Source organism: Sceloporus occidentalis, unplaced genomic scaffold (genome assembly GCF_023333645.1).
Source record: "Sceloporus occidentalis isolate IW3139 unplaced genomic scaffold, rSceOcc1.0.p SCAF_6, whole genome shotgun sequence".
NCBI classification, from domain to species: Eukaryota; Metazoa; Chordata; class Lepidosauria; order Squamata; family Phrynosomatidae; genus Sceloporus; species Sceloporus occidentalis.
In genome coordinates, this window is record NW_028316986.1 from 9151915 (window position 1) to 9213727 (window position 61813).

A 61813-nucleotide genomic window follows, 5' to 3' on the forward strand; every position below is an offset into this window, starting at 1 on the left:
GTCTATGATCCATACTGATGCAAATGGTGGGAACAAGTAGAGGCCTGCTTGGTGGCTGCTGCCAGACTCTGGAACTCCCTTCCAAAAAGGTTAGACTACACCCTCCTTGCTCGCTTTCTGCAGCAGCTGAAGTCTTTTTTTCTTTCAACATGAAAGGGAAATGAACTTTGCATAATGTTCTGTTTTGTTTATTTATTGTTTGCTTTCCAGTAGTTATTTTTTAAACTAGTTTTAATTTCACTGACAGTTTGATTACATTTTTAATTTTTCTGTGATGCAATTTTTTAGCAATGTTTTAACATTGTTTTAATGCTTGTAAACCATTATGAGGCTCCCGTTGGGAAAAAGGGGTGAGGGAGCATTTACCTTAGTTCAAGTCAATCAATTAGGGATGTAATTCTTTAGTAAGTTTCTTCTTGAAAGAAGCAACTAGAAATTTTAACATTTTTTTCCTGTTGCAAGAAATTCTTCCATCACCATAGTTTTGAAGCAGTCTCTTTGCGATTTGGAATTTATTCTGTGCAAAATTTGTATGTGGTTATTAGCACACAGAAAGCAGCATTTTCTGTGAAGGAAACAGAATTTTATATGCAGAAATATTATTTTCTGCTCAAGAAACTGGCTTCCTGACCAGAAAAATTCTTTTCTATCCAAATCCACTATGTGCAAATTTTGTACAGAATATATTCTGAACTGAGAAGATTATTGACACCACAGTATTTTAATCATCAGATTTCTAAACACTCAAAGAACATGTTTTTGACTATTTCTCAAATATTTTCTTTCTACTCTATAATCAATCCATTTTTTTAAAAAAAAATGATACACATGCCTATGGACTCTTCAGTCTTCATGACAGTTTTTACATGTCCAGTTTCCAAATGTTAAAGCTATGCTGGACTCAGTCAGGTAGACAAGAAAAACACAAGAATACACATTGGACTTTATCGCACTGGTCTTCAGGGCCGTTCTGAACAGTTCTCAAAAATTTCCCCCTCTGGAACGGATTGAGAACGGAAGAGAGGGGGAACGGAACGAATGAGGGACTAGTGTGTGCGGTAAAATCCGTCCCCCACTCGTTCCGTACTCGTTCCTGCTCCTTCCGTTCCGTCCTCAGAACAGACCCAGAAGGAACAGTGCGATAAACTTCATTGGCTAGAATCCTTTCAGTGTCATGGACTCATAAGATCTTTTTACACATGCAATTGTGTTTTTTATTGCCTGTTGACAATTGGACATATTCAGTTCATGGTTGTATAAGTAGAGTTCCAAATATATAACCATTTTCCATCAATGTAAGGCTGCATCTGCACTGCAGAATTAATGCAGTTTGATACCACATTAACTGCCATGGCAGTCCTTCAGACAACCCAGCCCTAAGCTTCTTGCTTAGCCTGCTGTGCCATCTGTCTTGACTACTGTTTTTTTTTATGCAGATTTTAGAGAACAATGAATTACAGCTTCTACATCTAACCATAATGGATGACACCAACAATACAATGCTTCATCTTCAGATCCAGTGAGACCTCCAGTCACTGAAGATGGCAAGAGAAAAAAAATAAAATGAAACTGATGAGAAAAAATACTTGGTTTTGTATGATGTTATTGACCAAAATACAATCATCTTTGCAAATATCAGACCTACTGTATTATTTGAGGCCTGCTATATTAAGCTTATGCACTAGGCCTAAGTCTTATTATTGGGCACAATAAGGTAGCTCCCCAGGCAGGGAATTCAGAGCCATAAGGAAAGGGAGAAAATTCTAAATTATGTTACTGTTTATCACAGAAAGAGGAAAAGTTATTGGCCAGATTTTATCCCTCAGGTGTCAAAATAAATTAGCAACATCACCAGCCCAAGCCATACACTCCAACTGTCTTGATTTAGCAGGGACAGTCCCAAATAATCCTCTATTATCCCACTTTTTCAGCTGCTTTTAAAATGCCTCAGTTTCTCTTTCCTCCCTCATCCTCAACTTATTTCAATACAGTAGAGTCTCGATTATCTGACATAAACGGGCGGGCTGATAGTTGGATAGCTGAAAATGTTGGATAATCCAGAGGGTCCAAGAAAAGCCTTGAAATCACTATGAATTGCAAACATATTGAAGTTTTATTGCAGTAACAGTAAAAGTAACGTTGCAGTAACATTATAGGAATAACATTGTAATGTATAAACAGTCCTCTGAAAATGTAAAGAAATCACTGATCAACATTGTGATGTACAATATGTACTGTATAAACAGTTCAGTCCTCTGAAAATGTAAAGAAATCACTGAGCAGCGACGTTGGATAATCCGGAATGTTGGATAATTGAAGGTTGGATAATCGAGACTCTACTGTAACTGCAAATACAGTACACATTTGAAAACTCATTTACTCTCAGTTAACTCATCAGGAAGGAGATTATTATTATTATTATTAATTTTATTTATACCCCGCCTTTCCATGGAGTATGATCAAGGCGGCTTACAGCAATGAAATAATTAAATACAACAATGACATAACATTACATATCTCAAACACAGCATAAAAGCAATAACAATACATTTCAATACAAGACAGCAATACTGTTTTCAATACAAGATAAAAATCAATACATGTCTCAAAACAGCCAATATTACATAACAGCAATAATGTATCCAAACAGTATTAGCCCAGCATTAATAACAAACCCCAAGGCAAAGGGGGACGGAAGAAAGCGTCATTCCCTAATGATCAAATTACAAAAACCCCTGCACTACCCAACAAAAATTAACAGAGACTAATAATTCCCGCTCCTCCCCCCAAAAAAACTTCCCACCCGCACAGTCGGGCGGTACTGGCGCTGATGGAGATTGCGCCTCAAGTCCTCCAGGGCATCCTCCGTTGCGCGGCGGTGTCTGGGAGTCGGCGGGCCGGCTTTTGAGGACACCGCTCCCACCGGTGCCTCCCCCTTTCCCCGCCCATGCAACTGGGCGCAGCTGTTGCCTTCTGCCGGCCAGGTGGAAGTTGCGGCAAAAGTCCTCCGGGGCGTCCTCCGTTGCGCGGCGGCGTCTGGGAGCCGGCGGGCCGGCTTTTGAGGACACCGCTCCCACCAGTGCCTCCCCCTTTCCCCGCCCATGCAACCGGGCGCAGCTGTTGTCTTCTGCTGGCCAGGTGGAAGTTGCAGCAAAAGTCCTCCGGGGCGTCCTCCGTTGTGCGGCGGCATCTGGGAGCCGGCGGGCCGGCTTTTGAGGATACCGCTCCCACCGGTGCCTCCCCCTTTCCCCGCCCATGCAACCGGGCGCAGCTGTTGCCTTCTGCCGGCCAGGTGGAAGTTGCGGCAAAAGTCCTCCAGGGCATCCTCCGTTGCGCGGCGGCGTCTGGGAGCCGGCGGGCCGGCTTTTGAGGACACCGCTCCCACCGGTGCCTCCCCCTTTCCCCGCCCATGCAACCAGGCGCAGCTGTTGCCTTCTGCCGGCCAGGTGGAAGTTGCGGCAAAAGTCCTCCGGGGCGTCCTCCATTGCGCGGAGGGATAGGAATCTGCAGCCTAAGATGCAGGCTTAGCTAGACCTCTCCAAACCAGAGACTGGACCAAACCTGCCTACTATGAAGAGGGCCAAGAGCAGCTTTCTTCCTCGCAGTGTGCCTGAATAGATCAGCCGCTGAGGAAGGCAAGTGGGAGATGCTGCTGGGCTCACGTCTGGACTCTGGGCTTCCAGTGGCCTCTGATGCAGTGGGCTGCTATGCCTGAAAGCATTGCTGGAGCTGATCCTTTTCAGTGCAGCACTGAAACTGAGGGGTTGTTCCCACTTAAGATTTGAAACGATTTAAAATACAACGTTTTTAATAAAATCGATTCAAAATAACACTGTTCTTATCCCGCTATCCGAATCGCTTTGTTCATCGTTCCCATCTGGTTATTTAAATCGAAGTTTTTACCTGCAAGCGTTCTTACTTGGCATGAAATCGGTGTTTAAATAAAGCGATTCTTCTCCTCCATACCTTATTTGGAGCTGTCAATCAATAGTACGTCAGAATGACGTAACGTTAATCCGGAATATTTGGAAGCGATTTATCTTTTGGCATCGTTTCCATTTCATTGACTGTTGTGAATTTAGCGAATTTAGGAAAGCGAATTTAGGAAACCCAAGCTCTTTCCAGAGGAACTATGAGATAAGTTTTCCATGACAGCATCCCCTCTTCATGTCTCCCAAGACAGCCAGGGAGAATCCCTTCAGAGAGCACAGAGATCAATGGGGGAGGCTTCTGGCAAAGCGAATTTAAGAAACCCAAGCTCTTTCCAGAGGAACTATGGGATAGGTTTTGGAGGGCAGCATCCTGTCTCCCAAGACAGCCAGGGAGAATCCCTTCAGAGAGCCCAGAGATCAATGAAGGAGGCTGCTGGAAAAGCAGGGAGGGAGCACTCTTCCCAAAGATTCTCTTTCCAGGGTTGGAGGAGAAGGCAGATTTCATTTGAGAAATGGAGGGAGAAAGGCTCTATCCCCCCCCCCCATTGATCAGAGCCCTTCCTTGCCTGGGCGATATCAGATGCCTCCTCGCGAGGAGCCTTCCCTTCCCTGCCTGGGCGAGATCAGTGCCCAAGCGGGCAGGGAATGCCTCTTTGAGAGGAGCCTTCCCTTCCTGCCTCTCCTCCGTTAGAAATGGGCTCTCCCACACAGAGGGGAGGTTGCAATCCACCGGGGGAAGCCTTGTACTCCTTTGGCAGATGCAGGCGCTTGAGCAGCCGGGACTTCAGGCGCTTAAAGCGCTGAAGAGATTAAGCGCCTGTAAACCATTAAAATAAAAAATAAAAATAATCCTTATCTCTTATTGAAAGACCACAGCGGACAAAGGGGTGAGGGAAGCAAAAATGGCGACAGCCAGACGGATGGGGACAGAAAGGGACACTCCCCCAAGGACAGCCCCATCGCACTCCGCTCCTCCCATTCATCTAACGCAATTTCAAAGGCTGTCGTTCCTATTTAAATGCTCCGGTTCCTAAATCGAATCAATGGAAAAACGTAGGTCAGACCCTAGTGTTTTTTTAACACGCGTTAAATGAGGAAAACTCGAATCAAAATTTTATTCCGCTCTACAATTCGATTTGTAGTGGAGACGATTGCGGGTTGCTCTAGAACCATTCTAGGTTTAAATCGGATCCTAATAGGAACGTCACTCCTTGGATTCGATTCAGAACGCGGGGTTTCACCTAGTGAGAACAACCCCCATGATGTGCAGAAGGATGCAGTCAGACTCATTGAGTGAAGACTTTCTTCTTGGCCAGACAGCCTTCTCCTCTGAGCTCTTCTGGCAGGAAGTCTTTTGAGGTTTCTCAGCCCACAGTCGAGTAGAGAAGGAGGGCTGAACATTGGCACCCCAGTTCGGACCCTCGGGCTCAGCTCCCGCCGAAGGAGAGAGCGGCACACAGACGATGAAAGATACAGTGTTGCCTTTAATGATGATGATGATGATGATGATGATGATGATGATGATTTATTTATAACCTGCCCAATCATGAGGAATCCAGGCAGGTTACAACAGTAAAGATACATTAAAATACAACAAAGTTCAAAATTAATGCCTTCCCAATCCCCCACCCCAATTATAAAACTACAATATAGGATAATCACAATTTAAAAACACTAAAATACAATAGGATAAAAATTGGGGAAAATTGGGCGGATAGAGAGACATTGATCACGATCGAGCTAACAGGTGCTCCTGACTGTCGTATCCACCTGAGCAGTCAGCTGAAGCAACGAGTCGAGGAGCACCCTCAAGCTGCGGACAGAGTCTTTCAGGGGAAGTGTGACCACATTCAGAACTGGCTGACATAACTCCAATCTTGGGTTCGAGTTTCCTATAGCAAGTACCTCCGTGTTACCTGGATTCAATTTGAGTCGGTTTTCCCTCATCCAGCCCATTACCGACCCAAGACAGGCATTCAGAGGAGAGATGCCATCCTTAGTCACTGCATCAGTTTGAGACATAGAGAAATATATTTGGGTGTCATCAGTGTATTGATAACACCACCCCATGACTCTGGATGACCTCGCCCAGCAGCTTCATGTAAATGTTAAACAGCATGTTAGATAGGATGGCACCCTGGGGGATGCCAAATTTTAGCTCTCTTTTAGAAGAGCAACTGTCTCCCAGCACCACCATCTGGAATCTGCCCAAGAGATAGGAACGAAACCACTGTCAAACAATGCCTCCAATTCCCAACTCTCTGAGACGTTCCAGAAGGATACCATGGTCTATGGTATCTAAGACCACTGAGAGGTCCAAGAGCACCAGCAGGCTCACACTTCCCCTGTCGATGCCCACATGAAGATCATTGGCTATGGCGACCATGGCAGTCTCTACTCCGTATCCCGTCCTGAATCTGGTTTGAAATGGATCCAGAAAATCAGTTTCCTCCAAGATTGCTTGCAGTTGATTGGTGACTGCTCTCTCGATCGCCTTGCTTTCCCAGTAAGCTCAGGCAAAAGCAAGCTGCTGCAGTCTCTCCTAGCTTTTGTGTTCTTCCTCATTAATAACTATTGGCACCTTGACCACTTTCTGATGTTATGTCGCCACATATGTCCTGGTTTTTGTCTGTGAAAAGTTTGGGGGGAATGCTATGGAACAATAGATTACATGTTATCAGTAGCCCCAGCTACAGTATATTTAAAGGATTGCCAGATTGGATATCAGATGGAGCTCCAGTAACTTTAATCCTGAAGAGATTGTTGACCAGGATAAGGTACCACAAAATTTGTTAAAGCCAGACTAAGGTAGCTGTCCTTCCTCAGCTTTCAAACTCAAAATTTCAGCTGCAGCCAGGTACTTTTGTTCCAGGATTTGAAAACTAAAGAGGACAGGTATTTTTGTTCCACTCGGGGCCTATACAGTCCTCAGGCTGGATGCCCTAACTCTGCCCCCAGGGCACGATTTTGGCACACAGCAGTCCACACGGTGCATGCCATCATGGCACGACTCCGGCGCTGCATCCACATGATGCTGCCATGGCTATGACACCCCTTGGAGGTCGCCAAAAGGAGCCACTTTTTACGGCTCCTTTTTGTGCCCTCCAGAGGCCAGATCGGGGCTGTGGTTTAAGGCTGACGCAGCCCCGGTCCGGCCAGTAAAGGGACGGCTGCAGACTGCCCCTTTGGGGTGGTCTGTATAGCCCCTCAATGACAATTTAAGGTACCTCATCCTGCTTCATACCCTTTTAAGGATTAAAGTTACAGGAACCCTGTTCTGTATCCATCTTGGCAACTCTAGTACATTAATCACTTGGAGTCTTAGAAGTATTTAGAATCTATTGCCCGAAACCCACAAGCCTAAAGAAGCAGCTTCTGGCCATGTTGGAGGTCTGCCATTTATATGATGTACATCCCCAACACACCCGGAAGCCACATCCAGGCTGTACTCTGGTCCTTAAACCAAAGCAAAAAGAAGCTGGGATAATCCAGCTCATGGCATTATGGCTTGGGTCCATCAGCAGAATTAATGCAGTTGGACACCACTTGAACTGTCATGCAATCCTGAGATTTGTAGTTTCTTGTGGCACCAGAGCTCTCTGACAGAGAAGGCTAAAGATCTCTTGTTGTTGTTGTTGTTTTTGTTGTTGTTGTGTGCCTGCAAGTCATTTCTGATTTATGGCGACCCTAAGTCAACCCTCTCATGGAGTTTTCTTGGCAGGTTTCTTCTGAGGCTGAAACAGTGTAACTTGCCCAAGGTTGCCCAGTGAGCTTACATGGCCAAACTGGGATTCAACCCTGGTCTTCAGAGTCATAGTTCAACACTCAAACCACTACACCATGATGGCATCTCACAAACTAAAAATCCCAGAATTCCACATCATTGAGCCATGGCAAATAAAGTGGTGTCAAACTGCACAATTTCTGCAGTGCAAATGTAGCCCTAGTTCTTCTTTTTGAGGCATCAGAGAACAAATCAGCACCCTCCTTTTTGTAGCAACCATTTAAATACTTAATGAGTGCAGATATGTCACCCCTCAGTCATCTCATCTTTGCACACCTCTTCTGGATAGTTCCTTCAATCAAAGAAAAAAACCTGACACTCTGGAAGAAAAGGTCCCTTTTTTAATGATTTGAATGTAGGAGAGGAAACATTGGAGGGTCATGCTTGTCAATCATTACAAAGGAGGTTTATATTCATTTTTTAATGAATAGGAATCCATTTCCCAATGGTTATGGGAAGTGAGGGTAGAGCCTGCTGGGAAGTCCAGACATGGCTAACTGGAAGCAAGATGGATGGCTCTGCAGAAAACCAAGGGAAAGGGAGATTTCTGGGTGAGAAATGCAGAATGCTTCTCATCTCTCCTGGGTAAATAAGGGAGTTAAAAGGGGGTTTCTGCTTCTATATACAGGGAGAACACTTGTAAATGCTCTCTTATATACAGAGGACCTTTAAGAGAACACATGTATACAGAAAAGGGAGAACACTTGGTCAGGCCTCACCCGGAATACTGTGTCCAGTTCTGGGAACCACAGTTCAAAACAGATGTTGACAAGCTGGAGGGCAACCAAAATGGTGAAGGGTCTGGAAACCATGCCTTATGAGGAGAGATATAGGGAGCTGGGTATGTTTAGCCTGGAGAAGAGAAGGTTAAGGGGTGATATGGAATGGATGGCCCTTATGGTCTCTTCCAACTCTACTATCCTATGATTCTATGGCACAGTATCTACAGCACGCCCGCGTCATACACAGGCGCGCTTTACGCAGACTTGAGCTTACGCGCTCAAGCTGCAGGGCACAAGTGGGGTGGAAGGGGCAGCGCATCCCATTCAATTGAATGGGTGCGTGTGCCCGTTGCGCCCCGTGCGCCACCGCACTGCCGCGCTGCCGTGTTTATCTATTTATTTTTAAAATGTTTTAATTGTACTTTTTGTTTGTTTGTTTGTTTTTTAATTGCTGTGAAGTCGCTCTGAGTCCCAGTCCTGGGAAAAGAGCGGGATATAAATAAATAAATAAATAAATAAACAAACAAACAAACAAACAAACAGTACAGACCACGGAAAGGGGTGGTCCACAGCCGCCCCTTTTCTTGCTGGTTTGGAGGCAGGGCAGCCTCACCAGCAGCGGCTCCAACCCTGCGGCTCCAACCCGGCGCTTTTCCAGGCCACGGAGAAGCGGTAAAACACCGCTTCCCCGTGGCCTGGAAAAGAGGTGTCCTTGGGGCTTCATGCCCCAGGACACCCTGACAGCCACAGCCAGAGGCTTCCTGGTGCCGTTCCCGCAGCCATTTGGTTGCCGCACAGTCCCATAACCCTAGCATGGCGCCAGCAAGCCGCATCGGGCCCATCTGTACCAGGCCATAGATAGCCCTGTTTAAATATTTGAAGGAATGACATATTGCGGATGAAGCAAATTTGTTTTCTGCTGCTCCAGAGAATAGGACCCAGATCAATTAATTCCAACTACAAGAAAAGAGATTCCAACTCAACATTAGGAAGAACTTCCTGATGGTAAGAGCTGTTCAGTTTAGGTAAGGAACGGAAAGCACATCGCCAAGCAGCAAAGAGGAGACAAGCTCCATATACTAAAAGATTGTCAACTGTTTATTAGTGTTAAAAAAAAGCCCATTTCGGCAACATAAGCTTTCATAGACTAAAGTCTACTTCCTCAGATGCATAATATGTGTCAACATTGTGAATAAGAGACCTCCAAGAGCTCCAGCCATCAATAACCCTGCTCTCAAGTCTTATAAACTCAGGGTTGTGGCTTCCTTCCTTGAGTCAATCAGTGTGGTCTTCTTCCTTCTCCAGTGCTTTCAACTTGACCAAGGAATTTATCACAAGGGGAAAATCCTGTGCAAAAACAAGATTTAAAAGCTGGGGGAAAAACCTTGCAAAACCTTGCAAAACCGGGTTGATTTTCACACACGTTGCTTTTAAACTGGTGTTAACCTGAATGGAAAGTAGAAAAAAGCCACTCCTTTACTTCCAGGATTTTCCAAAAGTAAAAAGGAGCAACTTTTATCTACTTTCCTTTTGGGTTAACACCACTTTAACAATGATGTTGTGTGTTTTTTCCAATTTAAACCCCCATTTCTGCATGGATTTCCCCTGTGTGATAAACTCACAAGCATTATCACCTTTTCCACTTTGTCATGTCATCTTATGAAATGGTCAAAGAATGACAGCCTCAAGCTGCTGCCACATTACAGCATTAATGCAGTTTGACACCAAATAATAATAATAATAATAATAATAATAATATTTATTTATATCCCGCCTCTCTGTGCAACACAACTGGGGTGGTTTACACATTAAAACAATACAATCTCAACCCAAAATCCCACCCATCATCCTAAAATACAATTAAACAGTACATAGTTTAAAACAATAAAAAATATTAACTGCTGTGGCTCAGTCCTATGGAAACCTGGGACTTATAGTTTTGTGGAACAGATAGCCTCCTCTGTCAAAGAGTGCAGGTGCCACAACAAACTACAAATGCCAGGAATCCACAAGATGGAGCCACAACAGTTAAAGCCATGTTAAACTCCATTAATTCTAAGTATGGCAGCAGTCTCGTTGGAGTCAATTTCGCTTCCAGTGCTTCAGGCTTGAGTTGTTCTCTGACACATTCATCTGTCTTTTTTGGCAGATTGTGGTAACAGAACAACAATCTTGCAGTACTATATTTCTTTCCTATCAGCTTGCTTCACTGTCCAGTTTTCTTATCCAGACACAGAAATCAGAAATACTCTAGCCTAGAAGATGCTGACTTTGGTATTCACTGAAGAGATGTGAGGGCTTGTTGGTCTTGATGTTGCCAATGGGCAAGCCACATTCCTCTGAAGAACAAGCTGCTCTTCTCCCACAAGATTTCTCCTCCTCCTCCTCCTCTGAATTTTTGCTGTTCCTCCATCTTCTAGCCCCAGAGAGAGTGCAGATGCTCTGATTTTCAGCCATGAAGATCTCATTCTGTTCATTTCCTGCTCTCTTCCTTATGTTGCTAGGTAAGATACTTAGTGGGGGAGACCTCTTCTGAAACCTACAGGTAGGAAGCCATCGAATACATTTAACAAGGCTGTGTAATTCCCTGGGAAGGTAAAATTGCCCCCTCTGTTTTCTTTCTGCTATCAGACAAAGACCTTTATATTCAGGCAGGCCTTTAGCTTATAATTCATGTGACAGGTCAGGCTTTTAATGGGGTTCTGCTGCCTTTAAATTGTGCTTTATATTGTTTTACCTTTGAGGTTTTGACTAAACTGTTGTTTGACAGCTTTGCCAGTTCCTTCGTCTGAAATATAGCTTGCAGCATCTGGTATTTGTTGGCAGTCTTCCATCCAAGTACTAACCAGGATGGACCCTGCTTAGCTTCCAGGATCAGACAGGATTTGGGCCTGTTGAGTATTTAGGATGCAACAGGATTAAGTATGATGTATCTGAATGCAATGCCAACTTTGATGAATCTGAATGCAATGTACAAAAAAATTTCAAAAACAACTAAAGCATGAGGAAAACAATGCATGAAAGATGAGCATATTTCAGGCACTGTGACAGCATTGTGCCATTTAAAACATGTCTATCCCTCATCCCCTGCCTCTCTTTCTCTTCTCATATCACAGTGACTCTAAAGGACAAACAATTTGATCCTTGAAAGGACCAAGCTTGAAATACCACTAGAAACCAAGATGATCAAATTGAAGCTGTCATACTTTGGCCTCATCATGAGAAGGCATCAGTCAGTGGAAAAGACAATAATGCTGGGGAAAGGCAGTAGAAAGAGAGGAAGACCACATGCTAGATGGATAGACCTTATTAGGGAAGTTTGCTGGTCTGACTTTTCAGGACCAAGGCAGAGCAGTGGAGGACGGGGGGGGGGGGGGGAGGGGTCTTAGGGATGTTTCATCCTTGAGGTTGCCATTTGTCAGGGCCAACTCAAGGGCATATAACAATAAATTGTTTTATAGCCTTGTATATTTTGATTATACATTTGGCATAATGCTTTGAGTGATGGACTATGATCTTGGAGACCAGACTTTGATGCCCTGCTCATCCATGAAATCCACTCAGTGACTTTGGGCAAGTCACACACTCTCGGCATCAGGGGAAGGCAATGAAGAGCCATCGCTTAAAAATTTTACCAAGAAAACCCCATGTTAGGTCCCTCTTAGTGTTGTCATATGTTTGAAATGACTTGAAGGCATGCAACAAATACACACACATTTGTCAGTTTGCTTTATGTTGTATTGCAATTTTTAGTTTTTTATCCATAAAATGTCAGAATCTGAGAGATCCCACCATAAAATGCTTGCTGTTTTGCTTCTTTGCTGTTTAATTTCTTTTGAGTAGTGCTATTGTTTGTGCTTTATAGAATTGTTAGAACTAAAAATAAGCATGATGTCAGTAAAATTAATTTGTTATGGACATGTGGGAGGGGTTTCGTGGTAATGTTAATGGTGGAGAAACTATTTGTTTGCCAAATTATCTGGCTGCTTGAGAACTTTGGCTGAACATGCACAGACTGGTGAACTCATACAGAACTCTAAGCGTTCTCCTGGCGGCTTCTGGGCCCATAACCCTTTTTAGCACTGAGTCCTTATGCAGAAGACTGCCAGCTAGGAAGACAAACACCACTGCCAACTCTGGAAGTAGTTCACAACTACTGAGCTTCTTCCAAATAGGCTTTTAATCTTAGTTGCAGCAAATATTTACAATCACAATACAACAATATTTATACAAACCAGCATATTGCTCTGACATCAATCGACATCCACACCACCATATTGTGTACTGGAGCATTCAACCTTATATACACAAATACAGCTAGGATTCTGATCCAAACACCTGCTAGTGTTTCATTGTGTAGTCACAGTGACAGTGCGGTTTGGAACTGCTGTCTCCATGTTCATGCCGCATCAGCTCTAAGTCATTATTTCCTCTTTAACCTATTGCATGCACCTGAGACATTTTACACAGCCTGGGGCAAAAATATACTGACAGGTAAAGCCGATGGGATTTGTAGTGTCTGCACAAAGAAAGATGCTTAGCTGGTTCAGTAATGAACAGATCTGTGGCAGAGGCTGGTGGTACTGATATTCCTCAAGGCCATTTCTATAGGAAGCTTGAAAGGGCATGAAAGAGATGTGTGGGAAAAAGCCAGGAGGAGAATAACACTGGCTGTAAAAATGTTTTAGCTTGTGAACAAATAAGAGAAAAATCCACATACTTAAAGGCAGGTACATTATTTACTCTTGTGTTTGAAACTGGGGATTATGGCGCGGTACAGAGCGCCAAAAAGAGGCACCGGGGAGGCGCCTCTCCTTACTCCGCAGCAGTGTCGCAGCAACCAAATTATGCAGTGCTGCTGTGCAGCAAGAAAGGAGCATACAGAAGCTTGCATCATGCCAAAGCACCAGCGATGGCACGATGATGTGCCAGTGGTGCAGTGCCATTTGGACGCTGCACTACTGGCATGTCATCGTTGCTTGTACCATCTGGATGGTGCCATGCAGCTGCAGTGTACCCATGATGTGCTAGGGTTGCGGGTGTGTGCAAGCCACCCTAGCACATCATGGGCACGCCGCAAAGGGTGCGTTTGTACCAAGCCAATGTTAGTTCTGTCCACTCTAGTTCTGTCCACAGTTAGTGAAACAAAAGGTTGCTGTTAAAATACATAAGCCTGGTTTACTGAACTGAAAGGAGTGGGCAATTCTTGACGTGCAATTTGTTTTACAATTGTACAGTCAGCCCTCTGTATCCATGGATTCTTTATCCATGAGTTCCACCATCCACAGCTTAAAAATATGTTGTTGTTTTTTAATTCCAAAAGGCCATCCTTGATTTTTTCATTTTATATAAGGGATCCCCCATTTTATTATCTCATTGTATTTAATGGGACTTGAGCATCCGTAGATTTTGGTATCCAGGGGAGTACCTGAAAGCAAACCCCAGAAGATACCAAGGCCCTACTCTACTGCATAGTTTTATATTTTTGTTATTCCTTCCTTCATTCTCTCCCTCTAGCTCTCTCTTTGTGTACTGTTGTTGTTGCATGCCACCAAGTCATTTCCAACTTAGGGCAATCCTAAGGCAAACCTACCATGGGATTTTCTTGGCAAAGCTTTTCAGAGGGGATTTGCCTTTGCCTCCCTCTGAGGCTGAGAGAGTATGACTTGCCCAAGGTCACCCAGTGGGTTTTATGGCTGAGCTGGAAATCAACCCATATATTTTAGATTGTACACTTTTGGCAGGACCCATTATTATTATTATTATTATTATTATTATTATTATTTATATAACACTGTAGATTTGCACAGCACTGTACATAAAAACAATAAATATAAAAGAGTAAACCTGCCTATGGCGTACAATCTTAGAAATAATAGGATAATACATATAAAATACATAGCAATACAGGAAATGGTTCAATAAAACAGGCAACAAAAGAACATCAAATAGCAAGTGACAATCATGCAATGCCTGGGAATGCTTCTCTGAACAGGATGGTCTTCAACTCCATTTTGAAGCTGGTTAAGGAAGTGATGGCCCTTGCTCGCGGGGGAAGAAGGTTGCAGGAGTGAGGGGCAGCAAGTGAAAAGGGGCGAATCCTAGATGGGGTAGAGGAATTCCTGGGCTGGGACAGCTGACCCTGAGTACCAGAGCAGAGGGCCCGAGTGGGAAGGTGAGGAAAAATAAGGTCTGACAAGTAAGGAGAGGCCAGTCCATGGAGGGCTTTAAACGTCGACAGCAGGAGCTTATACTGAATACGGAAAGGGAGGGGGAGCCAGTGAAGGGATGCCAACAAAGGAGAGATATGGTCAGAGCGGTGGGCGGATGTGATAATGCGTGCAGCTGAATGCTGGACAGAAATTAAAGGACGGAGGTGAGAAAGAGGAAGCCCAGCTAGGAGGATGTTACAGTAATCAAGCCGTGAGATCACTAGGGCATGGACCAGAATCTTGGCAGTAGAGGCAGAGAGATATGGTCGGATTTTGGCAATATTGTATTGTTTTGTTTTACTTGCAAAGCACCATGTATATCGTTTGTGCTAAATGAATAAATAATACTTTCTACTCTGAAAGTTCAAGTCTAATTTAAGATATTCTTCTTTTTTAAAAAAAAAAAAGTTTTCACAGATTTTCTCTCAGCCCGTCTTAGTTTGGGAAAATGCCCAGATGGTGTTTGCAGAAATAAATTGTGTTACCGGGAGGAAAGACACTGGGGAAACTGCCCTCATGACCATAACAAGATGTTCTGTTGCTTTTGGTAAGCAGGGTTCCTTCAAAGAGTAAAATAAGTGTCTGATCAATCATGTGTTGCTATAGGGCTGCCCTGTTTTGCCCTTGAGGCAAAAGCAATACATAGCCTTTCATTCACCTACAGACCTGAAATGGCAGCTGAACCTACCTTGGAAGTGACACTGGGATGATCTACCTCACCAAGTACCACAAGGCCAGATGAAGGGGTGTAGACTATTCTATGTAATGACTACAGCTATTATTATTATTATTATTATTATTATTATTATTATTATACATATAACATCATGATTTTGCACCATTCAATCCAAAAATCATACCACCTCAAAAATTCAATTTTTCCCCAAATTAATATAGCCCCCCTCCCTCCCTCTCTCCCCTTCATACTTTAAGAGAAACATAGTTGGCACCATCCTGTACAAAGAAAACCACTGAAATAATATATATTCTTCTCTATGTCAGATAATAACTTAATGACCCATTCTACTTAAACATCATCAATTCTTTATAATCTCATTGGTACTGTGTATCTTACAATATACATTATGCATCTAACTCTGTTCATCCGTAATATTGAAAAATAACTTTTACCTTGACTCTCATAGACTTGAGCCTATTTCCTCAGATGCATAGGATAGAGTAGATAGTCAGGGACAGACCTTTACAGCAGTCTGTGTGCAAGAATGTCTATATCAATGCAAGTGTAGGTGTGGAGATGATGTGACAAGTTCAGGTTTAATAATAGTTGTCGGGGACAAGACAAGTGGAAGGGCGTTGCCTAAAGCCAAGGTGAGTAGACAACCCTACAAATGAGCATAGATTTATTGCAGGAACCAAAAAGAAGAGGTGATAAACTGGCCAACAGAGTCCCCATGAAGTTGCGGGTTAGCTAGTTTTATAATGTGTGTAGTGTGTAAGGAAACCATTGTCTCTGTTCAAACCACTGTTAATGGACAGCAGTTTGTAGAAATATTCAAATTCTGCTGTTTCTTTTTCCAGTCTTCCGTCATAGTTTTTTTTTCCCCCCGTGGATTTATGCTAGTTAGGAAAAAAACAGGATTCTATTATTATTAATATTATTATTATTATTATTAAACTTTATTTCTAAAGCGCTGTAATTATACACAGTGCTGTACAAAGTTGGTAAAATTAAAAAGTATATAAAAGCCTGCCCAAGGCGTACATTCTAAGATAACAATAAAAGAGGAATAGATAAAATTACCATATAGAGAAGAAAAAACAAATTAAAAACATCAAATATAAAACAAATCACATCACATCAAATATTGTCAGACAGCCAGATGACAATCACAAATTCCCTGAGAACGCTTCCCTAAACAATATGGTTTTCAGCTCAGCCTTAAAGCTGGTTAGGGAAGTGATGAGCTGTGCATGCAGAGGAAGAAGGTTCCAGGAATGAGGGGCAGATAGAGAGAAGGGATGGATCCGGGACGGGGCAGAGAAGATCCTGTGTTGAGAGAGGAGACTTTGGCTGTCAAAGCGGAGAGTGCGAGTAGGGATGTAGGGAGAGAGAAGATCGGTTAAATAAAGAGGGGCCAGCCCATGCAGGGCTTTAAAGGTGAGTAGCAAAAGTCTGTATCTGATGCGGAAAGTAAAAAGGAGCCAGTGAAGGGAGGACAACAGAGGGGAGACATGATCATAACGGCGAGCGAGTGAAATAATGCGTGCAGCTGAATGCTGAACAGAAATTAATGGGTGGAGATGAGAGAGGGGAAGCCCTGCCAAGAGGAGGTTACAGTAGTCTAGTCGTGAGACCACTAGGGCATGGACCAGTGTCTTTGCGGTAGAAGCTGAGAGATATGGATGGATTTTGGCGATATTATAGAGAAAAAATCTGCAGACTTTGGCTGTAGTCTGGATCTGAGGGATAAATGACAAAGAGGAGTCAAAGACGAAACCGAGACTGCGGGCTTCCTGGACCGGCTGGATCGAGATGTTATTGACAGAAATAGAAAAGGAGTAGTGAAGGGTGGGCTTAGGAGGGAAAACAAGAAGCTCTGTCATTCTGTTATGAGTTTCACAGAAAATAATAGTGATATAGAAAATTCTATCAGTTATTGGCCAAAATAGACTCCTGTCATCCAAAACACTAATTACAGTGCACACGTGTTATATGCGGGTGCACTATATGCGGCTTTGAGCATATATGCAAAGCCGCGTGAGAGCGCACAGGGCGCAAGGGTTAGGATGAATGGGGTGCAAGCCCACAGCGCACGCGCACCACCGTACCACCGTGTTGCCACATGCATGAGCCCCTTTCACTTGAATGGGGCTTGAGCATGCGCAGTATTTGGCTTACATGGGGGGGTCCGGAACAGATCCCCCGCGTAAGCCAAGGGCACACAGGTCTTCCCGGAATAGATCCCGGCCATGTAACGCTCCCCCCCACAGACATATACAAATTAAGACTCTGCCCACCGTTATTTTATTATTGTAGTATTGTTTTTAGATTTTTATCTGTAATTTTAATGGATGGAATTGTTTAATCCTTTTTTTAAGGGGGGGCAATTGTATATATTGTATTTTTTAAAGGTTGTACGCCGCTTTGATTGTGAAACAAAAAGCGGGATATAAATTAAAGTTTTATTATTATTATTTATTACATGTTAAGAATATAACTGTATTTTAATGTAGTTCTTAATGAAATATGTCATGTTCAATATGTCATGAGAGGGAGCCATCAGGCAGACCCAGCAACATCGGGGACTGCCTGAAGGAAGAGGCCCCTCCCTCCTCAACTGTCACCTCGACCTCAGAGGGAGCCATCAGGCAGACCCAGCAACATCGGGGACTGCCTGAAGGAAGAGGCCCCTCCCTCCTCAACTGTCACCTCGGCCTCAGAGGGAGCCATCAGGCAGACCCAGCAACATCGGGGACTGCCTGAAGGAAGAGGCCCCTCCCTCCTCAACTGTCACCTCGGCCTCAGAGGGAGCCATCAGGCAGACCCAGCAACATCGGGGACTGCCTGAAGGAAGAGGCCCCTCCCTCCTCAACTGTCACCTCGGCCTCAGAGGGAGCCATCAGGCAGACCCAGCAACATCGGGGACTGCCTGAAGGAAGAGGCCCCTCCCTCCTCAACTGTCACCTCGGCCTCAGAGGGAGCCATCAGGCAGACCCAGCAACATCAGGGACTGCCTGAAGGAAGAGGCCCCTCCCTCCTCAACTGTCATCTCGGCCTCAGAGGGAGCCATCAGGCAGACCCAGCAACATCAGGGACTGCCTGAAGGACGAGACTTCTCCCTCCTTTAACTGTATTTTGTATTGTATTACGATTTTACTGTACACCGCTATGATCACCGCGGAATAGCGGTCTATAATTAAAACATATTATTATTATTTATTATTTAATACACACACAGTTCTGAGTAACAGCTTGCAAACCTGAGTCATGAATCAAACATTTTCAAGTAAATAAAGTTTTTGAAAATCCTCCGGAGAAGCAGAGCTGGGGTCTGGGATACATTTGGCTTGCACTTGCTTGACCGCCGCCGAGTGCGATAAAATCCACAAAGGTCCATAGTTTCCATGGCCACATTACCCTAATACTACATGACCATCTGCTGTCTTCACTCCTCCTCAACTCATTCATCCTGATATACTTATACCAGCCAAAAGGATCTAAACTAGCATTCAGTGAGAAAGGGTGACCCATCTCAATCTTAGGTCTGTGTATTCACTCCAGAATACCTGAAGAAACATGGCCAGAATCCTGTCTGTCCCAACTAGCATAAATCCATGGAAGAATTGTGAAATGTTAAGAGATCTTATAGTACCTTTGAGACTAACTGAAAGAAAGAAGTTGGCAACATGAGCTTTCGTAGACCTTTTGTCGTAGACCTTTTGTTTTAGATGGTCTTTAAATGAATTTTAATGCTTTACAACTTACTGATTAACTGTTTGCTGAATAACTTTTATGTATATATTTTTTTTTTTGCTGATGTTTTTGTATAGTTTGTCATCTGTCCTATTTTTAATAAGTGATAAGCCACCATTATGGAGAGAAAGGAGTGATATAAATGAACAAAATAAAGTAAAATAAAAATAAATAATCAAAAGTGTTGTTTTAGTTGGATAGTTTCTTGAAAGATTATTAAACTGATTTTAAAATTACAGTTGTCCTTCAGCTGTAGTCATATTCACCTATGTTGTGAGCCATCCTGGGTCTCATATTGGGATGAAAGTGGGATAACTAAATTTATTTAATTAAAGTAATTAAATGATACAATACAAGCTCAGGAGGCATGTGTAGATGACACACCTGAGCCCCTCCTGCACCATCTCCCCAATTGTCAGTGCTGTGATCCCAAGAATCTTCACTTACCCATCCCATTTGTTAAATAAAGGCAGCAACCTAGGGCATATCTACACTATGCTGTTATGAAATGTTGATCCCATTTTCACTGCCATTGCTATTGCTATAATTCTTCAAGTCATTTCCAAATTATGACAACGCTAAGGTGTCTATCATGGGGTTTTTCTGGCCAGATTTGTTCAGAAAGGGTTTGCCATTGCATCCCTTTGGGGCTGAGAGAGTGTGACTTGCCCACAGGCACCCAGTGGGTTTCCATGGCCAAGAGGAGATTCAAAACCTGGCCTCCAGATTTCTAGTTCAACACTCAAATCACTACACCACACAGACTCTACATACCTCCACTCCATAGCAACCCTGGGTTTGCACCTTCGTGCAGCACTGATCATTCTCACTACATGAGACTTCTTTGGAAAGGGGTTTCAGAGTCCAGGGGCAGACACTGGTCACATTGTGCTTGTGATGGTGGTGGAATAAAGATACAGACCTCTTCTATTGATCTCAGGGTTTGGGCAGGCCCATAGAATCATAGAATCGTAGAGTTGGAAGAGATCACAAGGGCCATCCAGTCCCACCTCCTGCCATGCAGGAAATCCCAATCAAAGTATACCCGACAGATGGCCATCCAGCCTCTGCTTAAAGACCTCCAAAGAAGGAGACTCCACTACACTCTGAGGGAGTTTATTCCACTGTCGAACAGCCCTTACTGTCAGGAAGTTCCTCCTAATGTTGAGGTGGAATCTCGTTTCCTGCAGCTTGCATCCATTGCTCCGGGTCCTGTTCTCTGGAGCTGCAGAAAACAAGCTAGCTCTCTCCTCAATATGGCATCCCTTCAAGTATTTAAACAGGGCTATCATATCACCCCTTAACCTGCTCTTCTCCAGGCTAAATATCCCCAGGTCCCTAAGTCCTTCCTCATAGGACATGGTTTCCAGACCCTTCACCATTTCAGTTGCCCTCCTTTGGACATGCTTCAATTTCTCAATGTCCTTTTTGAATTGTGGTGCCCAGAACTGGACACAATATTCCAAGTGAGGCCTGACCAAAGCAGAATAGAGTGGCACTATTACTTCTCTTGAACTAGACACTATACTTTTATTGATGCAGCCTAACATTGCATTGGCCTTTTTAGCTGCCGCATCACACTGTTTCCCCATGTTCAACTTGTGGTCTACTTGGACTCCCAGATCCCTTTCACACGTAGTTTCATTCAGCCAGGTGTCCCCCATCCTATATCTGTGCATTTCATTTTTCCACCCTAAGTGCAGTACCTTACATTTGTCCATGTTGAATTTCATTTTGTTAGCTTTGGCCCAGCTTTCTAGTCATATAGGGAGATACGGTACCTCAACAAAAATTATAAATCACAATGATAGTGTAAAAAGGAGGCTAAATTAAGGGCTAAAGGTAATAAATGATAACTAGAAGCCATTGACAATTCAAAGTTGCTATGTGACAAGAAATTGCCAAACCTAACTGTAAGAGATGTGTGACAAGGGATAACCAAAATTGCATAGGTAGTATACTGGACATTCACTGTACAGGAAATTTCTGTCCTGAGGTTAGACTAATGGGAAATGTATAGGGGAGGGGGAGACATGGGAGACAAGGGGGCCACATGTTAACTTGCTAGCTTGCTGATGCTACACTAAGGATTGCAAATACAGACTTGCTTAGGCTAGTTTAAGTTGCAGAAACTAAGAATGAGACATGGTGTAATTGTCTGGTCAAACTGAACACTTGTGACAGCTTGTGGTTTCTGTGGTTTCTGTGCATAAAGAAAACCATATTGTTTAGGGAAGCGTTCTCAGGGAATTTGTGATTGTTATCTGGCTGTCTGACAATATTTGATGTGATGTGATTTGTTTGATATTTGATGTTTTTACTCTGTTTTTTCCTTTCTAGATGGTAATTTTATCTATTCCTCTTTTAATTGTTATTATCTTAGAATGTACGCCTTGGGCAGGCTTTTATTTACTTCTAATTTTACCGACTTTGTACAGCGCTGTGTATAATTACAGCGCTATAGAAATAAAGTTTAATAATAATAATAAAGGAGAGCCACCAGCCTACCTTCGAGGCTGGCTCTTCTTGAAGTGATTCAAAGGGTCAGTCTCTTTGCTATAGCAAATAAACAGCATATCTGAGCTACTGAACTTCTGGCTGTTGTCTCCGTCATTGTAAGTTTACTAATTACTGATTCCTGCCGTAACAACAAGATTCCATAAGGTGTAGCCATGACATTTAAAGTTGCATCAAACTGATATAATCAAATAGTGTGGATCCCCCCCTTCCCAAGTCTCCAATATAATTCATGCCAAGCTTGCCACACTATGCAGACTGGGACATGAAAAGTCAGCTACAGTGGCTAAAGCAGAGTTGTGTATTTTTCACTTGATGCAGGTTGAATGATATACGCAAAGACAAGATACCAATGCATGCTACAGAATGTATGGAATGGGGAGGTTTCTGTGGCTTCTTAACATGTCCCGTGCCAATTAATAAACGAGGCCGGTGTAACACTTTCCATCCTTGCTGTTTACGGTAAGCTTGCCTCACTTGTGGGAATAACATGTCATAGTTTTAAACTGATGAAACTGATTTTATGGTACACTGACCTGAGATTCTCTATCATGTGGCAGGATATAAAAGTAGCCAGCCAGCCATCTATTCATTCATCTATAATCAAAACATAGCTAAATATTTCACCATTTCTTTTTGAACATATCCTGTCTCATCTGATTTCAGAACAGAGCCAGGTCAGGTCTGGTAACTAGCAGGGTTTGGGAGGGGAGATCTCTAGGGAAGAGCAGGAATCTCCCCCCCCCCCAAAAAAAAAAAAAAGAGGTCTTGGATAGAATCCTGCTGGAAACCCTGCTGCCAGTCCATGTTGATCATCCAGAGATATGGGGCATGGTGTTATCAGTACACAGACCCAGCTTACCTGTGGGAATGCCTCCTCCCATACAATCCTTCCCACATTCTCAGGTCCTCTGGGAAGAACCTACTGTAATTAGAGAGAACTAGACTGAAGATGACTTTCCAGAGGACGTTCTCTGTTGCCGCTCCAAAAATCTGGAATGACCTGCCAGATGAGATCCACCATATAACATCTTTGGATGCCTTTAAGAAGGCAATAAAAACGGATCTCTTCTGGCAGGCCTTCCCAAACTGATCTCCTCAGAATTTTCGCTCTCCATTTGTTTAGCTGTACCCACCGGACTTTGATCTCGATCTATTTTATTAACCATTCTATTGGGAATTGTTTTTAATGGTATTTTAGGGTGGGAGGGAGATAGGGGAACTAGGATCTAATATGTCCTGCTATGCTTTTATCTATTGATATTAATGTTTGATTTTATTGTTCTTGTTTTCTGTTACCTGCCTCGATCCAATATCTTATACAAATAAATATTATTGTTGTTGTTATTATTATTGTTACTGATAATACTGCCCTAGATGGACCAAGGGTCTGAGGTTTAATTTGTACTGCAGAAATAATGCAGCTTCTCATTCCCTCCTCATATCACCTCTCTTTCATCCTCATCACTCAGCATCCCTTATTTCCAATTGCATTACTTGAGAAGGTATGTTGTCTGCCTATGATATATTTTGGGGGGGAAATGTATACATGTATAAAGAGATGGAAGGAAGATGTTTAATCAGACTGGAGTAGACAAGAAATTACCAATGAATATTAACTAGAGTATACTTAATCCTGGTGATGTTATGATGGTAAGATGTTTGATTTTATTCCAAATTATATTGCAAATCGGCCATTTGAGTGCGGATTTTACCCAGGTTTTAGGCAGGATGCAGCCAGGCGGCGGCATCAGCAGCATTTTGCATGCAATAATACCTAGTATCATCCCAAATTAGAATTGAAAACAGCAGGTGTAAGACAGTTTATTTTTTAATGCGATAAACTCCAAAGTGTGGTCAAGTCAGCAAATGGTATTAACAAGGAAGAACACACAAGCTAAGAGAGGCTGCAGCAGTTTGCTTTTGCCTGAGCTTAGTGGGAAGTGTGAGATTCTGCCCTTCCTCTCTCCTCCATTGAATTCCTGGGAAATTAACCTGTATTTGAAATAAACTGTTTCACTCACCTGTACAAAAAATATTGGGACTCAAGGCAGCTTAAAAGAGTTAACAAACAAAAGGTGAAAATTAAAAAAGTTTATATGGGGAGATGGACAGGTTCATATGAGGAGATGCAGTTTGCCAGATAACTATAGAGGGCCATATCAGTCATAACCAAGATAGGCTGGATTTGCTGTCTCCATGGCAGTGGACCAACCAGCCACCTTGGTGTCTAAATAAATTTCCTGGCATCTTCCTAGGCACGAATGCCTCTCCCACCGATCTCAGTGATCTCTTCTTAAGGCCTCCAGTGAAGCGTTCAGCAAGCTGTTGTCTCACAAAGCCAGTGGTGGCATGAAGTTTCAGTTTTTGTTGGCCTCCACCCTCACCCTTGCAGACTCTCCCATTTCAACCACCTTCTTTCTCCTCCTCTTTTCTGGATAGGATGATGGTTCATAAGTGGCAAGAGGTCATATCCCCGTCCATTGGGTTGGGTTGATGGTTGAAGGTGCAATAGGAAAGAGCATATGGCATGACAGTTCGTTCTACACCTCACACTGGGATATTCTATAGCTTGGGCTCCTCCACCCACCCAACTTTGGGAATGATTGCCTTTTGCTGTCCTTCCTAGACCTTGCTTTCAAGATATTCCCTTCTTGGTTTTTTATGTTTGTTTTGTTTTGTTCCTGGCTCTTCCTGAACCTGACCTTTACTTTGGTAACCTGGCTTTCACATATTATTTATCTCCTTCTTTATCTGCCTATCTGCTTCTTGCTTGCTTTCTCCTCTTATGACTACCCTTAGCTCATGTTCCTAGACCTGGTTTCCAAATATACCTTATCCGGGTGTTGACTGCCCTTGGCTGTTCTACTAAGACCTTGCTTTTGGCTGTTCCTTAGAGGCTTAGTGTACCGGTACTTCCGGATCTCTTCTCGTTGGAGAGAATGCCTCTCTGGGACTAAAATGACCCAGAGAGGACCACAAATGTACGAGAAGTGATCTCCATATCCCGTAGAGTTCGAGGGGCAAAAATATCAATTTGGAGGGATATGGCCCTCCAAGGTTCCCTGAGGAGCAATGCAGCCCTATAATCCCTGACAGTCACCCACCCCTGACTTTCTGCTTGTTCCTACCTTCCATCAGTCCTGACTTGTCAGGGACAGTCCTGTTCAATCCTCTGCCCTCCCTCTTTTTCAACTGCTTTTACAATGTCCTAGTTTCTTTCTCCTCCTTCCACTTTCCGCCTTTGTTCTCAGTGACTCTAAATTGCTACAAACTGGAACACCCAATAAAGCAGACTTGCTTTGCCCCTAAAAAATGGAACTTCCCATATAAAATGGGACACGTGCCAACCCATGTTCACAGTACAAGAATAGTTTGCACTTTTTAACTCAATAGGGGAAGAGAAAGGAAAGAATCTTGTCCTTTCCTGCAGACTCAGGCAAAAGCAAACTGCTGCAACATCTCCAGGCTTGTGTGTTCTCCCTCATTAGTAATTGTTACCATTTTGACCACCCTCTGAAGTTGCTTGGCCATATGTGCCCTGGTTCTCATCTGTAAAGTATTCAAGAGTATGGCCTGTTGACCCGTTATGAGGCTTCTTAAGACGCTCTTGGAAGTATTATTCAGACGCTCTTTGAAGTATATACTGAGCAAAGTATATGAAGATTTTCATACCTGGAGTCGCTGGTAAAACGGGAAGCGCTCGTATGTGTAAGCCTGACTCGCTTCCTGAATGTCAGAGAATCGTTGACTCCCCTCTAGCGTTACTAAATCATTCAGGAAGAACGGATTTCCTCTGAACGCAAAGTTTCCATTCAGAGGATATTCCCTCTCCCTGAACAACTCAGTAATGCTCAAGGGATGCTAGAGGGAGCTGATGATTTGCTGACGTTCAGAAAGCGTGCCAGGCTTACACACGTGTGCGCTTCCTGAACGACCCAGTAACATTTTACCAGTGATTCCACCAGGTATGAAAATCTTCTATGATCCAAAGAATATGTATGAATAGGACTAATACCTTACCAATAGTAGCTTTTCTCAAACTGTTTACTGCAATGTCAGAAACATGATCACCTGATCTGAATGCTACAATTTCAAAAAGCGGAAAGGCTGACAAGAATTCCTTACATGAGTTTACATTGTGTTCACCCACTCAGAGCTTTGAGAGGCTTCAGGGCACAGTGGCGTCCCACACCAGGATGTCACCGATGCAGGAGGTGGAACTTTAGGGGTGGGGCTTAGGTTAAGACCAAAAGAGGCCCCTCCCACCTTTCCCACATGGCTTTATTTTAGAATAAAGCCTCACAGGGCAGAGAGAGAGATGGCCTGGCACCCCCCCCCCCATCTCTGCTCCATGCAGCTTTACTCTAAAGCAAAGCCTCGCAGGGCAGGGACAGAGGCAGTGGGCCCTCTCCCTCCCTGCCTCGGTGTGGTGTGGTCCACACACCCTGCACCCTCCTAGTGGCACTACTGTCTAGGCATACCCAAGGTATAAAAATAGGTTATGGAGTTGAAGGTTATATATACCCACTCTCTTAGCATTCTCTGAAGATGCCAGCCACAGATGCTGGTGAAACATTAAGAATAAACTCTTATAGAACATGGCCACATAGCCCAAAAAACCCACAAAAAATTATAGCTTCATAGCTGCTTATTGTCCATTGTAAAATAAGGAACACATCATTTATTTGTTTGTTTATTTATTGTCTTTTTGCCCCACGCTTTAGAAATGCTCTCAGAGCATGGCTATTTCTGCAACCCCAATGAATTAAATATTACACAGAAGGCAATGACAAATAATTACATCCCATCCATAAATGCATCCAGCAACTGTATGGGCACCACAATTCAAAAAGGATGTTGACAAGCTGGAGCATATCCAGAGAAGGGCAACCAAAATGGTGAAGGAAAACCATGCTCTATGATAAGCGACTTAAGGAGCTGGATTTGTTTAGCCTGGAGAAGAGAAGAGGTGATATGATAACCCTTGAAATATTTGAAGGGGTGTCATACTGAGGATGGAGCAAGTTTGTTTTCTTTTGATCCTGAGACTAGGACATAGAAAAGTAGATTCAAGCTACAGGAAAAGAGATTCTAGTGAAACACTAGGAAGAACATTTACTGTAAACCGCCTTGGTCCTAATCGGAGTAGGTGAGATATAAATATAAGTTGTTGTTGTTGTTGTTGTTACCAGTAAGAGCCTTTTGACAGTATAAAATGCCCCCTTGCAGAGTGGTGGAGTCTCCTTCTTTGGAGGTTCCTAAACACAGGCTCCACGGCCATCTGTTGAGAGTGTTTTGATTGTGTCTTCCTGACTGGCAAAATGGGGTTGGACTGGATGACCCTTGAGGTCTGTTCCAACTCTATGATTGTATGATTGTGTATGATTCTACATACTATTGATTAGTCCCAAAAATAATAGACTCATTAATCAATAATTGAATGCTAAGTCAACATGCAAGTAAATCTAATTAATTCAATGATTATAGTGACACTAAGATTTAGGCTGCTTTGATACTTCAGGATTAATACAGGTTTACACCACTTTAACTGCCATGGCTCCATTCTATAGAATCCTGGGATTTTTAGTTTGTTCTGGCACCAAAGCTCTCTGACAGGTAAGACTAAATCACAAAACTACAAATCCCAGAATTCCAAAAACAGTGAGCCATGGCAGTTAATGCAGTGTGGAACTGCATTAATTCTGCACTGCAGTTGCAGCCTTACACCCAAGGAAAATGGTTATACAGTGGTCCCTTCCCTTATGTGGGGGATCCATTCCAAAACACACACACCCGCATAAGGGAAATTTCACGTATGCTCAAGTCCCATTAAAAGTAATGGTGCCCATGCTCACGGTGTTGTGGCGGCATGGTGGTGCACGTGCACCATTAGTCTTTCTTCCCATATGGCTTTTAGCATATGCTGAAAGTCACGAAAGTCACGCCCGTGTATGACACGGGTGCACTGTACACTTGAAATTTTGCTTATTAAGCCATGAATATGTCCAATCATGAACAGCCAAAAAAATAGAGTGTAAATGCATGTGTCAAACGATCTGATCTTTTGACACCAACAAGTTTCTAGCCAGTATGTATCCATGTGTTTTTCTGTCTGCTTGACTGACTCCAGCATAGCTTCAACACTTGGAAACCTAGACATGTGAAAACTGTCATAGAGACTTAGGAGTCTATAGGTATGTGCACCCTCTTTTATAAAAAATAGGTTGATTATAGGGATGGAAAGAATATCTGAAAACATTTGCAAAATAGTTGAAAAAGCATGTTCTTTGAGTATTGAGAAACCCTGATAAGAAAAATCCCGGGGTGACAAGCATCTTTGCAGTTCAGAACTTATTCTGTGCAAGATTTGTATGTAGTTGATTTGCATTGGAAACAATTTTTCACTACAAGAAACCAAAATATCTGTACAAAAACTAATATTTCAGCGTACAGTTATTATTTTTCTGCATATAAAATTGCTGCACAGAAAATTCTGCTTTCTGTACTAATAATCACATACACTTTTTGGACAGAAAAAAATTCAAATTGCAAATAGACTTTTAAAACTGAAGTGATGGGAAACTTTCTCACAGCAGGAAAAAAATGTTAAAATTACTAGTTCCTTCCATCAAGAAGAAACTTACCAAAGAGCATTACAAGGCAGTGTATTCCACTGTTGAACAGTTCTTACTACCAAGAAGTTTTTCCTAATGTTTAGGTGGAATCGCTTTTTCTGTAGCTTGAATCCATTGCTCCATGTCGTAGTCTCTGGAGCAGAAGAGAACAAGCGTGTTCCATCTTCAACATGACATCCCAAATATTTAAACATGGCCATCCTATCACCTCTTACCCTTTTCATCTCCAGGCTAAATATACCGAACTCCCTCAGGCTCTCCGGATAGGGCATGGTTTCCAGACCTTTCACCATTTTGGTCACTCTCCTCTGGATACATTCCAGCTTGTCAATAGCTCTCTTGAATTATGGTGCCCAGAACTGAACACAGTATTTCAGGGAAAATCTGACCAAACCAGAATATTACTTCCCCCGATCTAGACACTACACTTCTATTGATGCAACCTAAGATCATATTGGGTTTTTTGCTGCTGCATCACACTGTTGACTTATGTTGAGCTTGTGATCTACTAAGGCTCTTAGATCCCTTTCACATGTACAGTTGTCAAGTCACATGTCATCCATCCTATATCTGTGCATTAGGGATATATGAGCAGACTCTTTGGGGAGAAGCCATTCCTTCACACAGTCAGGACCCAAGGTTCATGCAATCCCATCTATCTTGACTACTGTTGTTTTTTCAATGAAGATTTTTGAGAGCAATGGATTACATCTTCTACATCCTTAACTGAGAGATGACCCCAGCTGTACAATACTTAATCTTCAGATCCAGTGAAACTTCCAGTCACTGAAGATGACAAGAGAAAAAAAATAAAATCAAACTGATCAGAAATAACACTTGGTTTTGTATGATGTTACTGACCAAAGTACAATCATCATTGTAAATATCACGTCTACTATATTATTTCAGGCCTGCTATATTAAGCTTCCTGATGTTTGACCTGCATCTGTGGCTGGCATCTTCAGAAAAGATGCATTCTCTGAAGATGCCAGCAACAGATGCAGGCGAAATGTCAGGAATAAACTCACCTAGAACATGGTCACATAGCCCAAAAAGCCATAAAAAACTATGGATGCCGGCCATGAAAGCCTTCGACTTCAGATCATTAATTAAATAGACACCCTGTAGGCCTTGCCATTCAACAACAGAACAATACACAGATTAACGTGTAAATCGCAGATAAACATGTATATACCCCACTCTCTTCATGCCAGAATTCCCTGAAATGCCAGCCAAAGCTGCTGGCAAAATGTCAGGAATAAACTCTTCTAGTACACAGCTTCACAGCCTGAAAAACCTACAAAAAACAAGATAGATGGCTCTCTGCAGAAAAGCAAGGGATAGGGAGATTCCGGGGTGAGAAATGCAAAATGCTTCTTATCTCTCCTGGGTAAACAAGGGAGTTAAGGGAGTTTCAACTTGTGTACAGAGAGAACACTTGTAAGTGTTATCTTATATACAGAGAACATTCCAAAGAACACTTGTAGACAGAGAAAATGTTCTGCTTGTGTAAAGGGAGAACATTTCATCAGGCCTCACCTGGAATACTGTGTCCAGTTCTGGGCATCACAGTTTTTAAAAAAAATGTTGACAAACTGGAGCATATCCAAAGCCTGAAGCTGCCCCTTTCCTTGTCAGACTGGGGCTGCAGCAACTACACACTGCAGCCCCAATCCGACCTTTCCACAGCACAAAAAAATCTTCAAAAATGGCTCTGCAGAAAAGGTGTCCTAGCTCCTGCGGCAGTGGTCTTTCACCGCTTCTTTGTTGCAGCGTATGTAAACGCTGCACCAAAGACATGTCGTGATGCCACCTGCCATCTGGGCAGGTGGTTGGCATGGGGGCAGACTCTGGGCCTCCGGCGTGTGGTCTCCATGCTCCCACTCTGTCCCCACGCCTGCTCTTTATGTCAGTCTGTAGAGGGCCTGAGTTTGCAGCAAATGAAATAAGCTGAGGACAATGGAGGGAAATCAGGGGAAGCCAGAGAAACTGGGAAATTTTAAAGCAGATGAAAAGCAGAATTACAGAAGATCAACCTGAATAGTTAAAAGACATGTGATCTGGTGGCAGAAGGTACAAAGAAGCATTCGTCGAATGGGATCTGGTAGCTTCCAGGAAGTAATGAATATGTTTCAAGTTTTAGACCAAACTCTAGAAAAGCTATGAAAACTGTTGAATTTATTTATTTGGGGGATTTAGTCCAAAGTTTATTGTTTAAAATAAAGACAAAAGTGTATTGATAAATTCCTGCTTCATGCAACACATAGATTTATCTGTTAAAAAGTTTGAGCAACTGTAATTCAGGCTAATCAGTCAGAATTCTCTAGCAGAGAATCCAAAGTATCTCAACAAATTATAAATCCCAAGGTTCCCTAGAAGCCATGATAGTTAAAGTGATTTCAAGCTGGTATACATGGTGCAGTGGTTTGAAGACTGGATGGTTTGAATTCCCATTTGGCCATCGAAACCCACTGGATGACCTTGAGCAAGTCACATTCTCTCAGCCTCAGAAGAAGACAAAGGCAACCCCCTCTTTGGGCAAATCTTGGCAAGAAATCCCTGTCATAGTATTGCCTTATGGTCACAATAAGTCATAAACGACTTGAAGGCACACAACAACAACAATAAACATATACCTTTAGGCAAAAACTGTGAACCCTTTGGCTCACCAGTTATTTTAAACCACAACTCCCACAATCCTGTACCAGGCCTGATAGGAACCATAGGCCAAAATATGTGAAAAGTCAAAGATTCCACATCCTTGGTTTAAACTTTTGTGGTAGAGAGGCTACCTTCCTTTTGTATGCTACAGTTCTAATGTTCCTGGGAAGAACAAATAGTGGAATTACTACTAATAAACCCAGTTAATCTAGTGTAACTATCCCCACCCTGTGGGCTGCATTATGTGTTTTATTGCGTAATCCTTTCACTCTGGAAAGATGCCAATGTGTTATGCAAATAAAATCCTAAATTAATCTAAATCTAATGTAAATTAAACTGTCGTTTGAACAATAGAAATTTCTTTCCAAGCTTCCAACAATACAATCCTTGTAGGCTGAACGGTATGATATCAACCAACTTCCTGCCACCTCACCCAATGAAACAGGATGGAAGAAAGCTGGAAATAATTCACTTTCCTTGAACAGTCAAATTCCATGGTGATTAAAATAGTCTTCAACTGACACCTAAAGGACATCAGTGCAGGGGCCAGGCAAGCTTCTCTTGGGAAAGGACTCCAGAGGTGGGCTACTGGCTGTGCAAGCTGAGGGATTCTGAGCGTTGTGGTCCAGAAAAGGGAACTTATTGTGACACACATAGGAACAGCAGTTCTTGTAGATGTAACATAGTTTAGTGATTTACAGCCTGTGCAGACCAGCCATTAAGGCCGGCCTGGGGGCAGAGTCAGGGTGTGGTATCCATATAATGCATGTCACACACTCTGCCCTCATGGCAGCATGACATCACGCACAGCACCACACGGCACATGATGTCACGGCGCACCTCTGGCACTGCGTTTCGATGATGCAGCACCAAAGCAGCACTGTAAAGTCACGGTGCCAGCTGCTATGGCACCCTTTCCAAGGTGCAAGAAGGAGCCATGGAAAGGCCAGGTTGGGGCTGCGGTGTGTGGTTGCCACAGCCCCAATCTGGCGAAGATGGAGGCAGCTGCAAGCCGCCCCTTCATCAATTCACTTCCCGATTGGTTTTTTGTGGGGGTTTTGGGCTATGTGGCCATGTTCTGGAAGAGTTTATTCCCAACGTTTCGCCAGCATCTGTGGCTGGCATCTTCAGAGAACGATGCTGTCAAAACGTCAGGAATAAACTCTTCTAGAACATGGCCCAAAAAACCCACAAAAAACTATGGATGCCAGCCATGAAAGCCTTTGACTTCACAATTCCTGATTATTCCAGTTCAAGGGTCCTGAAAGATATGGGAACAACTTCTCTCTGACTGAGAGCCTGGGGAAAAAAGCTGCCTGTCAGAGAAGAAACAAAGAGCTCTAGATAGAGGTCATTAATTTGACCTCTTATGGGACAGATTCCTATGTTCCTTATTATTATTATTATTATTATTATTATTATCATTATTATTATTATTATTATTATTATTTTCTTATATCTCACCTTTCTCCCAGTATAGGGACACAAGGTGGCATATGTATCCAGTGACTCAATGTATTACAAGGGAAAGGAAGGGAAACACCTATTCCTCATAACTTGGCTATTTTTCCATCCACCAGACAATACCCATGTAGACTTCCAGGAATCATGATTCTGCTTGGTGTCAGAACCAGGTTTTAACTTTTGGTTCTGTCAGTTGCTGGTGGGTGTGTAATGGGGATAATGGGTTAGGTTTAGATTGCTTGTAGTGGCTTGTTTTCAATGACTGAGGGAGGAGAATGCAGGTGACTGGCTGTTTTAGCGATGTAGCCTAGAGAAGCTGAGTGCCTGGCTTGGCTTGGCTTCGCTAGCAGTTTGGAATGTGTGGGATGTTTGGGATAGCTTGGTAGCACTTGGGCTAAATAGGAAAGGCGTTTTTTTATTGATGTATTTTTTATATGTACAGTTGTCCCTCCATATTCGCTAGGGTTAGGGGAACAAGATCCCAGTGAATATGGAAAAACTGCAAATAACAAAAACACTGTTTTTACCTGAGAGGACGCCTCTCTAGGAATCTCTAGGTCCTCCAGGGCAACTCTGTGGTCAATGTCCAACATACACTGACCATAGAATGGCACTGGAGTAGCTACAAATGGTCTTTCAGTGCAACTTTTAGTTAAAGTTGACCACAGAGTTGCACTGGAGGACCTAGACAGTCCTAGAGAGAACATATTAATGAAATCCATGAATAATCAAATCTGCAAATATCAAAGCCACAAATATGGAGAGATGACTGTATTTTATTACTGATGTATGTGTTTTAGCGGACTGTAATCCCAGCTCAATCCATCTGGGAGAGGCAGGAAAATATAATTTTTTTATTATTATTATTAGAGGATTAGCTCATGGGAATAGTAGGAGGGGAGCTGTAGTTCACCTCAAAGGGAGACGGGTGGAGTTGTAGATTTGGGGGTGTTTAGTATACGGTTCGTGCTTTTGGGGGGTAGTTCCAGCTTTAACACTGAATGGTGTATTTCTGGCATTGTGATTTCAATAAAGTTTTGTTCTGATTCATCATACAAGACACACTGATTGCACAAGGACTCTGAGTTCCCTAGTTCTGACAGTAGGCAGCAAAGTGCATTGTTTTAAAAGATCCTGCTGTCCCTAACATCACATACCTGGTGTGCGCCAGGTATTTTGCAACTAGGGACTTTATCACACAGGCAAAAAAGTCACGAGCCCAGCTGGATGTTCCTATCAATACTGCACAATAACATGAAGATTATCACATGGCATCAAGTGATATTACAATTATGCCACTGTTATCATGTGAATAAAGAGGAATTATAGCACTGTTTTTTACTTACGTGATTTTCCTGTGAATGAAAAGAGGTACTAGAAATCCTCTTTATTTAATTGCGGGATAATTGCAGTATCACTCGGCGTCATGTGATAATCTCGTGTTATTGCGTGATATTGATGGAAGCATCCCACTATGCTCCCATCTTTTTTGCCCATTTGATAAATTCCTAGGACTCATAATCCCTATTAGAATTGGGCATGCCAGCTGGAAGAGCTGAAAGTAGTAGACTAAAGTGTATGGAGGGCACCAGTTTATGTATCTCTGCTCCATTGTTAAGTGTGTTGGCACTGGACTTTTAAAAACTTTATAGAATCATAGAGTTTGTAGAGACTTCAAGGGTCATCTAGTCCAACCCCTACCATGCAGGAATACACAATCAAAGTTAATAATAAATAATAATAAAAGTTTTATTTATATACCGCCCTTCTTACAATCAGGGCGGTGCACAACAAGTCAAATTACAAAATACAAATTACAAATACAAAAGACAATTAAAACCCATATTAAAACCCATTCTGGCCAGCTGCCACTGCTGTCAGAGGGGGGAAGACTAACTAGAACTTGTGTCTGGGAACGCTAATTGGAACAGGAAGGTTTTTAATTCCTTCCTGAACTGGGCCAGGGAGGTGGCCGAGCGGAGCTCTATGGGCAGCATGTTCCAGAGGGTCGGGGCGATGATGGTATATGACCTCCTTGATGTGGAGGCTAGTCTAGCCCCTGGGACCCTCAGTAGTTGCTGCCCAGATGTTCTGAGGGTGCAGGGCGGAATGTATGGGGAGAGGCGGTCCTCTAGGTATCCTGGGCCCAAACCATGTAGGGCTTTATAGGTTATAACCAACACCTTGTATTGCGCCCGGAAGCGAATGGGCAGCCAGTGCAGATCTTTAAGTACAGGTGTGATATGACTGGCCCTGGATGTACCAGTGACCAGTCTGGCTGCCATGTTCTGTACCATCTGTAGCTTCCGGATATGGTACAAGGGTTGCCCCATGTAGAGCGCATTGCAGAAATCCAGTCGAGAGGTTACCAGAGCATGTACTACCGTTTCAAGGTCCCTCTGGCCCAGGTATGGGTGCAGCTGGCGAATAAGCTGAAGCTGATAACAGGTGCTCCTGACCGTCGCATCCACCTGAGATGTAAGGTGAAGCGACGAATCAAGGAGCACCCCCAGACTGCGCACGGAGTCCTTCACAGGAAGCGTGATCCCGTTCAGGACAGGTGGAACCACCGCCATTCCTGGACCAGGGGAACCTATCACAAGTACCTCCGTTTTCTCTGGATTCAGGCTGAGTCGATTTTCCCTCATCCAGCCCATTACTGACTCCAGACAGGCCACGAGAGGAGAGACGCCATCCTCAGTCACTGCATCAGTCGGAGACATAGAGAAGAATATTTGGGTGTCATCAGTGTACTGATAACCCCGCGCCCCATGTCTCCGGATGATCTCTCCCAGCGGTTTCATGTAAATGTTGAAAAGCATGGGAGACAGAATGGCTCCTTGAGGGACCCCGGTTGTGAGGGCCCTCTTATTGGAGCACATGTCTCCCAGCTGCACCATCTGGAACCTCCCAGAGAGGTAGGACCGGAACCACTGGAGCGCAGTGCCCCCGATTCCCACCTCTGCCAGGCGCTCCAGAAGGATACCATGGTCTATGGTATCGAAAGCCGCTGAGATGTCCAAGAGCACCAACAGGGACACGCTTCCCCTGTCGATGCCCAGACGAAGATCATCGACCAAGGCGACCATGGCCATCTCAACCCCGTAACCCGCCCGAAAGCCAGTTTGACAAAGTTGACAGATAGCCATCCATCCTCCATTTAAAAACATCACCTGCTTCCTCATACTATGCTCACACTTAATGTCTCCACCTGAACCATGCTTTGCTCCAGATGTCATGCAGGTATAGCCCAAAATCCCTGATCCTCTGCTGAGTTAACTCACTGCAAACTATTTTTGAAGTTTGAAATCAGTTTACAGCAACTGAAGGATACCAGCGACAAATGTGGAAAGTGGGAGGAAGCGAGAAAAACTGAGATGTTTTAAAAGAAGCTGAACAAGTGGGATGACAGAGGATTAATCAGGACTGTCCCTGCCAAGGTTTTTTGTGGGTTTTTTGAGCTATGTGGCCATGTTCTAGAAGAGTTTCTTCCTGACGTTTTTCCAGCATCTGTGGCTGGCATCTTCAGATGCCAGCCACAGATGCTGGCGAAACGTCAGGAAGATACTCTTCTAGAACATGGCCACATAGCCCGAAAAACCCACAAAAAACCTATGGATGCCGGCCATGAAAGCCTTCGACTTCACATTGTCCCTGCCAAGTCAGATCACTTGGAAGGTAGGAGAAACTTCACTTGGTACAAAAATAAAAACTGCTGCTAGAATGTTAACTGGAGTTGATTATAGGAATCTTACATTTCCCTGCTTCAACAGCTCCACTGGCTATCCATTTCTGGGCACAGTTCAAAGTGTTCATTAGGATATATTAAATCCTATGTGGCTCAGGTCCACTCTATCTGAAGGACCATAGGCCTGTTTAAGAGCAGAAGAGGAGACCCTTTTTCTCAGTCCTGCCACCTTCTCTTGTACATTTGGTGGATAGAAGGGAGAAAACCCTCTTTGTGGCTGTTCCCATCAATCTTGATGACTCTTTGGCCCTTATCACACAAGCAAAATTTGAAGTTATCCCAGGGTCAATGTGAAGGCAATGTGAAGGCAATGCAAGGGCAATCATGGGATTTCAAGTTTGTTTACCACATGACACCAAACACAATCAGGAGCCATCTTAAACACAATTGGGAGTCATTCCAGGGTTAGGTAAAGTTTCAAGTTTGTTTATCACACGACGCCAAATGCAACCAGGAGCCATCCTAAACACAATCGGGGGTCATTCCAGGGTCATTCCAGGGTTAGGTAAATTCAGGGAAGAAGAGGATTTACCTAACCCTGGAATGACCCCCGATTGTGTTTAAGATGGCTCCTTATTGAAACCCCATGATTGCTCCTGCATTGCCTTCACACTGACCCTGGCATAACTTCAATAGGGCCTTAGATGACTCCCATCAGTCTTGATGACCTATAGATGATTTACTCAGCAGTCAGCAAGAACCAGTATGGCTGTTCTAGTGAGGATTCTTTATGGGCCCAGCTTATTCAAGAACATGAATATGATCTCTTTGGAGCCATTGTGTTTCGTCCCAGTGCACACTATTCAAACCACAGCAGTGCATAGCTCTGAGAACTAATACCCCACTCCATCAGCTGTAGTACATATGATAGTGTCAGGCCAAAACTGAAAACTCAGTTTTGTTGTACACCCAAGTGAGGTGTAGAGTTGTAATGGCAGGTCCTGAAACTGTTTGCAGGGAATGCACGTGAACACAAGAGACAGAACAAAAACATGGAACAGAGTATTTATTGTTCAGTTTATATAGGTACAGAAGCTGCTCAAGCAAAACTCGAACACTGTGTGCTCTGACTCACACGATAAGCCTTTTACCTTATCTAAAGGAAGGGATTGAGGGGTCCTTATCTGGTCTACGTGCTGTAGTTTGCATAGGCACAAGAGGAATACTGTAACAGGGTGTCTTTGGCTAGGTAGGAAATCTAATTGTACTCTAGTTAGGCTCATGAACATTTCTCACCTTAAAGGCCTCTTTACAGATATTGCAACTACCATGTTTCAAAAGCTAGGTAACCATGAAATAGTTCCTCAATGCAAAATGGTTTACGCTAGCCAGCAAATTACAGACTTAAGGCTTGTGACAGAACCAGATTCTAATCTTCAAACTAAGGTTTGGGTATATCTTTTAGACCTTAAGCCTATGAGTGATAACTCCATCATGTAAGCTAGTCATAAGGAGTCACTTTGAAGTAAGGTTTCCGTATCTCGGGTCCTGGTCCACAGTCTCTAGATTTTGTGGGTCATCTACAGGCATGAGGTGGGGGTGCAAGTTCTCCAGTCTCATTGGGCTAAGCTCCAGACAAGAGCAAAAGGCCAAGTGCAAATCTCAAGCTCATTTAGGAGAGCAGCAGCTTGCTACAATTTGCAAGGTGTGTTTGATTTATTGCTGCAGCTTGCAAAGATTTGCCAGAGGTATTCACTCAGGAGATTATCACATTAGAAAATAACACGACTTATCCCGATGGGATACAATCATGTTTTGGATTAATAGCTAATTTTATCATATTCAAATTGCCACCACTGCCTCTGGGCGACTGCAACCTGGCTGCGGCCTGGGTCTCAGCCGTGATTATCCAGCTGCTTTTCCAAAATGGCAAGCTCCCATCAGGGATAAGTCGAGTTATTTTGTAATGCGATAATCGTCTTAGTTAGCTTCCTTCTTTCCTTCAAAAGACCAGCCCAGACCAACAGCTAATGCCCTGATCTGGTTGAAGATGCACAACAGCCAAGGCTGATGTACTTATGTTGCACCCACAAGCACCCTGAGGTCGAGAAAGGCTACCCTGCATGGACTGGTCAGTAGCTCTCCCAAATTTTGATGGGACTCTTTCCCCCCTCTCCCTGAAAATGCCAAGGCCCTTGGCATCCCAACCTTTGGTAATCAGGAATGTCCTGTGCCCTATCCTAAGGTATGATCCTTGCCTCAAAAGTATAGGAACCTGCCATATAGAGAGTGGGGACTTTCATCTGTCTTGCTTAGCATTATCTATACTCATTAGCAATGACTTGCCAGAGAATCTAACAGGGATCATTTTCAGCCTGATATGGAAATGACAGGAATTGGTCTTGGAGCTTTCTGCATGAAGAGCATGTGATATGCAGTTAAGCTCTAGTACGTCTCCTTCCAATTGCCCTTGATGTATGGAAGTCCTTCACCTACATACAACATGTCCCAGTATTTGATTACTTAATGACAAAACATGTAAAGGAAATGCCGATGGAAACAACACACCCCATATCACAAGGATTGGTATGACAGAATACTTATGGCACTATAAATACAGACATATGGCCCACTACAAGTACATTCTTGATTCTGAAAGCAACAAAAAGATGAAGATCCTTTACCTTTTCTTTACTGTTCTTCTTCTTGTGCTCCTCCAAGGACCAGGTAAGATTCTGTTGAAATGAAAGGATAGTCAAGAGTTTCCATCTCGGTTTTTTCAATATCCAGTTGGACACAAAATGTGCAGATAGAGAAAAATGTGATGTTGGAAAACTGGTAATATACACTTGGAAAAATAGATGGAAACTAAATATATTGACCTAAATCCTATTGTTAATTTCATGAATCCATTGCAATTACCTCCATGTTGATTAACCATTCAATACTTGATTCAATCTCTCTCCTCTAACAGGGAATCCAGGATTCTGCCATTAAATGTTTATCAAGCACTTATATGACAGTGTTTATCCAGAAATCATAAAAGAAAGGAGGGAAATCCTATTTGGAGAGAGATCAATTTTGGTGGAGCAGCCAGATTGATCACGGGAACTTCTAGGAATGACCATATAACACCAGCAGGTCTTTCCAACTTAGTTACCCTCCCCAGATATAGAGATATTGTCCCCTCATTTGTCTATTCTTCCCTGCCTATGTTTCTGCCTTTTTTTAAATGCTTTTAATGTTTTTAATGTTTTTTATACTATTATTGTTTAATTCTGTTTCAGTACTAGGTATGGGGGGGGGGGGCGGTAGGTCTAGGGTTTGATGTTTAACTCTATTGTAATTGATATATTTTATTGTTGTACCCCGCCCAGATTCTTCGTGATTGGGCAGGCTATAAATAAATCTTTATTATTATATATTATAAATTTGATCAGACAGCAGGAATGGCCCTTGCAGTATTGTAAGTGTCAGCGGTGATATTACATTGGCACATGAGCCATTGCATCATTCTCTTGGTTAATAAACTAAGATAGAATCACTCATTAGTTTTTACTATATAGCAGCTAAGAAGTCAAAGGATACGCATGTGTTTTCACCAGGGTTTGGTTTTTTTGTACATTGCATTGGCCACAAAATGTGTAGCTGGAAATAAAAGTGCAGTTTGAAAACTAGTGGAAAAATGCGAGGGAAACAAGATACATTGGCTTTTTACGCAAGCATAAGACCAACCAGGTCCATTTTTGCCTGATGCTGGATGGTTGTAGTCAGTTCAGGATTATGGAAGTTTTGCACATGTATCCCCACTTTGTGTTATTGAACATCCTTGCATACTTCCTAAAACAACATAATCCAACGATGAAGTAGTATTGTGCAAGGACCACATAATTCCATGAGAATGAAGTTGCACTCCAGCTCCACAATGGAGGATATTAGATGTTCTTCATGAAGCCAGAAGAAGCCTGGTTTTGGAAAGGTTTTATCTCTGGCAAGGGAAATTTCATGATGGAAAAGAATGGTCATTGCACTAATAAATGTATCACCCACTTTGTATTTGCACTGGTATATGAGCCATAGGGTGCCCTGTTAGTTCACAAACTAAGGGAGCTTGATTTGATCCCAGGGATTAAAAAAAACAGCAACCTTTTTTGTTGTCCTAGAATGTCCCCAAATGCACTCTAAGGGTGTGGCAGGCATGTCAGCCACATTTGGAGGCATGTCAACCACATTTGGCAAAATTTTCCCCAAAAGTTTCATTTTTTGGAACAGGAAGTGAATAAGAAGTGACTCCTACCCACTTCCCAGCTTTTTAAAAAGGACTCTCCTGGGTGTAAAAAGGCTAAGTAGATCCCAAAAGATGGCAAGAATGCCCCATGTCCCCTAGAGGGCATTGAGGGAGAAGTATTTTGATTTTTGGAAGGACTAAATGTGGGGGGGAAGTGTGGCCCTCTTGGAGGATTACTGCGGCTCCCTACCCTTCCACAGTTGCCCACCTCTGATACACGACAAAGAAGAGCTACTGATTCCTATAGATCAACTGACATTGACACAAAGTGTAAACAAGGAGTAAACATGATGTGCTTTGGTGTTTTTTTAAAATGTAGGATAATTTGTTCAGTTGGAATTTCTGCCATTTAAAAAAAAACTGTCTCCCCTAGATCATCAGGTCTATTGCATACAGAGCAAGGATTTCTAACTGCCTTGCCCAAGAGCTCTCAGGCATTGGAGGCTATGCTGCCTGCCTAAAAGAAATCTACTATTTGCAAGGCAAGGGTGGGGAAATGTGGCTCTCCAAATGTTGCTGCTCTACAGTTCCCATCAGATTCAGGGCATTTCAGTCCACCTATGTATTGAGGGCCACTCTTTTTGCCTCCACCCCAGTATAAAAGCCACATACAGCTAGGTAAGACATGTCCTAACTGTAGCGTGGATGTGCCTTTGGTCATCATCTGTGATAATAATTCTCTTAGCCTGGATGTTCTATTGCAGTGAATTTCACTATGATTTGTTGTCACCTCCTATAATTACTTTCCTTGGAAATCCTTAATAATTTTGAGTGTAATTGTGATTTGACCGAGTTAATTCTTACTGGGGTTTAGCTCTCATATTCATCATCATTGCACAACATTTCCATTCACCACAAGGTTGACATAACATAAGCAACACACAGCACACAAATATACAGCCTCTGTGTTTAGCCATTTGTGTGTTCTTACTGTTATCCAAACTGGAGGGGGTATCAAAAGGACACCCACTTATTGACCTCAGTGGGGAAATTAACTAAGTCAATAGGAAGCAATGAGAGAGCTAGGGTACCTTTAGCCTATGTATATCAGTTGCAAATCAAAACTCCACAGGCAGGTTCTCAGTTTTATTTATAGCAACAAGGGAAAATCAATTTTCACTCAGAGAGACTCGCTCTCATATGCATACAATAGCTACGATGTAAAAGGTGATAGATTTATAGTAATTGAGAGGATAGGGCAATAAGTTACTGGTTCCAGAAGTGGCTCTCCAATCTGGAGAAGTCTGTAGAGTAGATCGTACCAAGATCGCTACCTGGAAATGGGTTGGCTAGCAATACTGAGGATTCTAGCTAAAAATGGACAAGGTACCTGTCTGCTTTCAAGTGAGACTGAATTAGAATGGCCCAAACAGCCAAACAAATGTAATAATGTAAATAATCATTGTATTTTGTTGAAATGTTGTTTATTATTTGTAAATTTGTTTGTTTGTTTGTGTTTGTTTGATTTATGTTATATTAATAAAAAGTACACCATAACACACACACACACACACACACACACACCTAAACAAACTGGGTATCTGGGGCAGTTTCTCGGGGATTTTGAGTGGATTTTTCCAGGAGGAAGAATGGCCAGAGATGTGGAAATGACCGGACAATAAATGACAAGCATTGTAAGCCAAAAGGTGTCGTTCCAGATGACAGTGTCCTTTGATTTTCAATTCTCCTGGTAGATACTTGGCACTTTCCCATCATCACACTCCTATGTGAAGGGATCAACCTCAAAGAGTCTATCCTGTCTATATGTACTATGCTTCTAAGCCACATCTACCAGGTTCCCATATTGGGGCAGACTCCTAGCATTGGGCTGCATAACCCTTCCATGGCTACACAACCAAACATCCCTTTTTAATATTGAGTTGATAGCAAATGTTATGCTAAGGTTGATGAAGAGGTGGTCCATGTAGTAACATTTCTGTTAAAATATACACACACCAAAAAGAATTTGTACAACACTTGCAAAGCTACTTTAAAGATGTTGTGGGAACCCCAGTGTTGGGTGCTAGCCAATTAGTGCTGCCTCCAACAAGGGTGATCTGCCCTGCCTTGATCCAGGAAGAGAAAAGGTACTTGGGAAGGAAAGGGATTTCCACACAGAACCCACTGTACACAGATCCCAATGCTCAAATGTTCCTTCATCCTGCTTTGCGTGCAAATTCTCATCTCATTTTTTTCCACAGGGGCTGCCAGATCAGAGATCACAACCCATGGGGAATGCGGATATGCTGGTGGTGCCTGCTATTCCTTCATCTGCCCTCGTGGCACTATAACCATAGGGAAATGTAGTTTTACGCTGAAATGTTGTAGAAGGTAAAGCAAAAATTCTGGTATCTCTATCCATTCTTTGATGGTGCCCATGATAAACAGATGTGGGGGGGGGGGCATGGAGGGGGGACTTAGCACAGATGGGAGAGTCCCAGCTCATTCAAAGTTGGTTCAGAATAATAGAATCACAGAATTATACAGTTGGAAAGAATTTCAAGGGCCATCTAGTCCAACACCCTTCCACTAGGAAACTGAAGCTAGAGCACTCCTGAGAGTTAGCCATCCAGCAACCAGCATCCAGCATCCAGTGAAGTTGGTCCATCACCTTAAAGGACAGATCATTCCACTGATGAAGAGCTCTTATACCTTCCTCATCTTTAGGTGGAATTTCTTTCCATGTAAAATCAAGAGTGCTTCATTTTGTGGTTCATTTTCTTTCCTCTCAGTGAAGAGAAGGTCTTTCTTTCCCCTTTTGTTGTTGTTGTTGTTGTTGCTGTGTGCCTTCAAGTCCGAAAGGAGGACCCAAATAAATGCCACCCAGTCAGCCTGAGATCAATCCCAGGAAAGATTCTAGAGCAGATCACTTAAACAGACAGTCTATAAGCACTTAGAAAAGAATGCCACAATCTCTAAAAGTCAACATGAGTTTCTCCAAAACAAGTCATGCCAGACTAATATCACTTTTTGGATAGCTTGGTAGATGAAGGGTGTAGGATATCTTGGTTTTAATAAGGTCTTCAACAAGATTCCCTCTGGGGCGAAGCAGATGGGTGAAATGGAGTGATCTGCAGCCACTCTGGCTGTGATCACTCCAGTAGCATGGTGACTGGAAAGCCCACTCCCAAAATTGGCCACTGCCAGAGGTGTCAAGCTATGACTTGCAGAGGCAGATTTTTCCACTCCTTTTCCAGGTGGATTTGAGGGCCCTTTGGCAGCTTCGGTGAGGCTCCTGTCTATTTTGGGGGCATGTATCATCTATGCCTCACACCCCTAAAGTGGATGGAAACCATTTTATTTGGCCTGTCTGCTTTGGGCCCAAGACATTCTGGCAAAAAAGCTAGTAAAATGTGGGCTAAATAATGCAATTGTTAGGTGGATTTGTGATTGGTTGACAGACCAAACCTAAAGGGTACTCACTTATGGCTCTTCTCTGTCATGGAGAGAAGTGACTATTGGGATGCCACGGGGTTCTGTCCTGGGCCCAGTGCTATTTGACATCTCTATGAATAACTTGGATAATAAAACAGAAGGCATACTTACCACTAGTGCCATCACTACAGTTTGTGTCAACTGGTGCGGTAATTCATGGTTTCACCTCCCACTGACTTCCTCCCATACCACACCATAAAGAATCCTTAGTAATTTTTTGTACGAATGTAATACCCGTATATCACTGAATGTAATTGTAATAGTTATGACAACTAGCAAAATTAAAATTATACCTTTCAATTACAATATCATATGCACAGCCTAAACGTATTTACATATACCTCAGGTGGTTAATGTGAAAATGTGGTAAAATGTGATATTTTAAATAAAATCTTGAAAGAATCAAATTATTATTTTTTAAAAAAATTGAAATTTTAACTTTTAAAAAAAATCCTGGGTGGCATCTCCTTTCTCCTCCCACTGAGCCTAACCCCATTTACATCATCTCTTCTGTTGAGCTCCAGCGTTTTAAAAGGGCCCAAGTGAATACCACAGCCTGTTTCTGCCAAAAGGCAGATGTTTGGGGAGCACTGGTATTACCCTCCCTTAGGATGTCACCTGGTGTGGACCACATACCCTGCACCCACTAGTGATGCTCCTGAGGAGAACAAAACCTATTGGTTGAAGGAGATGGGTATATTCAGCCTAGTGAAGAAAAGATATAGGGCTGATATGATTGCCTTAGAGAAGGGGTGAGGTGACTCTCACTGGACATCTTCAAAAAGAGGCTACTTGCTGGCAATGGTGTAGCTAGATTTCCTGCATTGAATGTGGGGTTGGACTCAATAGCCTATGGGACCTCTTCCAACTCAATGATTCTATAAGTATTGGATATCATACATGTTCATCCTGGATCAGCACCACCACCATATTTTGTTCTCTCAGTATGTGCATGAGCCTCAGAGATGGCAGCTTGCCCAAGTCAGCTCCTTATTTTCATAGATCTGGAGACCTGAACCACTTTTTCTGTTAATGGAATTGACATGTTTTGAACTTTCAAATATGCTGTACACCTGGATGTCTGTTTCCAGGTGGGATTATAATGTATTTTATTGTATTCCTACAGTACCATTGGAAAGTGATGGCACCACTTTCAATCTCCATTGAGAACTTGGGAATCTGGCCTTTCATTCATACTCATTGGAATTACCATTCAACTGGCTCCAGAAAATGTTTTTACTGAAGTGAGATTCATCTTTTTAAGAAAACATGTTTTGTATTCCTCCTGCCATTTTCTGAATAAAAATAAACCTACCGTGACATTTTTCTTGCTCTACTTAAGGGGGAATCAGAACTGGGCATTTGGAGGTGGTGCAAGGAAGGTTATAATTATTCTGAAATACTGTTACTTGAATTTCAGAGATTGTTGCACTAGACTCTCAAAGCATTGCTACTCCACTTTAATTGCTCTGACTGCCTCCTGTTGCATTCTGGAGTTTGTAGCTCAGTATGGTCTAAGACTTCTCTGGCTGAATATTCTCAATGCCCTTCCCTAAACTGCAAATTCCAGAATACAACAGGAGGCAGCCAGAGCAGTTAAAGTAGAATAGCAACACTTTAAGAGTGTAGTGCAATAATCAAGGAACCCATTCACACTATGTTATAAACTGGTTTGCAAACCAGTTTAAAAAGTTCACATTTGCATCGGGTTTTCCTAACCTGAATTCCAGGGGGCGGCACAATCCCCGTTAACCCAGTGCTTTTGATACCGAGGCATTTTCAGCATCTTTTCAAAAGAATTGGTCTTTATTTACCAGCTGCCAATGGGAACTTGCTGTCGATTCAGTTTGGATCATATAAAGGGAGGGGTGAATGTACAGAGGTAGATCATTTGCTTTCTCCCTGCCAGCCAAAGCCAACGCCAAAGCCAGGGAGGCGGCTGTCCTGGGAACATCATTAGACGCTGTACCTCTTTTTTAAAAATTGACAGCCTATGCACATCTTTGCTATTGCATGGCCACAGATTACCTTTAATTACTGGCATCATTGGCATGACAAAAATGCATATGATTTGATTAACTTTTTTTGCTATTGCATGGCCGCAGTAAACAGTACCTTTAAATACTGGCATCATTGGTATGACAAAGGTGCACATGATTTGATGAACATTTTTTTTAAAAAAAAACTATCAGTGGAGGGGGAGGATTAGGAGTCTTTTTTCCTCTTTTCTCAGAAATAAAACCACAACAGACTCCATTCTCAAACTGGTGCAAACAATGTTCTTGCACACATATTTTATTGCATTTATACCCCCCATTTAAACCCAGGGGGTTTAAGAGTGTGACTTCCCCCAAGGAGAACCTATCCCGGGGATTTCTTGGCAAGGTTTCTTCAGAGGGGCTTGGCATCACCATCCTCTGAAGCTGAGAGAGTGTGACTCCCCTCAAGGCTAAGCTATCCCAGGGTTTCTTGGGAAAGTTTCTTCAGAGGGGCTTGCCATCACCGTCCTCTGAGGCTGAGAGAGTGTGACACATCCTTTTTTTTTATTCTGACAGGCTTTTAGGAACTGACTACAATGGACTTTTAACAATGTTCTGCCTTGGTTCTTTTTTATCTTCTGTCTTTTAATGGATATTTAAATATAGTGGGCCCTCTCCTTATGCAGGAAATCCATTCCTGATCATCCCGCGTAAGGGAAAATCCGCCTATGCTCGAGCCCCATAGGAAATAATAAATCATTTTTTCCCTCCACAAGCAGCTTCCGCATACACTGGAAGCCATGTAAAATGCTTCCACACATTCCACAGGAGCACTGTAACTTTAATTGCTTAAAACCATTTAATACACTGAGGTGGGTTGGGTTTTTTATCTTTATTTATTTTTGATGAAAAATGTTAAGCTGACATATCTAGACTATTAAAAAATATATCTGAACATGAAAAAATAGTAATAAAGTGAACAGATGAGGAGGAGGAGGAGGAGAAGGAGGAGGAGCAGCAGCAGCAGCAGCAGCAGCTGAGAATGGATCAAAGAACTTACAAGTCGTAAGAGCTGGGGCATAAGGTTTAGATACACTGAGTCACTCCTAAATCATCAAAATGGATTTTTCCATTGTGATGATGGTGGGCAGTGAGTTATTTCTTTGTCAGTAAATAAAAATGAACATTAGCTAGATTGCCTCAAATGTGTCATAGCATCATAGAATCCTAGAGTTGGAAGGGACCGCAAGGGCCATCCAGTCCAACCCCCTGCCATGCAGGAACTCTCCATCAAAGCATCCCAGACAGATGGCCATCCAGCCTCTGTTTTCTTTTCATGTGTTCACATACTGTTTTGATTCTGAATCTCAAAAAGTGCCAAGGACCAATTATCTATCCATCTCCCAGTATCAGGTACAAGAACACTTTCATTCAGAAATCCAGGTTTCAACTGTAAAAACAAGAAAGCTTTATTCAGGAACTATAGATGTTCACCATAGACCTATGTTGTCAGGACTAAATGGCCAGTGCTGGTACAACATAATTAAAGCATACAATAATTCAAATTTCTAGAGGGCTTACACCCCAGTCACCCATAAAACTGAACACTCTCCATTTCCATCTTTCCCAGAGTCCAACCCCATACCATCCATTCTTAGGAGCCTGATCTTGAAACTCTCAGCCTCTCCTCCCTTCCCACCAAAGGAATATGACCAACAGCCTTAGCAATTAACTTAATTCATACCAAGTAATGAAGTGTAAAATGTCACCAGCAAGCAAATCAGGTCACTATTGACTATGGCAGGCAAGCTGAGTTAAGCTCTATCCCATTTTCAACTGAAAATTGGCTGAAAATAGAACCCAGATGTGGCTGAAGGGCTTCGTCCAGTTTTGGCTTTGGGATCTTTCAGCAAATGTTTGACCAGAGGGAGGAGTTTGGGTGTTGGACTGTTAGCGAGTAAACTGATACTTTAGGACTGGCAGTTATTTGTTTACAGACATTTTTCACCATCCAAAAAGGTTGCTTTTATAAGGTTGGCAGGGTCAAGGTGCTGATGAGGCCCCAAATGGGTCACATGCTGCTTAAAGGTTCTACCCCTTATTGATAGTGAGAGATACTTCTTCATTTTATCCAAGAACAACAGTTATTGGAGTTCCTCTGAAAATACCATCATGGTAAAACTACTAATAAACTGGTTTAATTCAAGTGTGCTTACTCCCCTCCTGTGGGAGTTTTATGCAAACTGCTGTGCAATCAATCTTTTGGCTATGGAAATATATCAGTGTCATGTGCAAATCGCATTCAGTCGAAAGTAAACTGTGACTCAGGTTTAGTCAACATGAATTCCTTTTCAAGTTGCCAAAGACAGAATTCATTTAGTGTAACCTGGCTGAAGATTAACAAGGAAGCAAATGCCCAGCCCACTTCACCAGACAAAACTAGGCATTTGGCCATAAAAGAAACAAACGGGAAGTACTTCAACCCATCTGTGGGGCTAAGACAGGATTTCCCAGTAGAGGACCCCTTAAGGAGACACATAGCATAAGTGTCCAGAACACTTGCATTGCATATCTAAAGGACACCCACACATTTAATGCAAACTTCACTAGCCTGGTGCCCACTGCACATGTTGCACTGCAACTGCCATCATTCTCAGTCGTCCCAGACCTTCTGCTCTTAAAATATATTTGACTGTAGGCCCCACCTCCATCAAGTTATCCTCCATCCTCCATTGGGTGTCCTATAGATGTTTGGATTACAGCTCCCTTTGTCTGCAGGTATCACAAACTTCTCCTACCATTAATCTTGGACAACAGTTTCTATCATTCTTGACAACATCCCCCTCAGCCTATGCCCTCTGGATGTGTTGATCTATAACTCCCATCAGCCATACAGACTGAGTGGTGAATGCTATAGCCCCAAACATCTTAAGAGCAGTGAGCTGCAGCATAAAGCTGTATGGAAAATGTTCAGATGTGACAAGAGGCAAATGGACACTCACTGTGTAAAAACCAGGAATTGGTTGCAGCTGAGACTCAAAGCAACAGATGAATGTCCAAGGTCACAGAGTGTGCAAGAGAGCACATAATAATAATAATAATAATAATAATAATAATAATAATAAATTTTATTTCTGTTTCCCGCCTCTCCCTACGGATCGAGGCGGGATTACAGCAGTCAGTATATTACATCAGTAAAAACATAACAATTACAAAGCATAAAATCTACATACTATCCCTACAATATAATTTACAATTTATCGACTCTTCATAAGAACATACCATACTAGCAGAGGTGAGATGTTTTACAGTAGATTTGTTGGGTAGGCTCACCGGAAGAGATCCGTCTTCAGTGCTTTCTTAAAGGCATTGAGAGTGGTAATGAGACGGATCTCCTCTGGCAGTTCACTCCACAACTTGGGGACCATGGCAGAAAATACTCTGTGGGAAGTAGTCACCAGCCTGGTTTTTACATAGTCTAGCGATTTACTCCCAGATGTTCTGAGAGTGCGGGGAGGATTGTGTAGGGAGAGGCATTCCCTCAAGTAACTCAGACCCAAGCCATTTAGGGCTTTAAAGGTAATAACCAACACTTTGTATTGGACCCGGAAGCTAATCAGCAGCCAGTTTAAGGATTTTAATATAGGTGTTATATGGTCAAACCTTGATGCTCCTTGACCAATCTAGCTGCCGCGTTTTGGACTAATTGAAGCTTCCGAACTTGGTACAAAGGTATCCCCATGTAGAGCATATTACAGAAATCTAAACGAGAGATTACCAGTGCAAGTACCACTGCTTCAAGGTCTTTTTGATCCAGGTAAGGGCGCAGTTGGCGTATCAACCAAAGTTGGTACCAAGCACTCCTAGCCATCGCATCTACTTGAGATGACAAATGTAGAGACGGATCCAGGAGTACTGCCAAACTGTGAACTTTGTCCTTTAGGGGAAGTGTGATCCCGTCCACGACAGGTTGGCAAAACTCCTTGCCTGGGCCAGGGGTTCCTATCACATGTACCTCCGTTTTCTCTGGATTCAACTTGAGTTTGTTTTCCCTCATCCAGCCCATTACCAATTCAAGGCAGGCATTTAGAGGAGAGATACCATCCTTGGTCACTGCAAGAGTCGGAGGCATAGAGAAATAAATATGAGTGTCATCAGCATACTGATGTAAATATGCTATGTGATCTTGTTTGGAGGACAGTATTCCAAGTGACACAGGAACTTGTATAGGAAGGGGCTGGGCAAAGTGGCTGCATGGCAAATGTGTATATAAGCCCAGATTTCCATTGTACAGTTTGTGGGGATTGTAGTTGGTGTATGGAGGATGTGTAGTATTGTTCTCATGTGTGTGTTTGCAACTAAGAATAAACAGTGACTCTATGGAGAAAAGCCAGGCTTCAGTGTGCTTTCATCTACCAGCTGTTTTCCTGGCACACTCCAGCCTTCCAGTTGTTTATCTTCTCACAGGCTTCTGAGATTACTCTGCACACTCACGTCTACATCAACAGGTTTATCTAGTAGAATAGTGTTCCCCATTTATCCTGAACCTCTATTATATGGTGTGCCGCGCATCAGAAGAGGCAATGGCCCACACAACCATTTTTTCAATAGGGTTCAACCATGCGGGGTATTTCCCTTATGCGGGGGGGGGGGGGGTCTGGAATGGCCCACTTTATATAAACCATCAACAAAGATACCAGTAAATCTTAACCCACCAAGTCAGGCTCTTAATTCATCTAAACCAGTACTGTCTAGCTTGGCTGCCCATTGCTACCCACCATCTCTGAGCATTCTCCATCACCTCTTACAAACTCCTTTCAAGTGGAAATCAGAAGATCAAACTTGGAATCCAAAGCCAGGAGAGAATTTGATTTTCATGAGTTCTGTGTCGATCTAACTCAGTATTGTCTCATCTGAGTGGAACTGCTCTCCATGTTCTGTGATCAAGAATGGGACATCACATCACCATCAGATACTGGAGATCAGACTTGAGAACCTCAAATTACAAACACAAGAAATTACAAACTCAGTTCCTGCTACAGAGAAGAGGAGGAGAGAGGTAGCTGGGCAGCCATTGTAAGTGGTGACTGTTTAATTTTTTTTCTTTTAAACTCTAGGAAGAGTGTGCTTGTAGTCACATCTTCAGTGAGTCACATCTGTGAGTCACTAGGGGGTGGAGCTAGCAGACTAGTTCTATATTACTCCTCCCAGAGCCGTGCGCCGTTAGAAGTTTTAATTCTATTTTTATTTCATTTTTTTTCATCCAAGGAAATCTACAGCAGAGGCAGTGTTGATTGAGCTCACTGCCACAAATTGTTGAAACATCAGGAGCTTTAACATTGGTGTTTTCTGGAAGATTCTTTTTTTTCAGGAGGAAGCCCACAGTCCTGTTCTAGTAATTTCCTAAGACTTTTCAGTATGGACACTGACGGAAGCATGGCAGTCACCTGGAACACTTGTGGGATGTTTGTCTTCTTGCCTACAGAAGTGGAGAACTTCACATGCAAGTTGGTAGCCCTCTTGGAGGAGAAAGTGCAGCAGTTGGAGTCCAGAGTAGCTACACTTCAGCATATTAGGGAGCAGGAGGATTTCCTGGACACAACAGAACTAACAATCCTGGACAAATACCACGCAGAGGAAGATGCTGGAGCTGAGGAGGTCACTTCACATACACAGGAGGCAGACAGCTGGAGGAATGTCACACAGAGAAGTAGGCCAAGAAGGGACTGTTCGGGGAGCTTGCAGCTAGAGAATCGATTCTAAGCTCTTTCCCTTATCAAGGAGGACGAAGAAGAGCAGCATGGACAGACTTCAGGGACATAGCAGGCAAGTCTGAGAGTCCCACCCAAGGGAACAGCCGCTGCTAAACCTCGTAGGAGGCGTGTAGTCGTAGTTGGGGACTCCTTGCTGAGGGGTACAGAAGCAGTGATTTGTAGGCCTGACAAGATGTCTCGAGAGGTGTGTTGTCTTCCAGGGGCAAAGATCCGTGATGTGACAGAGAGGCTGACAAGACTGGTCAAGCCTACTGACCAATACCCCTTCCTTTTGGTCCACGTGGGAACCAACGATACTGCAAGACACAGCCTGCAGAACATCAAAAGGGATTACGAGGCGCTTGGTAGGAAGCTGAAAGGAATGGATGTACAGGTTGTCATCTCGTCTCTTCTGCCAGTTGAAGGGCACGGTCCAGGAAGGAAGAGGAAAATAGCAGATGTGAATAACTGGCTTCGCAAATGGTGCCACCGAGAACAATTTGGATTCTTTGATCATGGGCTGCGGTTCCATGAGGAGGGACTTCTTGCAACGGACGGGTTGCATCTCACACAAGTTGGAAGAAATGTTTTTGCCAACAGTCTCAAGAACTTGATCAGGAGGGCTTTAAACTGAGTTCCGTGGGGAAGGGAGACAATATTAAGGAAGGCGAAAGGGCTGGAGAAAATAGGCAGACATAGAGGAAACAAGAAAAAAACTGCAAGGACCCAACAGTGGGAGGCAAAAAAAACTTGCACAAGCAGCAAGTAAATGGGACCTGTGGTCTGCAATGTCTCTACACTAATGCACAGAGCATGGGAAATAAGCACGATGAACTTCAACTCCTAGTACAACAAAGCAATTATGATATAATAGGCCTCACTGAAACCTGGTGGGACGAGTCTCATGATTGGAATGTGGAAATAGAGGGGTATAACCTTTTTAAGAGAAAAAGGCCAAACAGGAAAGGAGGAGGAATAGCACTATATGTCAGAGATATTTACACCAGTGAAGAGATCCAGGACATCAATCCTGGAAGCCAGGTGGAGAGCATCTGCATAAAAATTAAAGGGGAGGGAAACAACAAGGATGTTATGGTGCGAGTCTACTACAGACCCCCAAGGAATTGGATGATATCTTTCTAGAACAGATGACCACACAGTCAGAAAAGAGAGATGTAGTAGTGATGGGCGACTTCAACTATCCTGATATTTGCTGAAAGTCAAACTCAGCAAAATCCACAAGGTCTAGCAAATTCCTCACTTGCCTGGAAGTCTATTTCATGGTCCAAAAGGTGGAAGAGGCAACAAGGGGCTCAGCTATTTTGGATCTGATCCTAACCAACAAGGATGACTTGGTTAATGGGGTGCAAGTGGTGGGATCATTAGGTGGAAGTGACCGTGTTCTCCTGGAGTTTGTTATACAATGGAAAGGAGAAGCCAGGCAGAGTCAGACACGCATCCTAGACTTTAGGAGAGCGGATTTCAGTAAACTTAGAGAAGTATTGAGGGCGATTCCATGGTCTGAAATACTAAAAGATAAGGGAGTTCAGGACAGATGGGAGTTTCTCAAAAGAGAGATACTGAAGGCACAATTTCAAACAGTTCCAGTGAGAAAGAAAAATCAAAGGTGTCTCAAGAAACCAGGATGGATGACTAAGGAACTTTCAACTGAGCTAAGTTTGAAACGGAACATGTATAAGAAATGGAAACAGGGGGAAATCCCAAAAAATGAATTCAAAGAAATAACAGGCATGTGTAGGGGTAAAGTCAGAAAAGCTAAAGCGCAGAATGAACTCAGGCTTGCTAGAGAGGTTAAAAAGAATAAAAAGGGCTTTTTGGATATGTCCGCAGCAAAAGGAAGAAGAAGGAAATGGTAGGGCCACTGCGTGGAGAAGATGGCAAAATGCTAACAGAAGACAAAGAAAAGGCAGAATTACTCAACACCTTCTTTGCCTCAGTCTTCTCAGAAAAGGAAAAGGCTGCTCAACCTGAGGATAATGGAGCAGAGGACAGAATAGGGGAAATTCAGCACAGAAAAAGTAAAGAGATAGGACAGGAATACCATGTTAATCTAAATGAATTTAAGTCTCCAGGACCAGATGAACTACATCCAAGGGTACTAAGAGAACTGGCAAATGTAATATCAGAGCCATTGGCAATCATATTTGAAAACTCCTGGAGAACAGGAGAGATCCCAGCAGACTGGCGAAGGGCAAAGATTGTCCCCATCTTCAAAAAGGGGGAAAAGGAGGATCCCAACAATTATCGTCCAGTTAGTCTGACATCAATACCAGGAAAGATTTTGGAGCAGATCATTAAACAGAGAGTCTGTGAACATCTAGAAGGCAATGCCATAATCACAAAAAGTCAACATATGTTTCAGAGAAAGAAGTCATGCCAGACAAATCTGATCTCTTTCTTTGATAAAATTACCAGCTTGGTAGATGAAGGGAATGCTGTGGATAGAGTATATCTTGATTTCAGTAAGGCCTTTGACAAGGTTTCCCATTACATTCTTGCAAACAAGCTTGTAAAATGTGGGCTAGAGAAAGTAACTGTTAAATGGATCTGTAATTGGTTGACTGGCCGAACCCAAAGGGTGCTCAACAATGGCTCCTTTTCATCCTGGGGAGAAGTGACCAGTGGGATCCCACAGGGCTCTGTCCTGGGCCCCGTGTTATTCAACATCTTTATCAATGACCTGGATGACAGAATTGGGAGCATACTTATCAAATTTGCAGATGACACCAAATTAGGAGGAATAGCTCCAGAGGATAGGATCAACATTCAAAATGATCTGAATAGACTAGAAAGCTGGGCCAAAGCTAACAAAATGAAATTCAACACAGAGAAATGTAAGGTACTGCACTTAGGGCAGAAAAATGAAATGCACAGATGTGGGATGGGTGACACCTGGCTGAATGAAACTACATGTGAAAGGGATCTTGGAGTCCAAGTAGACCACAAGTTGAACATGAGTCAACAGTGCGATGCGGCAGCTAAAAAGGCCAATGCAATTTTAGGCTGCATCAATAGAAGTATAGTGTCTAGATCAAGAGAAGTAATAGTGCCACTGTATTCTTCTCTGGTCAGGCCCCACCTGGAATATTGTGTCCAGTTCTGGGCACCACAATTCAAAAAGGACATTGAGAAACTGGAGCGTGTCCAGAGGAGGGCGACTAAAATGGTGAAAGGTCTGGAAACCTTGCCCTATGAGGAACGACTCAGGGAGCTGGGGATGTTTACCCTGGAGAAGAGAAGGTTAAGAGGTGATATGATAGCCCTGTTTAAATTTTTCAAATGATGTCATATTGAGGAGGGAGCAAGCTTGTTTTCTGCTGCTACAGAGAACAAGACCCAGAACAATGGATGCAAGCTACAGGAAAAAAGATTCCACCTCAACATTAGGAAGAACTTCCTGACAGTAAGGGCTGTTTGACAGTGGAATAAACTCCCTCGGAGTGTAGTGGAGTCTCCTTCCTTGGAGGTCTTTAAGCAGAAGCTGGATGGCCATCTGCTGGGGATGCTTTGATTTGGATTTCCTGCATGGCAGGGGATTGGACTGGATGGCCTGTGCGGTCTCTTCCAACTATGATTCTATGGTTCTATGATTCTAAGAAATATTTTTACTGATGGCCACCAGCTCACTTCTCGTGGGATGTTGTCACTGAAAATCACTAGGAAAGGAGGCCAGAGCTACTACCAAGCAGTGTGGGGTCATTCTGGGGACTATAGTCCAAAGAAAATCTGGGTTTGACTTAATCCCAGAGTATGTTCCACCCCTGCCCTGGGAGATACATTGTTACAGTGAACAAAAAAACTTCCCACAATGTCTGTCAATGCCCCATACAATGCTGGAATCTACCACTCAGTCAACTGGGAGACCTAGAAAGGTCCTTATACCAAGTCAGTCTATTTCTCTATTGTGCTAAGGGTTCTCTCCATGAAGCTTTTTCAATCTGCTGCCCTCTAGCTGGAATGGACTTCAGCTTTCATCAGTAGGACGAATGGAAAGGAAAGTTATACTCCAAAACTGGATACCCCGACGAGCTTCACAGAAAAAAAAGAGGGAGGGAGGGAGATTACTTTGCACTTACTGGAAGCAGGTCTCCTAAATCTCAGATGGAGTTCTCTCAGCTGTTCCTAGAGTTGCACAGGACTGATCCTGGTATATGACCATGTAAAACATGGTTCTTCACAAGACCAGCCCCAAACTAACAGCTAATGCCCTAATCTGGTTGAAGATGCACAGTAGCCAAGGCCAGTTAACTTACCTTGCACTCCCAAGCACCCTGGGGCCATTGAGATGGGGAATGCTACCCTGCAGATTGGTCAGCAGCTCACCCAAATTTTGATGGGGCCCTTTCTCACCTCTTCTTGGAGAAGCCAAGGTGCTTGGCAAGCAGGAAAATCCTGTGCCCTACTCTAAGGTATGACCCTTGCCCTATAAGTATAGGAACCTACCATGTAGACAATGAGAACTTTTGTTGGTCCTGCTCAGTATGATCTATACTCATTAGCAAAGGCATGCCAGGGGATCTAACATTGGTCTTTTTCAGTCCAATACAGATATCATCAGGTTTGGTCCTAGAGCACTGGTGGTTTTGGACTGGTACCTATCCTTCCAATTGCCCTTGAGATAAGAAGGTTTTTCCCCTGCATACAACTGGTCCAGGTTTTTGATTACTTAATGATAAAACATGTTAAATAAATGCCAGTAAACATAAGTCAATCCATCATAAGGACTGGTATGACGGAATTCTTATAGCACTATAAATACAGATGTGTAACCCATTGGAGGTGCGTTCTTGGTTCTGAAAGCAACAGAAAGATGAAAATCCTTTACGTTCTCTTGGCTGTTCTTCTTCTTGGGCTCTTCCAAGGGCCAGGTAAGAGCCTAATAAAATGAAGGGATAAGTCATGAGTTTCCACCTCAGTGATTTGTTTTGCTCTGTTTTTAGTGTACAGTTGGACACAAAATGTGCAACTGGAAAAATGTGCACTCGGAAAATTGGTAATATATGGCTGAATTCAGACTGCATCTCCCTGTATGAGTTGGTCCAAGGCTCTGAGATCATCAGGATTAGCCCTTCTATCAGTCCCACTGCCATCATATGCATGGTTGGGGGATATGAAAGAGGGCCTTCTTGGTGGCTGCCCCTAGAGGCCTGGTGGCGCAGTGGTTAAATGCCTGTACTGCAGCCATTCACTCAAAACCACAAGGTTGCGAGTTCAAGACCAGCAAAAGGGCCCAAGCTCGACTCAGGCTTGCATCCTTCCGAGGTCGCTAAAATGAGTACCCAGACTGTTGGGGGCAAATTAGCTTACTTGCTAATTAGCTTACTTGCTGTTCACCGCTATGATCTTTGGAATAGCGGTATATAAATAAAACAAATTAATTATTATTATTATTACATGCTGTACCCACTCAGGGTGGTAGAAACATCCAGGGAGCAGTGAAGAAAATCAGAGTGGCAACAAGGAAAGTCCAGGGAGTTGAGAAGCAGTGATGCAGAGGGTGAAAAGCAGGAGCTGGTGCTGGTGCTGGTCGACAAAATTAGAAATCAAAGAGACTTGCTCTTTGGAGGGGACAGTGAGATGAGCACATAAGCATGAGAGTTGGATGGAGCCTGAGGAAGCAACATGACCACCGGATCAATGCAGTGTTATTAACTTGGTGGCAACCTCCTCCAACGCCATCTTACTATTCCCTCCTCCATGCTTTCACCTCCTCTTTCCCCCTCAGTGTTGGGAGACACCTGGCTGCAGTGGGCACAACGGCATGGATTGGCAGATGGATGGAGAGAGCAAGCAAGAGCAGGAAGAGGAGGGCATCTCTCTGCAGTGCTTGGTACCAAACCATCTGTGCCTGCGCTTGTCTTGCTTGTAGTGTCTTGGTATCAACCCATCTGTGTCTGAGCTTGTTTTGCTAGCAGGAGTGAGCACCATCTCCTGTGTGGTTGGTTGCCTCTGAAGAGGTGAGGAACTGATGCCTTCACTGCTACTTTGAATAGTTGCTGATAGAGGCTTCTTATCTTGCTGCTAAGCCTCAGAGAGAGGGGGAGAGAGAGAGTGTGCCAGGATGACTAATATCAGAAATGTTACAAAGTCTTCAAGGAACTCGTTTTATTTATGTATGTTTTTATTTCATTTCATTTCTATGCCACCATTCTCCCAGAAAGGGACCCAAGGTGGCTCACAGATAAAATTGTTTAAAAGAATTTGCATTAAAAATGTAGAAATAATTAGACTCAATTAGCTTTCAAAAGTTTTGGCTTCCAACTTGAGCTGTTTCTGAAGGAGTTTGGTCTTTTCTTTTGGTCAATGGGAGGAGGAGGAGCTAGAAGACTCATTCTACAGAGCTGCTGGTAGAGGAATTTTGGGACATTCCTTGCAAAAGGGAAGCCTGGGTTTCTGTTTCCACTTTGCTTGGGTAAGAGCTTAAAATTTTAAAGTGAGAACCGTTTCTTTTGGTCACTGGGAGGAGGAGGAGCTAAAAGCCTCATTCTACAGAGCTGCTGCTAGAGGCGCACGCCTAAAGATGTGCAGATTTTTTCCCCACATTCATTTCTATTTTTATAGTCAAGGAGGGTTTGGAGTACAGTTGAGAACTCACCTGGCCACTATGCTGGAGGACATCTCCTTCAATTTTACACTTTTTTCTTCACAACTCCCTTAAGGGGCTTCTGGGGACTTGCTCAGAGGAAGTGAGTCAGAGACTTGCCTCTTGAAGTAGCTAGTAGCCAGGAGCTCTGTACATAACTAGAGTCCCAGTAGATTGAGCTCACTAAGAGTTTGAGACAAAAGCCAGGCCCATGGGGGTTCTTTGCACTGGTGTTTAACAGGGAAGCCCACAGTCTTGTTCAGTGCAGCCTTAAGACTTTTCAGTATGGACACTGACGGACCTGCTGCAGTTACCTGCAACACTTGTGGGATGTTTGTCTTCTTGCCCACAGATGTGGGGAACTTCACCTGCACTAAGTGCATGTTGGTAGCCCTCTTAGAAGAGAAAGTACAGCAGCTGGAGGCCCAGGTAGCTACACTTCAGCATCATAGGAAGCAAGAGGTTTTCCTGACCAGAATTAACCAGACGCTTCTGAACAGGAAACACACAGAGGAACTTGCTGGGGAGGCGGAAATCACTTCACATACAACAGAAGTAGATAGTTGGAGAAACGTCACACAGAGAAATAGGGAAACCAGGGAATGTTCTGTGAGCTTGCAGCTACAGAATTGATTTGAACCTCTCTCTTTTATCAAGCTTGATGAGGAACAGCAGCAGGGACAGACTTCAGGGACAGAGCAGGGGACCCTGAGAGTTCCACCAAAAGTAAAAGCTGCTTCTAAGCTCCGGAGGAGGCATGTGGTCATCATGGGGGACTCCTTGCTGAGAGGCACTGAACCTGTGGTTTGTGAGCCCGACAATATGTCTCGGGAGGTGCGCTGTCTTCCTGGGGCAAAGAGAGGCTGACAAGACTGGTCAAGTCTACTGACCATCACCCCTTTCTTTTGGTTCATATGGGAACCAATGATACTCCAAGGCACAGCCTTCAGAATATCATAAGGGATTATGAGGCTTTGGGTAGGAAGTTGAAAGAGATGGATGCACAGGTTGTCATCTCATCTCTTCTCCCAGTCAAAGGGCATGGCCCAGGAAGGGAGAGGAAAATAGCAGAGGTGAATAACTGGCTCCGCAGATGATGTCACCAAGAACGATTTGGATTTTGGGATCATGGTCTGAGGTTCCATGAGGAGGGACTTCTGGGAAGGGATGAGCTGCATCTCACACCAGTTGGCAACAATGTTTTTGCCAATAGTCTCAAAAATTTGATCAGTAAGGCTTTAAACTGAGTTATGTGGGGGAGGGAGACAGTATTCTGGAAGGCAAAAGCGCTAGAGAAAATAGTCAAACTGTCATAGAGGGAACAAGACAAACAGTGCAAGGACCCAAACGTGGGAGGCAAAAAAACTTGCACAGGCAGCAAATAAAGGGAACACATGGTCTGCAATGTCTCTACACTAATGCACAGAGCATGGGGAATAAGCAAGATGAACTTCAACTCCTAACACAACAAAGCAAATATGATATAATAGGCATCACCGAAACCTGGTGGGATGAGTCTTATAATTGGAATGTGGAAATAGAGGGGTATAACCTTTTTAAGAGAAATAGGCCAAACAAGAAAGGAGGAGGAATAGCACTATATGTCAGAGATATTTACACCAGTGAAGAGATCCAGGACATCAATCATGGAAGCCAGGTGGAGAGCATCTGGATAAGAATCAAAGGGCAGGGAAACAACAAGGATGTTACTGTGGGAGTCTACTACAGACCCCCAAGTCAGACTGAATAATTGGATGATGCCTTTCTAGAACAGATGACTACACACTCAGAAAGGAGAGATCTAGTAGTGATGGGTGACTTCAACTATCCTGATATTTGCTGGAAGTCAAACTCAGCCAAATCCTCAAGGTCCAGCAAATTCCTCATTTGCCTTGGAGACAATTTCATTGTCTAAAAGGTGGAAGGGGATCAGCTATTTTGGATCTGATCCTAAGCAACACGGATGACCTAGTTAATGGAGTGCAAGTGGTAGGATCCTTAGGTGGGAGTGATAATGAGAGTTTGTTATACAATGGAAAGGAGAAGCGAGGCATAGTCAAACATTCATTCTAGACTTTAGGAAAGCTGATTTTAGTAAACTTAGAGAAATACTGGGGGTGATCCCATGGTCAAGAATACTAAAAGAGAAGGGAGTTCAAGAAGGATGGGACTTTCTCAGAAGGGAGAAACCGAAGGCACAATTTCAAACAATTCTCTGAAGATGCCAGACACAGCTGCTGGCGAAACATCAGGAAGAAAATCTTCTACAACATGGCCACATAGCCCAAAAAACCCATAAAAAACCGTGGATGCCAGCCAAAAGAGCCTTCAACTTCACAATTTAAAACAGTTCCAATGAGGAAGAAAAATGGGAGATGTCTCAAGAAACCAGGATGAGTGACAAGTAACTTTCAAATGAGCTAAGTTTTAAACAGAACATGTATAAGAAATGGAAAAATGGGGAAATCACCAAAGAGGAATTCAAACAAATACCAAGCATGTGTAGGGGTAAAGTCAGAAAAGCTAAAGAGCAGAATGAACTCAGGCTTGCTAGAGAGGTTAAAAAGAATAAAAAGGTCTCTTTTGGATACGTCCGCAGCAAAAGGAAGAAGAAGGAAATGGTAGGGCCACTCTGTGGAGAAGATGGCAAAATGCTAACAGAAGACAGAGAAAAGGCAGAATTACTCAACACCTTCTTTGCCTCAGTGTTCTCAGAAAAGGAAAAGTGTGCTCAACCTGAGAATAATGGAGCAGAGGACAGAATAGGGGAATTTCAGCACAGAATAAGTAAAGAAATAGTACAGGAATACCTGGTTAATCTAAATGAATATAAATCTCCATGACCTGATGACCTACATCCAAGAATATTAAAAGAACTGGCAAATGTAATATCAGAGCCATTGGCAATAATCTTTGAGAGCTCCTGGAGAACAGGAGAAGTCCCAGCAGACTGGAGGTCGGCAAACGTTGTTCCCATCTTCAAAAAGAGGGGGAAAGAGGATCCCAACAATGATCATCCAGTTAGTCTGACATCAGTGCCAGGAAAGTTTCTGGAGCAGATCATTAAACAGAGAGTCTGTGAACATCTAGAAAGCAATGCCATAATCACAAAAAGTCAACATGGGTTTCAGAGAAAAAAGTCATGCCAGACAAATCTGATCTCTTTCTTTGATAAAATTACTAGCTTGGTAGATGAAGAGAATGCTGTGGATATAGTATATCTTGATTTCAGTAAGGCCTTTGACAAGGTTTCCCATGACATTCTTGCAAACAAGCTTGTAAAATGTGGGTTAGACAAGGCAACTGTTACATGGATTTGTAATTAGTTGACTGGCTGAACCCAAAGGGTGCTCAACAATGGCTCCTTTTCATCCTGGGGAGAAGTGACCAGTGGGGTCCCACAGGACTCTGTCCTGGGACCAGTGCTATTCAACATCTTTATCAATGACTTGGATTACAGAATTGGGGGCATACTTATCAAATTTGCAAATGACACCAAATTAGGAGGAGTAGCTAATACTCCAGAGGACAAGATCAAAATTCAAAATAACCTGAACAAACTTGAAAGCTGGGTGAAAGCTAACAAAATGAATTTCAACACAGAGAAATGTAAGGTACAGTGCGCCCGCTTTATACGCGGGCATGTTTTATGCAGCTTCCAGCATACGCTGGACGCTGCAACAGAAGGAAAGGAGGCACAC

General features: G+C 43.1%; 2 long non-coding RNA genes across 2 annotated transcripts in view; both read left to right on the forward strand.

Moving 5' to 3' along the window:
• LOC149310399 (uncharacterized) overlaps positions 1 to 1568 on the forward strand; it is a 12644-nt gene extending 11076 nt beyond the window's left edge. The window contains exon 3 of the long non-coding RNA XR_016281576.1: positions 1437 to 1568. This is a non-coding gene — a long non-coding RNA (uncharacterized LOC149310399). The remainder of the gene's footprint in view (positions 1 to 1436) is intronic.
• A 37154-nt stretch (positions 1569 to 38722) lies between these two features.
• LOC149310400 (uncharacterized) lies at positions 38723 to 45057 on the forward strand. The gene is made up of 3 exons (XR_016281592.1): positions 38723 to 38780; positions 42543 to 42672; positions 44903 to 45057. It is a non-coding gene; the product is annotated as an uncharacterized LOC149310400 (long non-coding RNA).
• Positions 45058 to 61813: the final 16756 nt, after the last annotated feature.